The 72,089-nt window shown below is 38.6% G+C and overlaps 1 protein-coding gene across 1 annotated transcript; it reads left to right on the top strand.

Annotated features, from left to right (window-relative positions):
* Positions 1–43,824: 43,824 nt before the first annotated feature.
* LOC133815502 (uncharacterized) lies at positions 43,825–55,139 on the top strand. Its single transcript, XM_062248341.1, has 3 exons — positions 43,825–44,307; positions 44,395–44,553; positions 54,930–55,139. Exons 1-3 carry the CDS (start codon positions 43,825–43,827, stop codon positions 55,137–55,139), a joined length of 852 nt encoding a protein of 283 aa, XP_062104325.1.
* The last annotated feature ends 16,950 nt before the right edge of the window (positions 55,140–72,089 follow it).

Below are 72,089 nucleotides of genomic sequence, written 5' to 3'. Positions count from 1 at the left end.
TATGCATTTATTATTTTTAAATAAATATGATTTAATTATTTAAATTATAATAAAATATCTTATTTTAATTAATTAAATACTTTTTGTTTAAGTTTATGTTTATTCTAGTTTTTTAATTTAGCTATAACAACAAGAAATTATATATTATATGTTTAATATAATATTAATATTATACGTGATTTTAAATTTAAGTTTGTTGGTAGTTAATAGTAGATTATATTATATTATATGTTTAATATAATATTATTCTAATATGTGAAGTTTAAGTTTAATTAAATTTTATTTAAGTTATTAAATATATAGTTTTATTATTTTAAAATAATTATTATTGTAAAATATCTCAAAAATATCTTATTTTAATTTGTTTATTTATTTAATTTTATCTAAGTTTAAATCATGTTTACAATCTACCATTAAATATAAGAATATTCCGTTAAAATTAACGGAAAAAAATAAAAAACTGTTAAAACAAAAAAAAATTCGTTATCTATACACTTTTTATATAGAAGAGATATACAATTTTATTTTAATATGTCCACATAATTTATGCTAAAATTCTCGAGACAGATATAATTATATATATATATAAGGAAATTCTCCTATAGGGGCTTCACTTAAAGCCCTACCGGTAGGGCTCTCAGTGTTCTCAACCCGTGAACAATTTTTGGCGCGATTTTTTTTATGACCATGTATATTGTAGCTATTTAGAGCATCTTGAAAAATTTTAGAAAATTCCGAATAGTTTAGAGTACCGAAAACTAGGTTCAAACATGTTGCACGCGTGACAAATTTTTTTTATGCGCATAAAAAACATGTTTGAACATAGTTTTCAGTACTGTAAACTATTCAGAATTTTCTGAAAATTTGCAGGATGCTTTAAATAGCTATAATATACACAGTCATAAAAAGATCGCGCCGAAAACTATTTACGGGTCGAGAACATTGAGAGCCCCACCGGCAGGGCTTAAAGGGAAGCCCCTATAGAAGAATTGTCCTATAGAAAAATTAGTCACGCGTGCAACAACATATTTGAACTTAGTTTTCGGTACTGTAAATGTTAAAGAAATAACATTATCCTTTCTTAGTTAAAATAAAAGGAATGGAACACATCCTTTGTTATTTTTAGGATGCCTAAGTTAGGCATTTAGCAATGGAAGGTGCATAACCATTGGCTGATTTCTACCACCATTTTATTTGTCCAAAGCCTATATAAACCCACATATATTTCATTTATATATATCTGAAAACAGAAAGAGAAAAGCTTAATGAGAGAGAAGCTTTTGAGAGAATTTTTGTGAGAAAAATTCTTGGGTATAATTGGGGTGTGGGTTGTGAGAAGTGTTGTAAACATTGTGTATTTTTGTTTCTCAGTTTCAATAAAAGAATTGCAGTAGATTTAGATATTTTTGTGTGTGTGTTATTTCTGCTATTATTTTTTATTCTCACTAATCTGATTCATAAGGAAATTCGCATAATTTTTTCCCAACAACTGGTATCAAAACTTTGGTTAGAATTTCTATTAGAAAGTCAGATTTGAGTGGGAGCAATGGCTGCAGACGAAGGAAAGGTGAAACTCGAGAAGTTCGATGGCGCAGATTTTGGATTTTGGAAGATGTAAATCGAAGACTACCTATACCAGAAAAAGCTTTATCAACCTCTCTCTGAAAAGAAGCCAGAGAGTATGAAAGACGAAGATTGGAATCTTCTTGATAGACAAGCCCTTAGAGTTATTCGATTGACGTTGTCTCAAAATGTTGCTTTCAATATAGAAAAGGAAAAGACCATGGCGGGTCTTATGGCAGCACTCTCTAATATGTATGAGAAGCCATCGGCCTCTAACAAAGTTCATTTGATGAGGCGGTTATTTAATTTGCGGATGACGGAAGGCGCATTGGTAGCTCAACATCTAAATGAACTCAATACAGTCACAACCCAATTGAGTTAAGTTGGAATTGAATTTGACGAAGAAGTACGAGCATTAATACTTTTGTCTTCTCTACCAGACAATTCGAATGCTACAGTCACAACTGTGAGTAGCTCGTCAGGAAGCAATAAGTTAAAATTTGATGATGTTCGTGATCTGGTTCTCAGTGAAGAGATCCGACGGAGAGAGTCGGGTGAATCATCAACCTCTTCAGTTTTACATATAGAGTCAAGAGGAAGAAATACAACCAAAGAGAATGGACGTGGAAGATTAAACTATCGAGGTAGATCAAAAGATAGGAGGTCCAAATCTAGGAATCCCAATAATTCCCAGAGCTCGAAGACCATCGAGTGTTGGAATTGTGGTAAGATTGGACACTACAAAAATCAGTGCAATAGTGCACCGAAAAACCAAGATGGGAAGGTAGAGGCAAATGTTACTTCTACCCCAGAAGGAGATGATGCATTGATATGCTTTCTAGAGAGCAAGGAAGAGTCTTGGGTGTTAGATTCTGGAGCATCATTCCACACTACTTCGAAGAAAGAATTCTTTGAGAGGTATGTCCCTGGAAACCTTGGAAAGGTATACCTTGGTGATGATCAACCTTGTGATATTGTTGGTAAAGGTGTGGTGAAGATTAAGTTAAACGGGTCTGTTAGGGAGATGAAGGATGTCAGACATATTCCTGACCTAAGAAAAAACTTGATCTCAGTAGGGCAGTTGGCTAGTGAAGGCTACACTACAAACTTCCATGGTGATAATTGGAAGATTTCAAAGGGTGCAATGACGATTGCTCACGGAAAAAAGAGTGGTACTCTTTACATGACAGTAGGGGCGTGTTGTTCAATTGCAGTTGCAATAGGAAATGAAAATCCCAATATGTGGCACCAGAGGCTAGGCCACATGAGTGAGAAGGGGATGAAGCTTATGCATTTGAAGGGGAAACTTCCAGGTCTACAGTCAATTGAGTTAGATATGTGCGAAGATTGCATACTTGGAAAGCAAAAGAGGGTCAGCTTTCAAACAAGTGGAAGAACCCCAAAGAAGAAAAGGTTAAAGCTGGTTCACTCTGATGTTTGGGGACCAATGACCACTTCATCCATTGGTGTGAAACACTACTTCATGACTTTTATTGATGATCACTCTCAGAAGGTATGGGTTTACTTTATGAAGCATAAGTCTGAAGTGTTTGAGGCTTTCAAGAGATTGAAATATATGGTTGAAAATGAGATAGGTCTGAAGATTAAAAAGCTCAGACCTATTCAAGAAGTTTTGTTATGAGCACGGAATCAGAATGGAGAGAACCGTGCCACGTACACCTCAACACAATGGAGTTGCTGAACGCATGAACCGAGCGTTGACAGAAAGAGCCAGAAGCACTCGTATATAGTCAGGTTTACCAAAGTAGTTCTGGGCGGAAGCAGTCAACACAACAACTTACTTGATCAATCATGGTCCATCGAGTCCATTAGAGTACAGAATACCAGAAAAGGTATGGAGCGGGAAAGAGATAAACCTATCACATCTAAAAAAATTCGGTTGTGTAGCTTATGTGCATATTAGTGATCAAGGGAGGAATAAGCTTGATCCCAAATCTAAGAAATGCATATTCATCGGTTATGGTGAGGATGAGTTTGGCTACCGTATTTGGGATGATGAAAACAAAAAGGTGATTCGTAGTAGAGATGTGATTTTCAACGAAAGAGTGATGTACAAGGATAGACAGAAAATTGACGCCAATGATTCAAGACATAGTAAGCCAATTTTTGCAGATGTAGATTATGTCCCTGATAGTCCTGTGACAGAGTCTATTGAGACAAGTCCTCAGCAAAAACAACTTGTTGGAAAAAGCGGTACGCAACAGTCTGACGCAACGTTACCTAATAGGAGATATATGAACTATTTGTTGTTGACTGATGAAGGAGAGCCTGAATGCTATGATGAAGCATGTCAGACTAGTGATGCAAGCAAGTGGGAGCTTGCCATGAAATACGAGATGCAGTCTTTGATTTCCAACCAGACACTGAGTTACCCGTGGGTAAGAAGGCACTTCACAAAAAATGGGTGTATTGGGTGAAAAAAGAGCATGATGGCTCTAAGAGATATAAAGCCCGATTAGTAGTCAAAGGATTTCAGCAAAAGGAAGGAGTTGACTATACTGAGATTTTTGCTCCTGTTGTAAAGCTCAATACTATTAGATCAGTGTTGAGTATTGTTGCCATTTAAGATCTTCATCTTGAACAGTTAGACGTGAAAACTGCATTTCTTCATTGAGACTTGGATGAGGAGATATACATGCATCAACCAGAAGGTTTTTCAGAGAATGGGAAGAAGAACATGGTATGCAAACTTAAGAAGAGTTTGTATGGCCTAAAACAAGCCCCAAGGCAGTGGTACAAAAAGTTTGACAGTTTTATGCACAAGGAAGGCTTCCAGAAGTGCAATGCTGACCACTGCTGCTATTTCAAAAGATATAGGTCCAACTATATCATTTTGCTACTTTATGTTGATGATATGTTAGTAGCAGGTCTAGATATGGATGATATCAGAAGGTTGAAGCAGCAATTGTCAAAAGAGTTTGACATGAAGAACTTAGGTCCAACAAAGAAGATTCTTGGAATGCAAATCACAAGAGATAAGCATAGAGGGATTTTGCAGTTATCTCAGTCAGAGTACATCAAACGTGTTTTGCAAAGGTTCAACATGGGCGATGCCAAGCCAGTCAATACACCATTGGCAAGTCATTTTCGCCTATCCAAGGGTCAGTCCCCTGAGAAAGAGGAAGCCAGAGATTTCATGGCTAAGATTCCTTATGCCTCAACTATTGGGAGTTCAATGTACGCGATGGTTTGTACAAGACCAGATATTGGACATGCAGTGGGAGTTGTTAGCAGGTTTATGTCGAATCCAGGAAAAGCTCACTGGGAAGCAGTGAAGTGGATTTTGAGGTATCTACAAGGTACCACAGATAAGTGTTTATACTTTGGTAAAGGTGAATTAAAAGTACAAGGCTATGTAGATGCAGACTTCGGAGGTGAAGTCGATCACTGGAAAAGCACCACAGGTTATATATTCGCTGTTGGAAATACAATTGTTAGTTGGAAATCTCAATTACAAAATATTGTAACTTTATCCACTATAAAGGCTGAATATGTAGCAGTAACTGAAGCCAGTAAATAGATGATATGGCTTCAAGGTTTGTTAACTGAGTTAGGATTCAAGCAGGAGAAGAATGCTTTGTACAGTGATAGTTAGAGTGCTATACACTTGGCAAAGAATTCAGCATTTCATTCTAGAACTAAGCATATTGGACTTCGTTATCATTTCATCAGATCATTATTAGAAGATGAAGTTTTAATGCTGGAGAAGATCCACGGAAGTAAGAATCCAGCAGATATGATGACAAAGACGGTGACGATTGACAAAAAAAAAAATTATCTTTTCTTAGTTAAAATAAAAGGAATGGAACACATCCTTTGTTATTTTTAGGATGCCTAAGTTAGGCATTTAGCAATGGAAGGTGCATAACCATTGGCTGATTTCTACCACCATTTTATTTGTCCAAAGCCTATATAAACACACATATGTTTCATTTATATATATCTCAAAACAAAAAGAGAAAAGCTTAGTTAAAAGCTTAATGAGAGAGATGCTTTTGAGAGAATTTTTGTGAGAAAAATTCTTAGGTATAATTGGGGTGTGGGTTGTGAGAAGTGTTGTAAACACTGTGTATTTTTGTTTCTCAGTTTCAGTAAAAGAATTGCAGCAAATTTAGATATTTTTACGAGTGTTATTTTTGCTATTATTTTTTATTCTCACTAATCTGATTCATAAGGAAATTCGCGTAATTTTTTCCCAACAGTAAACTATTCGAAATTTTCTAAAAATTTGAAGGATGCTCTAAATAGCTACAATATACACGGTCATAAAAAAAATTGCGCTGAAAACTGTTCACGGGTCGAGAATACTGAGAGCCCCACCGGTTGGGTTTAAAGTGAAGCTCCTATAAGAGAATTCCTCATATATATATATATATATATATAGGACAATTCTTCTATAGGGGCTTCACTTTAAACTCTACCGGTAGGGCTCTTAGTGTTTCTCGACCCGTGAACAGTTTTCGGCGTGACTTTTTTTATGACTGTGTATATTATAGCTATTTAGAGCATCTTGCAAATTTTCAGAAAATTCAGAATAGTTTACAGTACCGAAAACTAGGTTCAAACATATTATTTTCCACGCGCATAAAAAAAATTAGTTACGCGTGCAACATGTTTGAACCTAGTTTTCGGTATTGTAAACTATTCGGAATTTTCTGAAAATTTGCAGAATGCTCTAAATAGCTACAGTATACACGGTCATAAAAAAAAATCGTGCCGAAAACTGTTCAAGGGTTGAGAACACTGAGAGCCCTATAGGAGAATTTCCCCCTTCTCTATATATATATATATATTCTGTTTTCTAATAAATCTTGACTATAAATTAATGGATACAATACGTTCAATGAATAGTTCCGAATTTTTGGCTTCTTATTTTTCGCGTAAATATGGTCTTAGTTTGGGTTATGAATTGATACCAAGTTACACTAATAGCTGTTTTTTTAATGCTAGCACACGAAGTGTTTTTTTGAAAAAAAAAAAAAAAAACAGAACACGAAGTGTTTTATTACCATAAGTAAGTTAAATTTTTCAATGATATATATGTGGGGGAATTCTCCTAGAGGAGCTTCATTTTAAGCCCTACCAGTAGAGCTCTCAGCGTTCTCAACCCATGAACAGTTTTTGGTGCGATTTTTTTTTTTTGACCGTGTATATTGTAGCTATTTAGAACATCCTATAATTTTTCAGAAAATTCCGAATAGTTTACAATACCGAAAACTAGGTTCAAACATGTTGTTGCACTCGTGACTAATTTTTTTTATGCGCGTTGAAAACAACATGTTTGAATCTAGTTTTCAGTACTGTAAACTATTTGGAATTTTATGAAAATTTGCAAGATTATCTAAATAGCTACAATATACATGGTCTTAAAAAAAACCGCGCCGAAAACTGTTTAGAGGTCGAGAAACAGTGAGAGCCCTACCGGTAGGGCTTAAAGTGAAACCCCTATAGGAGAATTGTCATATATATATATATTAGATACAAACAACGTGCAATATATACGCTTACTTAGTTTTATTTATAGAATTTATTAATTATTTTTATTAAATTTATATTAATGTCATATAAATTTCAAATAAATATCTTATTTTAATTAAATAATTTATTTATTTTTGTTTAAGTTTATGTTTGCTTTAGTTTTTGAATTTAGGAGTGACAACAAGAGATTAAATATTATATGTTTAATGTAATATTAAATATTATATGTGGATTTTAAATTTAAGTTTTTTGTTAGTTTTTAAAAAAAAGTAATTTGTTGCTAATTCACAGTAGATTATATTATATGTTTAATATCATATTATTTTAATAAGTGAGTTTAAGTTTAAGTAAATTTTATTTAAGTTATAAAATATATGATTTTATTATTTTTAAATAATTATCATTGTAAAATATCTCAAAAATATCATATTTTAATTTGTTTAATTATTTATTATTTTTAAATTATTATCTTGGTAAAATATCATATTTTAATTTGTTTAATTATTTATTATTTTTAAATAATTATCATTGTAAAATATCTCAAAAATATCTTGTTTTAATTTTTTTTTAATTATTTATTTTATTTTATTTAAGTTTAAGTGTTTACAAACTACTGCTAAATATAAAAATATTCTGTTAAATATAAGAATATTTCGTTAAAGTTAACATTAAAAAAATAAAAAATCTAAGAATCTCCGTTATCTACATACTTATTATATAGAAGAGATATATATACTAGGTAAAAATAACGTGCAACACACGCTTGCGTAGTTTTAAAGTTATAAACATACTTATTCAAACATGTATTTATTTGTATTATTTTTTAATTATCATATAAACTTTAAATAAATAAATAATATCATAAAAATAAATAAAATATGTTTAATATAATATATGACATAAATGTATTAAAAAAAATTAGGGAAAAACATTTTCTATAATTTTAATAAAAAATAGTTCACTTTTTAAAAAAAATATATAATAGAATGAATTACAATTCTATAGTATATATAAATATTTATAACAATAATCTCTATATATATGATATCTAAACACAACATTCATATAAATATATATTTACATGATTACATGACATAAATATAAATTACAATAATATTTAAAAAGAAATTAATAATAGAATAAAATAAGAAAAGAAAAAGTCATAGTGTAGAGTAGTATACATGCATCAACTATTTTTAGTTTCTAATGTAACTCGCAATGTCTTTTGGTGAATTTGATGAAGAAAAATAGCTCTAATCACTTGATAAAAAATAAACTATCACACAAATTTATAAGATAAAAAAAATGATATTTATGACTTTATTATTTTTAAATAAATATGATTTAATTATTTAAATTATCATAAAATATCTTATTTTAATTCATTTTTTTTTTTTTGAAGTTTATGTTTGTTCTAGTTTTTGAATTTGACAATAACAACAAGAGATTATATATTATATGTTTAATATAATTTTAATATTATATATGGATTTTAAATTAAATTTAAGTTTGTTGCTAGTTTTTTTAAATGAAGTTTGTTTCTAGTTGATAGTAGATTATATTATGTTATATGTTTAATATAATAGTATTCTAATACGTGAAGTTTAACTTTAATTAAATTTTATTTAAGTTATAAAACGTATGATTTTATTATTTTTAAATAAATCTTATTGTAAAATATCTAAAACTATCATATTTTAATTTGTTTAATTAATTATTTATTTAATTTGACTTAAGTTTAAATTTTGTTTACAATCTACTACTAAATATAAGAATATTTCATTAAAATTAACCGAAAAAAATAAAAAAACATAAAAAAAAAAAATTTCGTTATTTCCACCCTTATTATGTAGAAGAGATACATATATACTATTTTTTAATTTTACAAAAAAAGGTTAAAGTTATACCCGGATTATTATTTTCAGCGTATAATTCTTATAGTTGCAAAAAAAATCAGGCTAAATATTATAAATGGTTTATGTTAGCTTTAGTGGTGTAGAAAGTTTAATTAGTCGGGGGTCTCTTTTATTGACCTAATAGTTTATATGTTACATTGTGTCGTCGTTCATTATATGTCTAGCTATATAGAAAGACACCGTACGTTGAATGCAACATTTTTTATATATATAATTTTTATCAAGGTGAACTTGATTATTTGGAGCCGTTGACTATATTATATATGTATTGAAAGTCGGTGCATTTAACAATTAACAAGTACAAGTAGTATTTGGAAAGCACGGCCTTTCATGAAACTTCATGTTATATACGTGTTCTCAAAAGATAAAACAAAACAATATAAATATATATATATATATATATATATTGTGCTAAAGGTATGGATCACATGTTTATACATAGTACTGAATTTGATGTATGCTGTTCACGTTAGTTGTTTGTTTTCGGATATATATTGTAGTCTCCATGCTTATGTAATATATAATTAGTTGTTTGTTTTTGGATCATGATGGTATTTCCTTGTGGGAAATTTGAGTTTTTATGCTTATTGAGATATACTAAATCAAAAAAATGCTAGCATTTCTAATCATTTCAAAAAAATGTCAAATCTTTTGACAATACTCAAAATACATTTCTCATAATTTTTCCATCAACTTCCTCTTCTCTCTTTTCTCTCTCTCCCTCAACCCATTCCTCTCAACTCTCTCTCTAGAAAAAAATTCATGGGTAAGGTAAAATATAAGAGAACTCAATGTAATAGCAAGTATTTCTTATTTAGGACACTAAAATACTGCATTTCGAATAGATCTGGACATGATTTTTGAGATTTTTTTGCGATTTTTTTCAGATCTGAAACTTTGAAATCTGCAGAAAATCGACGTGGTTCGATGGTGCTCGATGCTAGCTCGATGGGGCCTTCAAAATCAAGATTTTCATGAAAAAATCGATGGTGGTTCGATGGAGGTTCGATGGTGGTTCGATGATGTTCGATGCGATTCTTGCAAGATACGTAATTTTTCACTCAGGTGCCTGTTTGGGGTGATTTTTTTTTATTTTGGGTATTTTTTCAAGATCTACACATTTGAGATGTGTATATACACATTTGAGAAATGTAAATCTTGAAAAAAATGACAAATGAAAAACATACCTCATGTTCACGATATGTTTTCAAGTTCTAAACTTTGAAAATGTGTATGTGAATATCTAAAACGTGTAGATCTAAAAAAAATACCCAAAATAAAAAAAATCATCCCAAACGGACACCCGAGTGAAAAATTATGTCTCTTACAAGAATTGCATCGAACCACCATCGAGCAACCATCGAACCACCATCGAGCAACGTCGATTTTTTCATGAAAATATTGATTATGAAGGCCCCATCGAGAAAACATCGAACACCATCGAGCAACCATCGAGTTGGGCATGATTTTTGAGTTATTTTTCAGATTTGAAACTCTGAAATATGTAGAAAATTGACTTTGCTCGATTGTTGCTCGATGGTGCTCGATACCAGTTTGATGGGGCCTTCAAAATCAATATTTTCATGAAAAAATCGAGATTTCTAGATGGTGGTTCGATGGTTGCTCGATGGTGGTTCGATGGTTGCTCGATGGTGGTTCAATGCAATTCTTGTAAGAGACATAATTTTTCACTCGGGTGTCCGTCTGAGATAATTTTTTTTTATTTTGGGTATTTTTTTTAAGATCTACACGTTTTAGATATTCACATACACATTTTCAAAGTTTAGAACTTGAAAACGTACCAAAACATATCTTGAACATGAGGTATGTTTTTCATTTGTCATTTTTTTCAAGATTTACATTTCCCAAATGTGTATATACACATCTTAAACATGTAGATCTTGAAAAAATACCCAAAATAAAAAAAAAATTACCCAAAACGGACACCCGAGTGAAAAATTACGTATCTTGCAAGAATCGCATTGAACCTCCATCGAACCACCATTGAACCTCCATCGAACCACCATCGAGCAACATCAATTTTTTCATGAAAATCTTGATTTTGAAGGCCCCATCGAGCTGGCATCGAGCACCATCGAACCACCATCGAACCACGTCGATTTTCTGTAGATTTCAAAGTTTCAAATCTAAAAAAAATCGCAAAAAAAACTCAAAAATCATGCCCAGATCTGTTCAAAATGCAATATTTTAGTGTCATAAGTAAGGAATACTTGCTATTACATTGAGTTCTGTTATATTTTACCTTACCATGAATTTGTTTCTAGAGAGAGAGTTGAGAGAAATGGGTTGAGGGAGAGGGAAGAGAGAAGAGGAAGTTGATGGAAAAATTATGAGAGGGGTATTTTGGGTATTGTCAAAAGATTTGGCATTTTTTTGAAATGATTAGAAATGCAAGCATTTTTTTGATTTAGTATATCTCATTAGGCATAAAAACTTAAATTTCCCTTCCTCATTCGGCTGTCTAAAGCAAAAGGATCAATAACATATATTATATGCATTTATTAGTGTAATCTTTTTTATTTTTTAGGTGAATTGTAGTCATCTTCAATATATATCACCGGCCTGCAATTAAACTTAAATAATGATGACCACATATATAATTGTTATACCCTGCAATTGAGTGATGACTACACTCTACAATTTAATTAATTAATTTTTAAGATTTAATAAAATTAAAAATAAAAAATTTAAGACATCTAGCAAGGCAAGGGTACATATACATTTAATTAATATTTTCATATACTTACGGGGAATTAGCAGCAAAAATACTTAAACTTTTACAAAACTTATGATTTATACCCATTTTTTTTGGTAGGAAAAGTACCCAATATCTACTTCCGTATGTATCTGTTAGTACCCGCTGTAATTCCGTCTAATTTTATCCACGTGTACAGTAAAGATTAATTCACCTTGTAATTTATTAAAAACCCAAATTTTAAATAAAAAAACCTTTTAAATATAACAAATTCAGAAATAAAATTAAAACGAAAAAAAATCCTAAAACAAAAGCTTCATGAATGAAAAGCTCTAAGGAAGACCAAAAAGCTCTGAGAATAAACGATTTCAAAAACCAAACTTAGGTAAAACCAAAAACCCAACAACCATTTGCTGCGAAGAAGAGGATCACTCTTGGCCTTTCCATTTTCGAAGACGCGGAACACGATTATGCCATAAGGAATGTCGTCATTTTGAAGACTAGACCAGGGAGTTCCAGCTTATGGTAAGTGTTTTCTTTAGCTTACTCCTTTTTTTTTTTTTTTAATTAATAGGTTAAGTAAATGGGTGTTAATGACTTGATCGTGGGTTTTGTTGGTTTGTTGAAGTTTGTGGAGAGTTTAGTAGTATAGCTGGTAAATGGGTATTAAATGAGTATTGTTTGTTTGCTGAAGTGTTTAATGGGTCAAGAGGTTGTTGTGCATTGTACTTGTATTGTTCAACATTGTACTTTTGCCAAAATTGTCTAATGATGGACTTGGACTGTAAAATATGGTGTTTTGGCTTACCCACATGAGAATCTTTGCATTGGATACTTTGTTTAGTTTTGACATATTCAAATAAAGTATTTAATTGATTCTTTGACTCTTTTTTAATGGTGATGATTGTATGAGAGTTTATTTACTCTTAATATCCATCACGGGGGAAGTGGTCTACTCCATTTAGGGATTTGAAGTATGGTTGTGACATGGAGACGTTTTGCAGGTTTGACATGGATCGGTTTGTGAAGGAGCTTGGTCTGTTGGTGTATTATTGATATGTTTTATTTTTTTTGCATTTTATTCCTAGAAGTTAAATCATGAGTGACATGCAACTATTGTATGAGTATGAGTATCCGTAGAAAAAGGTCATATATATTTATCAATGTCAATCCTAATTTTGTATAATTGCTGAAGAAAAAAATTAAATATAATTAATTAGTACAATGAAGCATATATATGATCACATATGTTCGTGACAAACAATATTTTTCATCTATATAGGGAAATTTGATTATTGATACATAAAAGTAACCCATATACCAAAATGATACCAAGCTAAAAAAATATCACATTTTTATCTTAGTATTCCCTTGGATTCCCAAAATGCCCCTATCATAAATTTCCCTCTCTTTTTCTCCTATTGTCTTCTCCTTCTCTATCTGTCATACACAAAAAAAAAAAAAAAAGGCAGCCACCATTATCTTAATCTATACAAATTTTCGAGCTTGGATTTAATATATAGGGGCAAGTTGTGAGTCCTTTCAAGGCAATAACTTCATTTTGGATTTTGGATATAGGGGCAAAAATCGTATGAGTAAGTATATATTTATTATAAGTAGTGAGGAAACTTGTTTATCTAAATTATTTTTGCTATTTCAAATAGATCTGTGTACGCCTTCATGTTTTATTGTAATTTTTCACTATTGGAATGGATTTTCGTTCCTTTCTAGGTTTTTTTCTGGGTTTTTTGTTTACCTCAATAAGACTCGATGGTCCTCAATAAAACCCTCATATGTTTATATTAATTAGCTAACTCGATATGCATCGATGAGACTCAATGGTCCTCAATGGACCTCGATAAAACCCTCACACATTTAGGGAAAATGGCTACCTCGATGAGACTCGATGATCCTCGATGGACCTCGATAGAGACATAGAACTTAATGTATGTAGTATATGCCTCGATGGGTTCATAAGAAATTTGTTGGGCATGCTGCCTTGATGTACCCCGATTGTACTCGATAGACCTCGATAGGTTAACCTCGATAGGCCTTGACATATCTCGATAGAAATCGATTTTTTGCTGTTTTATGTTGTAGTTTTAATTTTTGACCTATTTTTTTTTGTTTTTTTTTTAAATAGATTCGATTGTTTCCATATCTGTTGCATTCAATGGTGTTTGGGAATTGGAAAATAGGGATTGGATTTTCAGGGATGGTGAAAATCAAGTTCTGCTTTTGGAGAAGGGTGTGACGTATGAGCAACTACTTGACATTCTGTAAGATGAGCTTAAAGTGTTGCCCAAGTAGAACTGCCCCTCTTTAGACTTTTGCTTTCCACTTTCCGCAACATAAGCCAATGCAGTAAAGCCCCAGAAAACTAAAGGGCTTAGCCTTGAAGAACTGTCCTAATGGGCATGCCTCTTCCCATTCAATTAGTCTGTGCCTCCTAAACGGCTCTATAAGGGTATCCAAGTAAGCACTACCCCTATAGGTGACACGACCAGAAAAGTGCTTCTCCAATGGTACAATGAAATGAGGCATCTGAAAAAAAACAAACAAAAAAAAAACTATTAAAAATACAATTTAAAACAATTTGGTGACTATCGAGGATCGAGACCCATCGAAGTTTAAAAAAATCAAACAACAGAGAAACTATCGAGGTTTGTCAAGGCCTATCGAGGCTTTTCGAGGTAACACACAATATTGATGCAAACCATTATTGTCGAGACCTATCGAGGCTTGTCGAGGTCTATCGAGGTATAATTCAGAAAATACCCAATTCTATTGAGGCAGATCGAGGCCTATCGAGGTCCATGCAAAATCAGAAAATGCATAGTTCTATCGAGGCCTGTCAAGGCCTGTTGCGGCCTATCGAGGCCTGTCGAGGCCTATCGAGGCTTATCGAGGCCGATGCAAAATCATAAAAATGCCTAATTCTATCGAGGCCTCAAAAAATATTGATGCTAGGCACCACTGTCCAGGCCTATCGAGGTATATTGAGGCAATGTAAAATCATAATATATCTAACTTTATTGATGCACATGCTAAATCAGAAATATGCCTTATTCTATCGAGGCCTATCGAGGTCAGAACCTAATAGATACTATCGAGGCCTATCGATTTCTATCAAGGTGAATAAAAATCTCGAAACCCAGATTTCTTCATACCCCATCCCTGATCTATCCTATGAAAAAAAATTAACAAATAAACTAGGCCCATACAATTTATTGCAGAATAAACAAGTCAATCCCTCACCTTTGCCTCTTTCGGGGTTATTTAGTCAATCTCGTGGGTTTTCTTGCCTACCCACCTACTCCGACAATGGTTTCTTGCCACTTTCTGTGCTGTCATGGTCGCGGAAGACAAAGCCACAGTGAATGCGTGAAAGGAGAGTGAGAGTTTTTGGGGATTTTGGTTTCAAGACCGAGAATAGAGAAAGTCTGAGAGAGTAGAGAGAGAAAGTGGGAAACAAATGAGAGGGGTATTTTTGGAACTAATGGAAATACTAGGATCAAATGCATATGTATACAGTGGGTAGGGTATTTTTTCCATGGTACCCCATTTAATGCATCAATAGTCAAATTTCCCTCTATATATAGTTAAAAATAACTATCATTTTGGGTCTCAGATTTCATCCCGCACGGTACGACAACGGAAGCCATCTCGCTGGGCATATATTACATATTTTATTTGTTGTATTGACTACATTCTATTTTATATGTACCACACATTTTACTTATTAGCAAAAGATGTATAGGGTCTGGCCCCACCCAAATTTAAAGAAATAAACTAATACCTTTAGCAGCCGGTTTTGATCACCCGATTGGTATTATTAGAATAAATTTATTCTTTGTAACGAGGGTATTAATGACTTTGTGTGTTACAATTAATATTTTATTGTTGAACTAAGGGCAGATTATTGAAATTCCATTTTTAGTAATTACACAATTATTTAAACCAAGTAAATTAATTAAGGTGTGGAATGGTAATTAAATGTCGAAACAGATTTCAGATCTGTTGAGATAGAATATGAACTTGTCATGACAGAAAGTGAACACAATAAAAAAATAGTACAAAAACAATAAAGAATACAACGAATTTTTACAAGGTTCTGAAACCCTTTCGGATAACCTACTCCTTGGGGCCACGCCCAGAGAATAAAATCAATTAATAAAGAATCACAAGTACAAAATATCTACTTAAACAAAACAAGACTCCCTCTTGAGATTTGCTGCAACTTTGTTGTACTTCTCTTCACTAATCTGATTCTGAATGAAAGGCTCAAACTTTTGAACTCCCTTCAATGGCCAGCGAGTGCTTGCATCCTCCCGACACAAGGCTTGTAAAAATCTTCTCCCGAAGACTATAAGAATTGTGTTCAAATTACTACATGTATTCACTCATGAATGTGGTTCAGACTCACTACAAAACTAAACACTCATTTTACTACAAGATCACGTGAATACAATAAAATTTAATACAAACTATGAACCCTCACATATATTACAATTTACTCACAAAATTATGCACCAAAGAGTTCACTTTTTCTCAAGGCCCTAGAAGCCTATTTATAGAGACCATTTTGTGCTCAGAAAGGCTGAGAAAGAATCTCCAATAAAAATAAGAATATTTGAAGATATTCTTGATTAATGAAGATTTTCCATTTCTAGTTGATCCTGATCCGACAGACGTGGATTTTGCGGGGACAACTAATATCTGCGTCAGATCAAATTTCTCAAGATAGACATAATAAGTAATTCCTTCAAAGATTGTATTTCTTGGAGTTAATTATCTTGAGCAGGAATCAGAGATGGAGCTAGTTCCTTTTACCTGAGCTACTTTGGCCTTCTTGGTCTGGTTTTTGTTAGAGACTTTGGATTTGCGCTTGCCCTTTGCCTTGGGTGTCAGTACATCAGAGGATAATGACGACTCAGAGTCTTGAGCAGATGGATCAGTCTTGGTTCTGGTGGAGACAGACTGTGTAGGGCTTGAGGTCAAAGAGGGCTTTTGTTTGCCAAGACCTTTGGGAGAAGCAAGTGGAACCGCCGAGGTTAGATTTTTCTGCACATTGAGGTCGAGAAAGGTCATGCCTTTATTAGCGGCCCCAATCAATGTGGATCCCTCAAGACCTGGAAGGGAAAGGACATTCTTCCTTACTGTGCTTTTGGGTCGATGATCTAGACGAACAGAGGCAGCTGAGGACAATGAAGCATTAACAGGTGGGGTCGACGCTGGAACTGGAGGAGTGACTGAGGGAACCGTCTCAAGAATTGTCTCCTTTTGAGGCTTCACAGTTTTGGATGCGGAACCACGACCTCGGGTCTTCATGGCTGCTAAAAGAAAATGAAAGGAGATACACAAAGAACAAAAACCTAGAACCCTGGGAATAAGTGAGCGAGAAAGAGGAACAAGAAACACTTAGAACCAAAAATCCAAAGAGACTCTGAATATATAGAGAATTAGGTGAATAAATGAGGCAAATTCGAAAATGGGTAACAAAAAAATGGGTAACCAATTTTTTGTGTGATAAATGCCAAAAAAATCTCCCTTTTTAAAAAAAAAAATATTCTCTCACACCTCAAAATTGGAAACTTTTACAAGATTTTGAATATAATGAGATAAAAAAATAAATTGCCAACAAGGAATTATTTTATTTTAATAAAAATGCCAAAATTAAAAGGTTAAATTGTCATATCATATGTGTCCATGTAAATGCCAAGTCCTGTGCAAGAGAAACAAGATAACTATTTTTCTTCCAAAAATTAGAAAAATGAATTATAATTAAAAAAAACTAAGTGATAATGATAACAATAATTTGAAAGAGAATATACCAATCAAAAAAAATATTTTAATTGATTCATTATGTGTATGAGTCTTACAACATTCTTACACAGTCTAGTCAATAGGCATTTGTGTGTGCATGTGTAATCAATTTGGTGTTTCTTTTTTGCCTTTAAAAGCTAGGGTCATTGCCCATGTTCGACAATTGTAGCCTTTTTCAAATTGTAACCATAATGGAGGCTATGACTCTTATACTAATGGTAGCCCTTTACCCTGGTAGAGTATCCTCCAATATAATTGCTATTACCCGGTACCAACTTACTCAGTGTTGGCATTCACACATCAGTATAGGTAGCTATTTTCCAGAATGGAGCCTGAAAAAGAAACTAGATTAAGGAATGATCATACTAAAATGGACATAATGATTTGATCAAATATAAATTGGAGGGTCTACAACTTTTCAAATATACTATTTATTCCTCATAAAGTATGAAAGTTATAAAGTTCATTTTCCAAAAATTGAAAAAATATGTTCAACAAATTTCTTCCAATCAGGACAAGAGATTTACACAATCACATATGCAAGGCAAGACAATCAATTATTGGAAATTTCAAATAAAACAAACTCCCAAGGATTTCTTAAGGGAATCAAATCTGACCGTGTCTATAGCTTTAGTAAAAATATCTTTAATTTGTTTGTTAGTCTCAACATATTCTAAAATCAGAGTTTTGTTTTCAAAAAGTTCCCTGATAAAATGATGATGAATGTCAATATGTTTGGTGCAAGAGTGCTGAACAAGATTTTTGGAGATATTAATAGCACTTATATTATCACAAAAAATGGTTAAAGTTTTTAGATCAAACCCATAGTCAGCGAAAATTTGTTTCATCCACAAAAGTTGAGTACAAAAGTTGTTGACAAGAAGATGGAGTTTTTTTTACTGTGCTAGGAAACCAAATTGTTTTCTAGATAAAAACAACCACCACTTGTACTCTTGCGGTCATCAGTGTTTCCTGCCCAATCTGCATCACTATAGCACACAACGTTAGAGTTTGTTTCTTTGGAGTACCAAATGCCCAATTCAAGAGTATCATTGATATAACAAATAATTCTTTTCACAACACTCACATGAGACTCCATGGGGTTCCCTTGGAAGCGAGCACACACTCCAACACTGTAACTGATGTCTAGACAACTAGCAATTAAGTATAGAAGACTCCCAAGCATACTCCTATAAAGGGTTGGATCGACTTTCGTCCCATTCTTATATTTAGATAGTTTGACAGTGGTTCCCATGGGAGTTTTAGCAAGTTTGGATGCCTCAAGCCCAAATCTCTTAACTAAATTCCTAGCATACTTGCTTTGTGAAATGAAAATTCCATCATCTGATTGCTTAACTTGGAGCCCTAAGAAAAAATTAAGCTCTCCCACCATGCTCATCTCAAACTCTTCATGCATTTATTTCACAAATTTATGCACTAGAGAATCATCAGTAGAACCAAACACTATATCATCAACATATATTTGAGCTATCATAATATTGGTATCAACATTTTTTATGAAAGTTGTCTTGTCTACTCCCCCTCTCTTGTACCCCTTTGAGACCAAAAATTGGGTCAGTCTTTCATACCAAGCCCGAGGGGCTTGTTTCAACCCATACAATGCTTTTTGCAGCTTAAAAACATGATTTGGAAAGTGAGGGTCCTCAAACCCTTTGGGTTGCTCAACATAAGCCTCTTCATTCAAGAGCCCATTTAAAAAAGCATATTTGACATCAATTTGGAGTAATTTAAAATCAAGAACACATGAAATAGCTAGCATAATCTTATGGATTCAAGCCTTGCAACAGGGGCAAATGTCTCATCAAAATCAATTCCTTCAACTTGAATGTACCCCTATGCAACTAACCTAGCTTTATTCCTTATTATGGTACCAAATTCATCAGTTTTGTTTTTAAATATCTATTTTGTACCTATAACATTAGCATGGCTTGGTTTAGGGACAAGAATCCATACCTCATTCCTTATGAATTGATCTAGATCTTCTTGCGCAGCATTAATCCATGGTTTATCATTTAAAGCTTCCTTCACATTTTTTGGTTCAAATGTAGAAGTAAAGCAAATAAATTGAACCAAATTTACATACCTCTTTCTAGTGATCATACTTTCTTCAAGATTTCCCAAAATAAGTTTAGAAGGGTGATTCTTTTTTACTCTGGTTGGGGGTTCTTTTTTAATAGAGCCAAAAGAATTAGTTGGGGTTTCCTTCCCTGTTCGCTCAGCTGTGGTCACAACAAAATCTATGTCTGATACATCATCAGTTGTTGTCACCACTGAACGATCTTCTATCAGATCTGGTATCCCTTTCTATTGTTGAACATCAATGAACCTGTCAATTTCTTCCTCATGGGAGTACTAAGAAAAATCTTTCAGATTATCAACAACATCATTAGCATATGCCATAACAGTTTGGGTTCTCATGTTAAAACACGATAAGCCCTACTATTATTGGAATAACCAAGAAAAACTCCTAGATTACTTTTGGCATCAAATTTGCCAAGATTCTCACGATCTCTAAGAATATAACAAAGGCACCAAAAAACATGAAAATAATTGACATTGGGTTTCCTACCTTTCCAGATCTCATAAGGAGTTTTATTTGTACCTGGACATATAAAAACACGATTAATTGTGTAGCACACAGTGTTAACTGCTTTAGCCCACAATTTCTTTGTGAGTTTTTCGCTATTTAGCATAACTTTGGCCATTTCCTGCAAGGTATGATTTTTCCGTTCCACTACCCCATTTTGTTTTGGGGTTTGGGTGCAAAAAATGCTTGAAAAATTCTAAAAGATTTACAATATTCATCATAAATATAATTTTCAAACTCCTTACCATGATCACTTCGTATTCTTACAATTTTTCCTATGTTGCAATTTTTTTCAACTCTTAGTCTTGTACAGAGAGTTTTAAAAGCTTCAAATGTGTTTGATTTTTCTCTCAAGAAATCTACCCAAGTAAATCTAGAAAAAGCATCCACATAGACAAAAATGTATCTCTTACCATTAATACTTTCAACCTGTATAGGACCCATGAAATCCATATGTAATAATTCCAACACATTTGAATTATTAATATGAGATAGAGCTTTGTGGGAAGCTTTCAACTGTTTTCCAAATTGACATGATTCACACTTACTAGGTGATTCTTTACCTATCTTGGGTATACCACGGATGAGATCTGTATTGGCAATCTTTTTCAAATTTTTTAAATTTAGATGACCAAGTTTTTTATGCCACAAATCAGTATTATTAAAACTAGAGGATGATGCATGACATGTGAATTTTTGTGTGAATGTGTAACAATTATCCAAAGAGCAAGAACCTTTAAGAACAATGTCACCACTTTGATTTACAATATTACACTCATCATGCAAAAAATTAACAAAGAAACCTTGGTCACAAATTTGGCTTATGCTAATTAAGTTAGCTTTCATTCCATCAACAAGAAGAACATTTTTCAGTTTTGGTAACCCTTCAATATTTAGGGTACCTTTTCCTAAAATGTTTCATGTCATTCTATCACCGAAAGTTACTACTCCACATTTCAAAGATTTGAAGTTGGTGAGTATGCTGACATTACCTGTCATATGTCTTGAACAACCACTATCAAAGTACATGGAACTAGATGCATGTATTTTATGACATGTAAAAGTAGCCAAACAAACTCAGTTATTTTTCTTGAATGATATTGTATTTGATTTTGAATTTCTTTGCTCAAGAATTGATTCATGCTACCAAAGTGTTTAATATAATTCTTTTTAAATAAATTTAACAGAGAAAAACACTTAGGTCTTATGTGTTCTTTGTTAGGAAAATATGTATTTTGCCTCAATGGAAATAATAATAAATTACAACTCTATGCAATATATTACAAATAAATAATGATTGATTAAAAAGAGTTACAACTCTATAACTGAAAATTACAAATAAACAAAGAAAATGATGAAGAAGAAGATAATAGTAAAATACAACTCTAAGCAAAAGGTTACAAATAAAGTAAAGTGTTTGAAAGAAAAGAAAAGAAAAGAAAAGATTACAACTCTTAAACAAGAAATACAAGTAAATAGAGAAGAACAATATAAAGATGAAAAGCAATAGAATGAAAGAAAAGAACAAGAAACAAAAGATGAACAACTCTCACTCACACTACCAAAGTGAAGAGTGTTGGGGATCACCAACTTGAACAAGGTTTGAAACCATTGTCCAAAAGCTTATTTCCCCCTAACTCAAGCACTAAGGGATCTCTCACAGATTATAGGAAATGCTTTATGGAATTATCAAGCCTCAAGGTGTTTCTAGCCAAGTGCTCTAATGGATAGAAAATGTTGTGTCTTACAAGTGAGCTATAGACTCCTATTTATAGAGTTTAGAGATACCCTTTGAATTTCAAATTCCACCAACCCCCATGGCTGTTACCAATGTTTAATTGGATTAATATGGAATTAAAAATGAGATTTGGGAGTTATTTGGGTTTTTTGAGCCGTTCAACAAAGATTGAAAAAACTGAAAAAAAATTGTCAGTTTTTAGCCTGTGGCCGCGGCCACCGACCATTTTTAGCACTAACAGCCATATCACATATGGCTTTATGAAATTCATCTCAATATTGTGTAACAACAAATTTACACAATAAAGGGTAATATTTGGAAGTTACAAATTTGTAACAGCAAATATGTTACATTATTTGGATATATCTCATATATCTAAATATTGTAACTCTCTATTATATGTTACAATATGTGACACTCTTTGTCACATTTATTTAATCTAAAACTTTATATTATAATATAATATAATATAATATTACATTATATTATAAAATAATATAACATTCTTTCATACCACAAAAAATGACAAACTGGTACAAATTGTCTGATTTTTGTCTTCAGAGAAATTCTCTTTACTTGTGGATCTGTTGAAACAGATGACAACTATATGTTCTCCGTGTTGGAAAAACATTCAGAACACACATTAAATTAGTGTGGTGGGGCCATTGGTTTAGGAACAATAACAATAAAAAAAAATTCATCGTTCATATAAACAGTTTATATGAACAAGAAAACAATCCAGAAACATTAACATACAATATTATTAATCATGCAATAAATATATAAATATACAATATATTTATATATATATCATATAAACACAAAAAATACAAGGACATAAACAATTATCTCTTGAAGCTTATCAAGTGTCCTTGAGTCTTTTTGTATATTTTTCGATCTTCCTATCCAAAGCTTTGAGCACTCAAACCATGATCTTCCAGAGTGTTCTCTACACCTCAAGATGTGTGTGTGCACATAGAGAACATGAGTTTGTATTTTAGGAATCACAAGTATTTCTCAACACATGAGAACTTGGATTATGGTCTGACAATGGCTAGAATAAAGAAGAAGAAGAAAGAGTTTTGTTTGACAAAAACCTTGAGAACTATTTTGAATTGTGTATTGTGTTGTATTGTTGTGTGTTTTCTCTTCATCTTTTATATCATATATATAGAAATTTATATTACCTTATTATTTCTAATAATAATAGTAATATAATAATAATATCATAATGATGATAGGATTCGATTTAGGTAAATATCTAACTTACCAAATTTGAAAAAAACTATTTTCAAATTATTAAATAATTAAATATATAAAATTAAAACAACACTGATACAATATCAGTGTAGTCATACACGCATGGCACAGTCCTTGGACTGTGTCATGCGTGGACTGTAATATCCTTTTCAGGAATATTACATTTTTCTTTTGTTTAATTATTTAATTAAAATCAATCTTCTACAAAATAAACTATTTATCTTTTTAAGATGACAACCATATTTCAAGATTTAAATTTAAATTCAAAATTCAAATTGATGATCATCATTATCATCATCTTTTAAAATTCAATAAATCAAATACTATTTTTGACTTACCAATTTTATTTTCTCCCACTCAAATAAAATAATTAATTTCAAAATTTTATTTATTTATATATATGAATTTCGAAATTTTACATATTTAAATTAATAAATATATTTTTGAAAAATTAATAATTAATTCCAAATTAATAATTAAACCTCAATTATCATATAATTGCATAATTGACCCGAACAATAAAATTCTTCTTAAATTTTCAAATTATAGTTGTACCCTTGTATCAACTCTTACATTGATATGGTGTTGATAAAGCCACCCTAGGAACCTATGGACCTATAATATCAAGCTCCAATAAATATTACATTATTAATCAAAGCTCTTTGATTAAATAATCATATTTATTAATCACATGATTACTCCACTATAAATATGAGATTGGACTTTTGATAATTACATACATATATTTACTAAGTACTTTATTAAAGAATAAAGTGTCCATTGATATAATCATTACATACATCGTTAATCCTCTATTAATAGTTCATACTTAAAAAGGGAATAAAATTACCGTTTTACCCTTTTTGCTATATCTTGTTCCTAGAGTACCATTGACTTTACTAGTGAAGGTTGTGTCACAACAAGTTTGCGACCTGAGCGCTTATAACCTTTTCAGTTCTGAAAGCGAACCCAATAGGGAACCATTATTCAATTTATAATAATGTATAGATTCCAAATATGTTAAACTACGCCCCCAGCCATATACATCATTGAGTCCCCAAAATAATTGTTCTTAGCCTGATCATTCTGACAAACCTTACCGCATGAATCAAAGGATTAGATGACATATATAGGAGTTCATAGCAACCTCAGGATTAAGATCATCGTGTATATGATCATTGCTTGATGTGTTTGATTAATTCTACGAAATAGTGTTTAAAGTCTTAACAAATCACATCTGGTCCAATTCTACATACTCTCAGCATGCAAAGTACTTCCACTAAATTATCCTACTACACTAGTAACCCAGATCTAGGTCACATGTATTCATAATATTAGTGGACCGTACTAGCAGTAATTAATCTAAATATTCCATAACTTTATTTTACTGTGAACTATTTTAAGTTTATTATCTTAATCTCGGTCCTCTCATACCAATATGAGATTAAGACCACATAGATAAACTTTGGATATTTTTTGAAATTTACTTAATATTATCAATATAATATCAGACGTAGTCTATGTATATGTAATAATTCAATCCAATTATTTATTTCATTTAAAATATTTGTCAACTACAATTGCTTTAAGGGCACTATTCCCAACAATCTCCCATTTTCCCTTGAAACAATCTCCCACTGATTTTTTCTAACAAAGTCTTTGTCACAGTTTGGTAAGAAACTGTTTTAAAGTTATCTTCAAGATCTTTACATCAATTATGTAAAATTATCTTGTATTAAATGATACTTCATTTCATGTGCTTTACCCTCTCATGATTTCTAGTTCTTCTAGAATAGTTGTATCTCCATTGCTTTCACAATGAGATACTTGCTGTTTATTCTAGTCTAAAACTCTTTCCAGAATTACAAACTATTCAACTGCTCGTAGTTGTTATATTTTGGCTCTTGTGGTGAAACATATAAATCTGAAATGTCTAACACATTTCTAGATTAATGTGTCTGCTCCACAGTTATGGAAGCTGATTTTGATATTAATCTTTGAAGATTTAAAATCAGTTCATCTGTTGGGATTTCAGGTCTCTGCCTAAATGCACATACATATAATCTATATTATATTCAAGATACTCAAAATTAAGTCTTTATAATTATTCAGTGACTCAATCCATAATGGATTGACAACTGCCGACTATTCCCACCATTTAACAAATGTCAAAACATAACATTCGATACATTAAACAGTCTATCACTGAGTTGTAGGAATACATGTCTCATGTCCTCTTTTCTATTAAAAAAATAAATTGACATTTATTACTTAGATAATGCATTCTCCTTATTGGGAAGGCAAACAAATATTTCTTGGATTTTGTAAACTAAAGAATTTAAGCTTTTATCTATATAAGTCACTTGAGACAATGCCTGAAGATTGTTCTTTCAATCTCTATAAAATTGAATGTATAGAACATTCTTGGCTTTTCTAAATCTAATATTTAGAAACGTTCAGCTAACCATTTATTTTTTATTGACAATTTCTCTACATCATTCCCAATGATTAGAACGTTGTCAATATTAAGAATAAGAATCACAATAGAATCATTATGGTCGAGATCTTCAAATTATTTTTTCATGTCAGCCATTCAGTAAAGACTACTTAGACATCCATTTAAATTAATATCATAATCCATGCATAAATGTAATGCCTCGAATTCTCCGATGTGGTTCAATGGCGGGATTAGTAGGCCGGGGGGGCCATACTTGCTTAATTATGCCATTAAATGATATTATGCATGTATATGTGAATTATATTATAATATGATGTTAAATGCATGCATGTGGGTCCACATTTTAAGTATAGGGGTGTGATGGTAATTTGGCCGGTTGAGGGTATAATTGTATGCATGTCGATGATATGTGTTGAGACCACATTATAATGTGGGTTGGTTCGAGCTATTCGGCATGAGACGATCTTAGAATACTGATTAGCGGTTTAGTCACAATAGGTTTAAGTGCCGGGGCTTGGGTTGAGTCTCGGGGTGATTTTAATGATTAGAGCATTACCGGGTATTAAAGGGTAACGGGATGTGAATTATTGGTATTTGAGATTATTGAGAATAACGGGAATTGGAGAGCGTTAATTATGATTAACGAGAAAAGAGGAAAGTACTAGATATGCCCTTGGGAGCCTTTAGAAACTATTAATTGACCTAGGGGTAAAATGGACATTTCACCCCTAGGATATATATATATATATTCAGTGTTGGCTGAAAGAAGATAGTGAAAAACAGAGCATGTTTAAGAGTTCTCCTGTACCTTCTTCTCTTCACCTTTCCTTGTGATTTTTGAACCAATTTTGAGGATTCAAGCTTGGGAAGCAAGCCTTGGAAGTTTGGGAGTGCATTCCACCATTGAAGAGCATCATAAGCTGAGCTTTGGGTAAGTTTCTAACCATGAAATTGTAACGCCCTACTACCTTAGAGCCGTTACTTAGTGAGTTTAAAATAGAAATCATGCTTTTGACTGACTCTAAGTGGTTTCTAAAACCAAAAGTGTGGATAAATCAGAATTTAAGGCTGTACTCTTTTAATATGTTTAACTTCATTGAAAACGTTAAGTATAAAACATATGGGATCCCAAAATAAGGTTTACAAAATATTTACAACTCAAAAATAGATTTACACTTGATCAGTTATCAAAAGAATGGTTTAATATAGCCATATACAAAATGCCCCCAACCAAAGCAGTCGGGCAGGCCGAACATGTACGCGCCGCCCCCACACTCTCCATACTCATGGCCAGTTGACTGACTCCTTGCTTTTACCTGCCACACGGAGCACCCGTGAGCCGAGCCCAGCAAGAAAACCCAAATAGAACATAACGTATGCAAATAATATAGCTGGCATAATTCACTGATAAATAGGAAAACCATCATAATAAACAAGTACGGCCATGCCGCCCCAGAGGCCTTACCAAAGCCTCGGGTTTCGGTTCTCACCGCGAGGATAACTCATGTATCCCTTGGGTCCCACCCTGACTATAAGCATCCCATGTGCTTGAGTGTTACTTCCGGCCCCACGGCCGTACCCGGCCTACGCCACTCTCGGCCCTTGCCGTTCATTTCATTATAATCACACATATAGTACATTCGAAATAATCATTCACACACATCATGATTCATTTAAGGTTAGACATTTGCACATAATATAATCTAGGGCCATGCCCTGCAATCACACAGTGGGGCCATGCCCTATTCTCGGGTGTTACGGTTTTCTTACCTGTATCCCGAGCTTTCCGATGCACCACGGTCACGAGCACGGTCCTCTAGCATGAGCCTTTCCGAATCCTAGTCACAAGACACATAAAACACTTTCAATACTAACCAAACCCAAAACCACTTCCCGGGACCAATCCCGTACTCCCGGGACCAATCCCGTACTCCCGGGACCTCTAAATCCATAAAACGAAGCATCGAAACCATCCCCCGTGTCCCTGGGCAAAAGCCCAAAAAATTCAACTTTTGGGCAGCCAAAATGGCCTAGGGCCGCGGCGCCCCGCAGCTTGGCCCCCATCCTGAAGCATCCTCGCGCCGCGGCGCCCAAGAACAGGGCCGCGGCGCTCCATCGCGAACCCAGATTTTCTGGGTTTTCCATGCATTTTTCCCGAGCTTCAACCTCTCCAAATCACCCCAAACCAATACCTAAACCCCAAAACTCAAATCCAAACTTCATATGAACAATCTAACAACCTATAGACACTAGGTTCAAGATCCAAACATCAACACACCCAAGATCCACACCTTTGATCTTAAATTTCAGCAACCCATAACAAAACCTTGAAAAGCTTAACTCAAGCATTAAATTCCTCAAATCAACACAGAAACCAAACTTAAGTGTGTATAAAATCCATACCTTAAGTGAAGAATCCACCCAACAAGCTTCCTTGAACTCCTCCTAAGCTCCCACTTCAGCCCTTCTACCCTTCTTCTTCTTTTCTTTTCTTTTGCTTGCCCTAGCTCTTCTTCCTCCTTCTCTTTCTTCTCTTCAATTTCTATCAAAGCCTCAAGTAACCCCAAATGCCCAAACCGTACCCCCCTAAATCTCAGCTGAAAGTTTCATAATCCCCTTGCCAAAAGACTAATTTACCCCTTCCTAATAATCCTTCCTAACTAAACTTTCAAGGGCACTTAAGTCTTTACACTTCTATTTCAATTCTATCACTTTCTATCTTAAAACTTGTTACCCACAGCAGTTACAAACGGTTACCCAGGTTACTCAATTGCCAAAACTATAACCATTAGTTCTCACTTCAACTTACGAAATTCCTAAAGTACCCCTAGGCTCCTCTCGAGCCGGGTACAACATCCCGTTGTGACTTTTAGACTAATTGGCTCAATAGGACCGTCTCGATGCGTGCATCCTGATAAAACATCACACTCACATGGCACAAGTCACATAATACAATTATCACAGTTGTGCTCTAAAATGGCCAAATTACAATCATGCTCATTCTAAGACAATCAGGTCTACATGCACACTAATTCACATAGTCATGCATCTCAATTAATCAAATAGTCATATAACGTGCATCAAATCATAATCATGCATAAAACTCACTAAAGACACACACAGAATTCCATTATGCCCTCCAGGCACACTACTCCAGGCCCTTAAGCCTTAATAGCGAATTTGGGGTCGTTACAGAAATTCTCTGGTTTGCCCTATTTTGGTTTTGTTTTGCAGCTGAGATTTCTAGGGTGAATACTTGGTTTTGTTGGGAGTTTTGGCTAGGGTTCCTATGCTTGTGATGTTTGGGATGTGTTAGGATGGTTTTTGGGTTCATTTGGCATACTGAATGGGATTTGGAAGCTTGGGAATTAGGTTAGAATTGAACGAGTTGAAGAAGGTCGGTTCAGGGAGGTGCTGGTCTGGAGGTAGCGCTATAGCGCCCACCCTAGGGCGCTACAGCGCTACTCAGGAAGGTTTTTGGCATGTTGATGGTTCTGAGTTTAGCGCTGGGGCTCTAGGGGTTGGGCGTTGTAGCGCTACCTTGTTCCTTCTAAGTCCCGTTTTGAGTGTTTTCAAGGGTTTTTGACTTGGGGTTTCAATCCTTAAGGCCCGGGATCGAATCTACTCACCGTGTGGGCATGTTTCGAGGTCCCGAGAGTGGCACTTAGGTTAAGACCCTATTTATGTGGATTCTTATTAATGGAGGTTATGATTGGTTGTGATTAGGTAACCGCTAAGGTACTAAAAGATCGATCGTTCTCAGGGGTCGTCCTTATTATATTTCTCGCTCGAACCTGAGGTAAGAAGACTGGACCCTGCGTATATATGACATGCGTGTTGGCTATTGAGGCATGTTGATTGATAGATGTGGACATGGATTGCATATTAAATGCTAGTGAATGTTTATTATCTGCATATGTACTGACTAGATAGGGACACTGACCTAAGAGTCAGAAATGGCATAGCGTCATGAATGTCGAGCCAAATGAAGATTAGATCTAATCGATATCAGTGTTGAATGGCTCTAAGGCATTAACACTGGACCGACCCTAAGGTCGATGAACTTATAAGCGCTTGTTTGGTCTAAGACCAGTTATTCAGAGCCAGGGCATATGGCCCCGGTGACTGTTTGTCACATGGCTAGGGAATTCTGTTCCAGGGTTATGACTTTATGGTCATGAGGAGGGTTATGTTGGTGACTATTCACCATACACCTATTCTGGTTAAACTTATGAAAGGTTCACTTATCAGTTAAGCCCGAGTTCCCTAACGTCACATGGCTAGAGGGGGCTGTACCCACATTTGTGACTTTTGCAACTGTCACCTATTTGTTTGGACTGTTGGTCCTAAATGATTATTACGGTCATTGTTGATATTATATCATGCTTTATTATGCTTTTCTTGCTGGGCCTTGGCTCATGGGTGCTATGTGGTGCAGGTAAAGGGAAAGAAAAGCTCACCCAACCTTGAGTGGAGAGCTTAGGTGGTGATGTGTACATATGCGGCCACTTGACCACCACGGCCAAGGCGTTCTCAGAGGAACTAGGGGGTTTACCCTATTTTTTCCGCTTAGGTAGGCGGAGTTGTAAATTTGCACCAGTAATGACTATTTTGTACTGAGAACAACTTGTAAATGTTTTGATTAACTCTGCAAAGCAGTTTGTAATGAAAATATCCATTCCCTTTTTATTAGGTTTCCACTTAACTTGTTAATTACACTTAGAGCACGTCTTTGACCAAAGGACTCGGGTAGCGGGTCAAATTTCTGGTCCACCGTTCACCGTAACTGTTCTGGGGTAACTAGGGTGTTACAACTTGGTATCAGAGCAATGCCAAGGTTAGGGTTCCTGTAGACTGGCTGAGCATGTACACACATCACTGAAGTCAAGCTCGACTCATGGTTTGGTAACTATTTGTGTAGTTATATGTATAAATGCTTAAGTGTGGTATATATGCTTTACCTGTATGCATGAGACACCATGTTAAACCTATGCCCTGAAATATTATATCCTCGGCAACTGTGTGCTTATTAGTACTGGGAATTGCTGGAACAAGCTTATAAATATGGTTGATTATGAACTGTTATGTGATACATACTGAGTGCTAAATGCTATAGACATGTATCTATTTGTATATCTGTATAACTGTGGAATGTGATAATTGTCTAGTTGTCCTTGGACCGTGAGGCGGCAAGAGGTTTAGTTATTACTACCTGACTGGCCGTATTGATCATTATTTCAGCAAGGTGTCAGTGACAGAATCATGAATCTAGGGCAGACAGACACATCAACTGGCCAGAGTGATCAGGGCCAGAATAACAATAATAGCTAGGGTCAGATTAATGACCAGTCTCAGATTCCACAGCCAGCTCCTGTAAACTGGCAGCAGATAGTCAGTGATCTGCAGTCTACTATATTAAAACAGGGAGAAGAGCTTCGTCTCTTGAAACAACAACAAGGGCCTGCAGTGGCCAGTGGATCAGAGGCACCTCCTGTGTCGGTGCTAGCAGCTGGGCAGCTGCCTGAGGTTGGAAATAAATGGGAGCCTCTTTATGAGAGGTTCAGGAAGCAACAACCTCCGGTGTTTGAGGGCAGTGCAGGTCCTGCCAAGGCTGAACAATGGATGAGCATGATTACCACTATCCTTGACTTTATGAGGGTATCTGGTAATGAGAGGGTCGCCTGTGCTACCTATATGTTTCGGGAGGATGCCCGGATTTGGTGGGAAGTGATTACCCAGACCAAGAATGTGAATGCCTTGACTTGGGAAGAGTTTCAGACTCTATTTAATGAGAAATATTATAATGATGCTATTAGAGCGGCGAAGGCCGAGGAGTTCATTAGGCTACTACAGGGGAACTTATCAGTTACTGAGTACGCCTTGAAGTTCGATCGTTTGGCAAAGTTTGCCAAGGAATTGGTGCCCAATGATGGCACCAGGAAAGAGAGGTTTTTGCAGGGGCTACAGCCCAGGTTAGCCCGAGATGTACGTATCACCACTGTGGCAGGGGTTACTACCTATGCACAGGTGGTGGAGAAGGCACTCATAGCTGAGAGTGCAGAAATCAAGATCTGGCATGACAGTGCAGCCAGAAAATATTTCAGGAGGCCAGGTCCTCCATTTGTGGGTTCTGGTAGGGGTGTAGGCCCCAGTGATCAGAAGAGGAAGGTTCCTGATACCTTCCCAGTTCCAGATCCTGACAGGAGGCCCCGTGGTATTTCTATGGGTCATCTAGGATAAAGTGAAGCCTGGAAGTCTTACCCTGAGTGCCCTAGATGCAAGAGGCATCACTTGGGAGAATGTAGGGCAAAGGCCTGCTTCTCATGTGGAGCAGTAGGTCATCTTAAAAAGGTTTGCCCTAAGGCAAGAAAGGAAGAACCCAGAAAGGCGGACAGCTCGGCCCCAGCTCGAGTGTTCGCGTTGACTTAAGCAGAAGTTTAGGCTTCTCCCTCAGTTGTTACAGGTCAGCTTCTTAGTGTTGGAACCCCTTATAATGTCTTGATTGATTCTGGTGCTACACATTTTTTTGTTGCTAGTAGTGTTATTGATAGACTGTGTAGACCTTGTGACTTTTATGCTGTGGGGTTTGGTACCTTGTTACCCACTGGAGAGTTAGTGGTATCCAGGAGGTGGGTCAGATCTTTGCTAGTGACAGTAGAGGGTAGAGAGTTATCAGTGGAGTTAATAGAGTTGATTATGAATGACTTTGATATGATACTGGGTATGGACTGGTTGGCAAAGTATGGGGCAACTATTGATTGCAGAAGGAAAATGGTCACCTTTGAGCCTGAAGGTGAGGATCCTTTTGTGTTTGTTGGTGCTGTGCATGGACCTCGCATTCCTATGATTTCTGCATTGAGGGCTAGGGATTTATTGCAAGGAGGTTGCATTGGATTCTTAGCCAGTGTGGTTGATACCATTCAGGTCGTGCCAGTGAGACCAGAGGATACCAAGTTAGTTTGTGAGTTTCTGGATGTGTTTCTAGAAGATTTGCCAGGGTTGCCACCACATAGAGAAATTGAATTCGTTATAGAACTAGCACCAGGGACGGAGCCAGTGTCTAGGACGCCTTACAGAATGGCCCCAGCTGAGTTGAAAGAATTAAAAGTGCAGTTGCAAGAGCTGTTAGATTTGGGTTTTATCAGACCTAGCTTTTCACCTTGGGGTGCGCCAGTTCTGTTTGTAAAGAAGAAGGATGGTTATCTGAGAATGTGTATTGATTATAGAGAACTGAATAAGCTGACAATTAAGAATAAGTATCCTTTGCCAAGGATAGATGATATGTTCGATCAGTTGCAAGGCAAGAAGGTATTCTCAAAGATCGACCTTCGTTCTGGTTATCATCAGTTGAGGGTCAAGGAAGGAGATATACCTAAGACTGCTTTCCGTACCAGGTATGAGCATTATGGGTTTCTAGTTATGTCATTTGGCTTGACTAATGCCCCTGCTGCTTTTATGGATTTGATGAACAGAGTGTTCAAGGATTATTTGGACCAGTTTGTGATTGTTTTTATTGATGACATTCTGGTATATTCTCAGTCAGAGTCAGAACATGAGTATCACTTGAGATTGGTTCTACAGAGACTGAGGGAACACATGTTGTTTGCTAAATTCATGAAATGTGAGTTCTGGTTGTCTCAGGTATCTTTTCTTTAACACATTGTCAGTAAGGAGGGGATTAAAGTGGATCCAGCAAAGATCGAAGCGGTCAGAGATTGGCCAAGGCCAAAGAATGCTTCTGAGGTTATAAGTTTCATTGGATTGGCAGGGTACTATAGACTTTTCGTGGAAGGGTTCTCAAAGATAGCTAGTGCATTGACTGAGCTGACACGCAAGAGTCATAAATTTGTGTGGTCAGATAGATGTGAGAACAGCTTCCAGGAACTGAAGCAGAGGTTGATTACAGCCCCGATTTTGAGTCTTCCAACATATTAGGAGAAGTTTGTGATTTACTGTGATGCTTGTCATCAAGGTTTGGGCTGTGTTTTGATGCAATCAGAGAGGGTTATTGCTTATGCTTCTCGTCAGTTGAAGGAGTATGAAAAGAGGTATCCTACTCATGATTTAGAGTTAGCAGTTGTGGTCTTTGCTCTGAAGATATGGAGGCACTATCTCTATGGAGAAAAGTGTGAAATTTATACGGACCACAAGAGCCTGAAATACTTCTTCACCCAGAAGGACTTGAATATGACGCAAAGGCGTTGGCTAGAGTTAGTAAAAGATTATGATTGTGAGATCCTGTATCATCCAGGAAAGGCCAACATGGTAGCTGATGCCTTAAGCCGGAAGGGTCCGGGGCAGATTCATGGAATGAGGCTGATAGCCAGGGAGCTAACAGACGATATGACCAGAGCTGGTATAGAGTTGCTGGTGGGCCAGTTGGCTAACATTATGTTACAGTCTACGCTATTGGAGAGAATTAAAGAGGGTCAGCTGAGTGATCCACAGGTGATCAAGATTAGAGAGGATGTTCTAGCTGGAGTGTCCAGAGATTATTCAGTGTCTGAGCTGGGCTTGTTGAGATACAAAGGTCGAATATGTGTTCCGTTAGACACTGCATTAAGGCGTGAGATTCTGGATGAATCTCATACTACACCTTACTCTTTGCATCCAGGCACCACAAAGATGTACCAGGATGTGAGATCGTTGTATTGGTGGCCAGGGATGAAGAGAGATGTAGTAGAGTATGTGGCTAAGTGCTTGACATGTCAACAGGTCAAGGCTGAGCATCAGAGGCCGGCAGGGCTACTGCAGCCTCTGGATATCCCAGAGTGGAAGTGGGAAGACATCACAATGGATTTTGTGGTGGGCTTACCCAAGACTGTTGGTCAGCATGATTCCATTTGGGTGATAGTGGATCACTACACCAAGTCAGCTCACTTTCTGCCAATGAGGACTACTTATACAGTTGACCAGTATGCAGATCTCTATGTGAGAGAGATCATGCGGCTCCATGGTGCACCTAGGTCGATCGTGTCAGATTGGGACCCTACTTTTACTTCCATGTTTTGGGGGAGTTTGCAGAAAGCCATGGGGACACAGTTAAAGTTCAGTACTGCTTATCATCCTCAGATAGATAGGCAATCTGAGAGGACGATCCAGATATTGGAAGACATGCTAAGAGCATGTGTGCTGGACTTTGGTGGATCTTGGAGTAAGTATCTTCCTTTTGATAGAATTCTCCTACAACAACAGTTATCAGTCTACCATTGGGGTTGCACCTTATGAGATGTTGTATGGTAGGAAATGCAGATCTCCCATTCATTGGGATGAGACAGGTGAAAGGAGATACTTAGGTCCTGAGGCAGTTCAGAGGACCAATGAGGCCATAGAGAAGATTAGAGCTAGAATACTTACTTCTCAAAGTAGACAGAAGAGCTATGCAGATCCCAAACGCAGGGATGTGGAGTTCCAGGTAGGATACTATGTCTTCCTAAGAGTCTCGCCATGGAAAGGGGTGAGAAGGTTTGGGAAGAAAGGCAAGCTGAGCCCTAGATATGTAGGTCCATTTGAGATCCTGGAGAGGATTGGTCAGGTGGCTTACAGGTTGGCTTTGCCTCCAGCTTTGTCTGCTGTGCATAATGTATTTCATGTTTCAGCTCTTCGGAGGTACGTGCTTGATGTTAATCATATTTTGAGCTATGATGATCTGGATCTTGAGGCAGATTTCTCCTATGAGGAATAGCCTGTCCAAATACTCGATAGAAAAGATAAGGTCCTTAGAAACAAGACGATACCTTTGGTTAAGGTATTGTGGAGGAACAGCAAGGTCGAGGAAGTGACCTGGGAGCTGGAGTCAGACATGCAGAATCAGTATCCCGAGCTGTTCAGGTAAATTTCGAGGACGAAATTTCTGTAAGGAGAGGATAGTTGTAATGCCCCGAATTCTCCGATGTGGTTCAATGGCGGGATTAGTAGGTCGGGAGGGCCATACTTGCTTAATTATGCCATTAAATGATATTATACATGTATATGTGAATTATATTACAGTATGATGTTAAATGCATGCAAGTGAGTCCACATTTTAAGTACAGGGGTGTGATGGTAATTTGGCCCGTTGAAGGTATAATTGTATAATTGTATGCATGTCAATGATATGTGTTGAGACCACATTATAATGTGGGTTGGTTCGAGCTATTCGACATGAGACGATCTTAGAATACTGATTCGCGGTTGAGTCTCGGGGGGATTTTAATGATTAGAGCATTACCAGGTATTAAAGGGTAACAGGATGTGAATTATCGGTATTTGAGATTATTGAGAATAGCGGGAATTGGAGAGCGTTAATTATGATTAACGAGATAAGAGGAAAGTACCAGATATGCCCTTGGGAGCCTTTAGAAACTATTAATCGACCTAGGGGTAAAGTGGACATTTCACCCCTAGGATATATATATATATATTCAGTGTTGGTTGAAAGAAGATAGTGAAAAACAGAGCATGTTTAAGAGTTCTCCCGTACCTTCTTCTCTTCACCTTTCCTTGTGATTTTTGAACCAATTTTGAGGATTCAAGCTTGGGAAGCAAGCCTTGGAAGTTTGGGAGTGTGTTCCACCATTGAAGAGCATCATAAGCTGAGGTTTGGGTAAGTTTCTAACCATGGGATTCTCTGGTTTGCCCTATTTTGGTTTTGTTTTGCAGCTGAGATTTCTAGGGTGAATACTTGTTTTTGTTGGGAGTTTTGGCTAGGGTTCCTATGCTTGTGATGTTTGGGATGTGTTAGGATGGTTTTTGGGTTCATTTGGCATCAAGAATGGGATTTGGAATCTTGGGAATCAGGTTAGAATCGAAGGAGTTAAAGAAGGTCGGTTCAGGGAGGTGCTGGTCTGGAGGTAGCGCTATAGCGCCCACCCTAGGGCGCTACAGCGCTCCTCAGGAAGGTTTTTGGCATGTTGGTGGTTCTGAGTTTAGCACTGGGGCTCTAGGGGTTGAGCGCTGTAGCGCTACCCTGTTCCTTCTAAGTTCCGTTTTGAGTGTTTTCAAGGGTTTTTGACTTGGGGTTTCAATCCTTAAGGCCCGGGATCGAATCTACTCACCGTGTGGGCATGTTTCGAGGTCCCGAGAGTGGTGCTTAGGTTAAGACCCTATTTATGTGGATTCTTATTAATGAAGGTTATGATTGGTTGTGATTAGGTAACCGCTAAGGAACTAAAAGATCGAACGTTCTCAGGGGTCGTCCTTATTATATTTCTCGCTCAAACCTGAGGTAAGAAGACTGCACCCTGCATATATATGACATGTGTGTTTTCTATTGAGGCATGTTGATTGATAGATGTGGACATGGATTGCATATTAAATGCTAGTGAATGTTGATTATCTGCATATGTACTGACTAGTTAGGGACACTGACCTAAGAGTCAGAAATGGCATAGTGTCATGAACGTCGAGCCAAATGAAGATTAGATCTAATCGATATCGGTGTTGAATGGCTCTAAGGCATTAACACTGGACCGACCCTAAGGTGGATGAACTTATAAGCGCTTGTCTGGTCTAAGACCAGTTATTCAGAGCCAGGGCATATGGCCTCGGTGACTGTTTGTCACATGGCTAGGGAACGCTGTTCCAGGGTTATGACTCTATGGTCATGAGGAGGGTTATGTTGGTGACTATTCACCATACACCTATCCTGGTTAAACTTATGAAAGGTTCACTTATCAGTTAAGCCCGAGTGACCCTAACGTCACATGGCTAGAGGGGGCTGTACCCACATTTGTGACTTTTGCAACTATCACCTATTTGTTTGGACTGTTGGTCCTGAATGATTATTACGGTCATTGTTGATATTATATCATGCTTTATTATGCTTTTCTTGCTGGGCCTTGGCTCATGGGTGCTATGTGGTGCAGGTAAAGGGAAAGAAAAGCTCACCCAACCTTGAGTGGAGAGCTTAGGTGGTGATGTGTACATATGTGGCTGCTTGACCACCACGGCCAAGGCGTTCTCAGAGGAACTAGGGGGTTTACCCTATTTTTGCCACTTAGGTCGGCGGATTTGTAAATTTGCAGCGGTAATGACTATTTTGTACTGAGAACATCTTGTAAATGTTTTGATTAGCTCTGTAGAGCAGTTTGTAATGAAAATATCCATTCCCTTTTTATTAGTTTTCCACCTTAACCTGTTAATTACACTTAGAGCACATCTTTGACCAAAGGACTCGGGTAGCGAGTCAAATTTCCGGTCCACCGTTCACCGTAAATGTTCTGGGGTAACTAGGGCGTTACAATAAAGCAGTGGATAAGAGTATGTAAACATATTTAAGTTTGGTTACAATAGAATATATTTATTCAAGTAATAAATTCCTCTTTCTGTTCATTGCCTTAGGTTAATAACCTAACTTTGAAAAGTCTGTACTTCCTTTGTTTTCCTCTTCATCTTGAATACCATGTTTCAAACTGAAGTTCAATGAACTTTAGTTGGATGTTTAAGAATCCAGATGACATAGAATTCCAAACTCCATTTCTAGATTCATGGTGTTTCAACCATTATTTTACGTAAAAAAACTTTTTCATTTCATGTACTAGTATGTAAATGAAGTATAGTTATATTGTGTTTACACAATTTAACTATCTTTAGATTTGTAATGGAGTAGTTACTAACTACTGCTCCCTCTACAACAAGGCTTTACACTATTCGTGATATTCTTTGATTTTATCATTGTTAATTATCAGTAACTTACTTACTTGACTTGAAATCATTATTTCTAGTACAACTTTACTAGAAAATATAGTGATTATAATAATCACTCTTCACTAAAGTAACATTTAAAGAGATACAAACTCTTTTGTAGTCTTTTATGATTATTAAACTGTTTCACTAAATGGCTCCATGGAAAAACAACTTGTGAATGCCAACTTCTACGTCTTTGATGTTGTACAATCAAACATGTACAGAGTATAACAAGTGTTTAATATTATAGATATAATAAAGATGACAATGATTACTCATCATGAATATAATCATATCTAATATGATTATATTCCATTTCCAAAATACTAATTTTGCTTAGCATTCTAGTTGTATGTGAGTTGGGTTTGAATTCCAAGTTCACATGCAAATTACTTGAATTCCAAATTCGAGTTTAGACTTCCTTTTGATCAGATCAAACAAGTCTCTAAGTGACTTTACTTTGAATGTTGCATGAAAATTTCTAGAAATTTTCTTTGCATTCAATCAAAGTTAAATATATCTAAAATAAATGTCAATCAATATTGACTTACTATTTATTATTTCTTTTAGCTTTGAACACTAAAAGGTTCAACATACATCTCTATGTATTAGCTAAACTATTATGTGATTTTTGAACCTTTATTAGAGAAAGGTATTTTGGTTAACTTTAATGAATAGACTATATAAATAGGGAGAGAGCCATTGAATGATTGCAATAAAAGGTTGCCTTTTATTTGTTTTATGTGTCTAATTAATTACAAGTCAATCTGAAAAATAATTCACATATATGTTTAACTTAATTGTGGTTGGAATAAGATGTCTTATTAAATCTATGATTTGCACAATAATAAATAATTCATAATTATCATTTATACCCATTGATGAAATAGGTGGAACAAGTATATTTCAAAGATAACAACTGAATTTATTATTCAAAAGAAATAGTAAAATTGTTTATTCATCAAATAAAGGAATCTAAAACATAGTTTCTAGAAAGAATTCTCAAACTACTTTAAAGAAAAAAAACTTATTCTTTCATAATAAAAATCAACTATTTCAAAATGACAAAATTTAAATTGTTTTAAACTAGAAAAAATAAATTGCTAAACTAATGTTTTCTTCATTTAATTGTCTTCATCATTTCCTCTTCGCTTTGGTTTCAATGCAACTACTCTTTTTCTCAAAAGATTTATGCATCCTTGAAAGCAAGAACATATGAAAAATATTATTAGTAGCATAATTTTAATCGAGCATTCAAAAATATTAAAGAATAATTTTTGAGTAAATCGAATTTACCCTGTATTTCAAAAATTGAGCATGTGCTATAGCATCATCCTTTATCATGGCTCACATCTCATATGCAGTTTCAATAATCATATATCTTTCTTTAATGTCGCCATGCATGGTCGATAACATGCATTGACGTGCTAGGTGATTCGATCTCATCCATTCACCATATTTTTCATGTTCATCAAAGCTAGATGAAAAACTTGGTTCCTCTGGTGGAAGATCATAGATCGCTCCATACAAGCTTTGTGTTCTGAAGACAATGTGAATCCCATTGTACCATCTTCTCATGTGGGTTAAGATTAAATGGAATCATTTCCAAGAGTTTGTGAATGAGGTAGGTTTGATTTCCTAAGTTTTCAAGTACATGATATGGATTTAGAGAATTAACCATTGTTGCTAGAAATAAATAAATAAAATATAATGAATTAAAACATATAATCAATATCAAATTTTATTTCAAAAAGTAAATATGATGCATGAATGCAACATATAAAAACACATAAAAATATATACTAATCCACGATAAATTAATTTAAAAATTAATGGACCGCCTTAGGGAAGGTCAGACTAACTCCAAATTAATTTTGAGGCAAATCTCAATTTTATAAGTGAAAACTTAAAACACATTTTTCTCTTTTGACTTATGAACTATGGCTAGTTTGGTCAAGATGCACTAGTCATGCTCGAAAGCCTAGATACACCTTTGGAGTGTAACCCATTATTTCCAATCAATGACTTAACTCAAGAGTGTGTTTTAGGGTCAGTCAAATTTGAAATACATCACTAATTATATTTTCATAAGAGAAGTCAACCTTGAGATAAAATAAATATATTCGGAAGCCTTTCCTTAGGGAGGTCGCAAACGGAGGCGACATGAGGTCCTTCCTATGCCTCTCGGCATTCAACCAATAATGGAGACCATTGGACTTATTGTCATGACTCCCTCTCCCACTCACTATTTGAAAAAAGAATGTGTTTTTCACAAAATAAATATTTTTTAATTTAGTTGTAAAAATAAATTTAATTATTTTTACCAAATGATATTCTATTAATTACTAATCCAATTAAGCAAACACAAAACAAAATTGTGCCCTTAATTCTAATACTAATTTTTCTTTAGCTAAGAGAATATCATTTTTATTTTGATAAAATATTTTTCATTAAAACAACATATTAAACAACTTTAATTTTGATTTATCATCTTAACTAATTAAGACTAAATTTATTAATATATGAATTATTAAATATAGACATATAACAAAAAATATAGGACATTCCTAATAGCATGTTTCTACATGAATGTTGTTGACCCTCAAATTGGCCAACGACACGGAGTCAGATAAACGATAGGAAATGAAAGGAAAACAAGAAGAAATTCAAATGGAAAGAAAACGACACAAACGATTTATAGTGGTTCAGCCCCAATTGAATGGTAATGACCTACGTCCACTTAGTGTTCTTATTGATATTGAATCCCAACACTGTGATCAATGGACTAGGGTTCACGAGTTTCACAAGCCTTGGGAAGATTATAACTTCGGCGAATAATCACACTATATTCTTCTCTCTGAGTACAAAGATCCAAGTTCAAAAGTCCCTTCCTTAAGCCCTTTGATTCTTATTTATAGGCTCAAGAAGGTTACATGGGACGATGGGCCTTAATTACAATTAAGACTTGCCTATCAAGGTAATGAAAGAAAATATAATAAATACTAATATTATAAGATTGCATATCCAGAAGAAAGTAAATGAAAGCATGCGACCGACTGGTCATACTTAAGCGTGAGGCTTGATAAATCAATAACTCTCTGGTCGATGGTCGAACATGATTCATTCACTTAAAAACGCCACTTGCCAGCCACGTGTAAGTCAATTCTGCCACGTCATTAGGAGTCGCTTTTTGGATAAACATTTGCCCCCCAAGTTTATTTTATTGCGACCAGCATAAAGTAAACTTAGGCGACCATCCTTTCGAATGCCCTATTAAATCCGTCAGAGCCACCCACGCCTTCTCGAAAAAGGCAACCAATCATATCTTTGCGGTTTCCCAAAAGTGATCTAATGGCTATTGCACTTACCCATGCCTTGGAAAGTTACCCCTTATAATTACCTTGGTAACTGCTCCTCGATCAATATAAATAACCCATCAAAATCATCATTCACTTTTTACTTTTCACTTTCTCCTCTAGAACACTGAAGAACAAGTCACAGAAAGCCCAGAGACTCAAACGACCTTGACAATTTACGAAGCTTCTGTCCAGCCATCTGATTTAGCATTTCAGAAATTTACCCCAACCTTCATCCAAGTAAGTTTCCCAAACTTTTCAGTCGTTGATATGCCATGCAATATCTGTTTTATATCCGTTTCAGGTTTTGGGTTCTTGAATGTTCTTGAAGAAATTGTTTTGGGGTAAAAGGGCACGTAGATCTAAGCCTAATATGATAGGAAAATAATACTTTGCGGGGGTTAGGAATCAGTTTGGTTGTTAGGATTATTTATTTAGGGCATAAAATCGAAGTAAAAATTTGATTTTTATGCTTGTAGAAAAAACTAGGTTTTTCCCACCCTTTCAGAGTTGAAAAGTTTTTTCTGAAAAACTTTACACTTCTGCTTTTTAATCCATTTTCCAAACTATTCACATAGAATTTAGTGTTTTTGTTAGAATGTTGTTGATTGTATAAAAGCTTAACTTTTATACACGAGCAACGTTATTCCAACTCTTTACACTTTATTGGTCTTTTGGCTGTAGATTCTCATCTCCCCTTCTCTATTCGTAGATTTTCATGGATGGCCCATGGGGAGGTGAAAGGCCAATCGATGACAATTTGCTCGCCCAGTTGCTCGAAGATCAGGAACAACCGTCATTACTAATTCTATAAATTCCTAGACCTTCAACAAGTCCACCAAACATGGGTCGAGTAAAATCAACTGCCTAGAAAAAGAAACCAACCAACCCACCTGTAAATCAGTCTGCTCCTCGGGCTGAAATTCCTTCGACCAGCCCACATTCTGAAAACACCCCTCAGCCAAGAATGCAAACAAAAGACCGACCTCGGGACATCCTTCGACCAGAGGTCGAATGGTACGTGGTACCTCTTAGCAATATTACAGCTAGGATGGTAGGGAATTATCTCAAAAAGTACGGACTTTCCAGGATTACCCTAATCAAACCTTCCATCGACCAGCGGGCAAACCTGCCTGGGTGCGCCTACAGCGCCTGGTCGAGATACCACATTGAGGCAGGGGCAACCTTGCCTCTTCATCCATTCTTCCAGGGGGTGGCCAACTATTTTGAGGTCGCCCCCTTCCAAATCACCACAATTGGATATAGAGTGCTCTTTGTTGTCTATATCCTATACATCCACAAGAAGTGGCCTGTGCCTATGCTGCATGAGATCAATTACTTATTTGATCTCAAGTCCAACCCCAATCACAACAACATAGGGTTCTTCCATTTTTACCACCAGGAATCTGCTCACACCTTCCTGAGTGAGATCACCTACATGTCCAACGTAGGAAAGTACTTCCAGGAGCATTTTTTAACAACAGACTTGGTCGCCAACAATCTGGCCTTCACTCAAGGAGGTAATTTTTTTATTCTCTGGTCGCTTACTTTCTTTTATCTTTTCGGCATATTCCTTAGCATTTTTATGTCATTCAGGTCCGTGGTGCTGACCAGCTCCTACTCTAGAAATGGAGATACGAGCAGCTTCCTTGGCCAGCATGACAGATATAGAAAAAAGCGTCAAAGAGCTGGTCACGGAAAACAATCTAAGGCTGGTTGGCCTTTTGGCCCCTCACCAGGATGTGAGGAAAACAACTGCGGGGAATGCTACTGGTGGGGAAGTTCCCGAGCAGCACCATGACGTGTCACAACCTCCGAGGAGGAGGACAGCTGGGGTGACTATCAGGGAACCCTCCATCACCCCGCGAGCAGCTGCTGCCCCTGCTCCTTCAGGAAAGGGTAAAAAGAAGGTTTCCAAACATCTCACACCTATTCTTGAATCCTTAGATGAGAACGGTACTGTCTTCTCACTCTTAGACAACTTGCCTATTCCTTGTCATTTATTTGACGGGGACGACAACTTTAAATACATGCCTAATTTAATTTCAGACTTCTTCAAGGCAGTGAGGGAATGTAGCAGTAGTTCAATAAGTAATGTAGTGACCAGTAGTTGTAGCTCGGGTATATAGCTTATAATTTCCTTGATGTTATTTTCTTGATTTAGTGGACACCTCCATCTACATTATCTAACTATTCGCATATTTTCTTACTTGTGAAGATGTCGACTAAAGATATGTTTGAGCTTTACAACGTACCTGTACCCACCGCTCCTTCGAGCAAGAAAAAGGGAAGTAGGCAACACCGCGGTGAGACCAATCAGAACCCTCCAACAAAAAAAGCTCGGACTGGGGATCCTCCAACGCCAGTTCATTCAAAGGAAACTACACCTCCTCCGACTCCCCTCGACCAGACGTCTCCCCCAGCCCCCACCGATCAGATCTCTCCTCCAGCACCTGCTGACCAGATAGCTCCCTCTGCTGACCAGGCATCTCCTGCAGCACCTGCTGGCCAGGCACCTCCTGCAGCACCTACCGGCCAGGCACCTCCTGATCAAACAAGAGATGCCTTGATGAGCATTGTGCTTAGCTCGGCCAAGGAGAGGATGACCAAAATATTGAGGCATCGACGCAATCAAGAGGCTATCACTGGTACCGACTCCATGGAGGTCGACCAGATAATTAACTGTGCGCTGAATGAAAAAGTCAGTATAAGTTACCATTTCTTGCTGAGGTTCATTTGTTTATCTTGTCATTTTTCGCCAGCAGTTTAACTTTTTCTCTGATCGCAGGGAATTCTGACTATGATCGCCAGTTGGCGTCGCTTGGGAGCCCAGACTGCTCAGTATGAGAAGAAGCTTGGCGAGCAACTTAAGGCGTCTGAGGAAAGACACGCTGAGGAGCTCAGGGTTGATGAGGAAAAATATAAGGAGCAACTTGAGGTAGCCAAGGTGAAATGCTTCGGGTAGCTTGAGGTAGCTGAGAAGAAAAATGCTATCTTACTCGAAGAAAAAACTACACTGGCCGAAGAGTTGAAGCAGCATCAGGAAACCTTGGCCAAGGTCATAGAGACGAAAGAGAAGTATAAGGAGTCTTGTAAAATTAACTTCCAGGAAGCCACTAAACTCCAAGATGACCTGGTCATTAGTAGAAATGAGACTGAGGGGCTGGAGGAGCGCGTAAAAGAGCTCGAGGAGACCAACGCCAGCAATTTGGAGAGATAAAAGGCGGCCACCTTCAACTGCTTATACGCGTTCTGGAAGCACAACCACGAGGCAGACTTCAGCTATCTCTCCGAGCGCATGAGGAAAACTGAAATAAACAGGTGCCTTGCTCGCCTTGAAGAAGAGGAGAGAGCGAAAGTTCCAGGCTCCCCCGAAATTTCCTTGGCTATGGGCATTGATGGTTTGGAAGAGGAAATTGGGGCCTGTATCGACCAACAAACTCCTCAGGACCCTCCAGCCTCTACATAAATTTTACTTGTTTTTCTTTGATTTTAACCTGTAGTTTAAGACACATGAACTACTTTTTGTGATCTCAAAACAATTTATATTTTTATTGCTGCTTGGGCAGCTATTCCTTTTAACAGCCAATTACATTCGAGCAGTAACTACTCGCTGTGTAAAGGATTTCTCTTTTGATATTATAATATTTTCATTTTATAATAACATCTGTTAGCATGACCGAACTTAGCATAGTACGGTTTGATTTAACAAAATTTAAACAAATTTTTCAAAATTTTGACAAATACTCTAAGTATCGTATTATGCTTTCACTTATTTTTCTCGTGTGTTTACATACCTGGTGATATGCTTTGCTTCCTAGATACCTTATGTGCCCCCAAGTGATAGAGGAGCTTTAGGTCCTCGGTCACTTGCCTAGACCAAGACATGTTCGAACATTACTGCTCGTAATATAGATTTCAGAATGATAATATAGCAAAACAACACACGTAATGAGCAAATACTTGTAATAAATACAATAGTTGGCAAGATTGACTGGCTGCGCACAGTCCCTTTTATTTCTTGTAATGAATGGACAATCGTGTCTGTACGAGTGATAAAAAATATGATCTTACACTTATAAGTGATTAGTCACAAGATTGACTAACCTTTGTTCATAAACTTGTAAAAAGTAAAATTAATACAAGTCAATTCTTTAAGAAGAATTGTTTATTGGTAGTACTTGCGCAGGTGTTCTCCATTACAATAGCGAGGAATGAGATTTCCATTTAAGCGAGCAAGTTTATAAGTGCCTGGATGGAGGACTTCTTCGATTTGGTATGGTCATTCCCAGTTAGGTCCGAGTACTCCAGTAGCTTGATCGTGGGTGTTGAGGAAAACTCTTCTAAGTACCAGATATCCCACATTAAATTTCCTTTCACGTACTTTAGAGTTGAAATACCGGGAGACATTTTGTTGGTAAGCCACTACTCGGAGTTGGGCTTGCTCGCGCCTTTCATCGACTAAATCCAAAGGTTCCATTCATAACTGGCTATTAGTGCCTTGATCGTATGCCAGTGGCCGATGTGATGGCGGATCTAATTCAACAGGCAACATAGCTTCATATCCATAGGCCAAGGAAAATGGAGTATGGCCCATTGTTGTTCGATGGGATGTTCTGTGCGACCAGAGGACTTCAGGCAACTGCTCTAGCCATGCCCCTTTTGCTTCTTCAAGCCTTTTCTTCAGAGTATCTTTTAGTGTTTTATTGACAGCCTCGACTTGTTCGTTTGCCTGCGGGTGAGCTACTGAAGAAAAGCTTTTGATAATTCCACATCGTTCGTAAATTTTCGTGAATAGATCACTATCAAACTAAGTGCCGTTGTCTGATACAATTTTTCTTGGTAATCCATAGCGACACACTATTTTCTTGACCACAAAATCCAGCACTTTCTTGGTTTATATGGCTGCAAGTGGCTCAACTTCGGCCCACTTCGTGAAGTAATCAACAACCACCATAGCATATTTGACGCCGCCCTTTCCTGTGGGTAAAGACCCGATTAGGTCTGTTCCCCATATTGCGAATGGCCACGGACTTTGCATCTGCTTTAGCTCATTAGGGGCAGCTCACGGAATCTTGTAGAATCTCTGACACTTGTCACATTTTCGAACAAATTCCACTGAGTCTTCGTTCATTGTTGGCCAGAAGTACCCTTGCCTTAGGATCTTTTTCGATAAACTATACCCCCCAGCGTGGTCCCCACAGAAACCTTCATGGACTTCTTGCAGTAACTCCTTGGCTTTTTCTTTAGAAACACACCTCAGGAGTGGCATTGAGTACCCTCTTCTATACAGAATTCTATCGAGCAAGATAAACCGAATATCTTGCCTCTGAAGGGTCCTTGCTAGATTCCTATCTGGTGGCAGTGTTCCACACGTCAAGTACTCAATGAAAGGTACCATCCATGTATCTGATGCCTGAATTACCAGCGAGGTTTCTTCTGTTCTGATGCTTGGTGCGGACAGCCGTTCAACAGACACTATATTCAGCGTATCGGCATCCTTTGCACTTGCTAATTTGACCAAAGCATCAAGGTTCAAGTTCTGGTCGCGAGGTACTTGTTGGAGGGTGTACCTCTCAAATTGTGCCAACAGATCTTTTGCTTTGTTCACGTAAGCACTCATCTTTAGACCTCGGGCTTGATACTCTCCAGTAATTTGATTAACCACCAATTGGGAGTCATTATAGATTTCAAGTTACTTTATGTTCATGTCCCTGGCCAATCGTAAACCTAGGAGCAGGGCTTCATACTCGGCTTCGTTGTTGGATGCTGTGAAGTCAAATCTGATTGGGTAGTGGAATTGATGTCCTTCAGGCGTTACCAAAATCACTCCGGCTCTAGCGTGATGCTCGTTAGAAGAACCGTCAGTAAACAACTTCCAAGAGGGAATTTGTCTTTGAGGTTCAGGCTCTTCCGTTTGTTCACTATCTGGTAGTCCAGTGAATTCTGCGACAAAGTCAGCCAGAGCTTGTCCTGTTATTGCTGCTCGTGATGAGTAAGAAATGTCAAATTGCCCAAGTTCTACTGCCCATTTCAATAATCGACCAGCGGCTTCTGGCTTTTCTAGAACTTGTCGTAGGGGCTGTTCAGTTAGTACTGTGATGGGGTGAGCTTGAAAATACGGCCGCAACTTTGTGGAGGCAAAGATCAAGCAGTAGGCTAACTTTTCAATGGGCGGATACCGCAATTCTACTCCTATTAGCCTTTTTCTTACATAGTATACAACTTTTTGCACACTTTCCTCCTCTCTTACCAGGACGGCACTAGCAGCATATTCTGTGATAGCCAAGTAGATGAGTAAATTTTCTTTTTCAACTGGCTTAGATTGAATAGTGGTTGCGACTTATGGGACTTTAATGCCTAGAAAGTCTCCTCGCACTCCTCCATCCATTCAAATTCCTTATTGCCCCTAAGTAAATTAAAAAATGGGACGCACTTGTCTGTCGATTTGGAGATAAATCTACTTAGAGCAGCGATTCTCCTGGTCAAACTTTGAACATCTTTTATCTTTGTCGACAATTTCATATCGACCAGGGCCTTGATCTTTTCAGGATTAGCTTCAATGCCTCGTGAGTTCACTATAAATCCCCAAAATTTCCTTGATCCAACTTCGAAGGAACATTTGAGGGGATTCAGCTTCATCTGATACTTATTCAAGATGTTGAAGCATTCTTGCAAGTCCCCTATGTGTTCTTTTTCCTTCCTCGACTTAACCAGCATGTCATCTACATATACCTCCATGTTTGTACCGATCAGTTCTTTGAACATGTGAATGACTAGTCCCTGGTAAGTCGCACCAGCGTTTTCCAAACCGAAGGGCATTACTTTGTAACAGTAAAGCCTGGTATCGGTCTGAAAGCTAGTGTGATCCTCATCAGGTGGGAGCATGCTGATCTGATTGTTCCCAGAGTATGCATCCATGAATGATAGGATCTCATGTCCTGAAGTGGCATCGACCAGCTGGTCGATCATCGGGAGCGGGAAATAATCTTTTGGGCAAGCTTTATTAAGGTCTGTGAAATCCACGCATGTTCTCCATTTGCCATTTGGCTTGGGTACTAGTACGGGATTAGAGACCCACGATGGATAAAACGCTACCCTGATGAATCCGTTCTCTTTTAGCTTCTAGACTTCTTCTTTTAAAGCTTTCGATCTATCTTTGTCGAGCAGCCTTCTTTTCTGTTGCACTGGTGGAAAGCTTTTATCTATGTTCAGGACATGGCTGATAACTGCTGGGTCAATTCCAACCATGTATTTATGCGACCAGGCAAAGACTTCCTGGTTCTTCTTCAAAAATTCTACCACCTTTTGTTTTGTCGTTGACTCTAGGTTTTTACCGACTTTCACAACCCTGGTCGGATCTGCTTCATCGAGTTGGACCTCTTCGAGGTCCTCGATTGGTCGTACTTTATCAAAATAACCAAAGCGAGGATCCAAATCCCTATCCTCCCTTTGGGCAACACCCTATTTGGTGACGTGCTCACCTGATTGGGCTTATGTTTCATTGGCCAACTGCAACTATTTCCTGGCGTCTTCCCTCGATCCACCTCTCTTTGCCTTAGATATCAAGGAATTATAACATTCCCTTGCTTCTCACTGGTTTCCCAATACGCATCCTACTCCTGCGTCAGTTGGGAATTTTATGGCAAGGTGCCAAACCGTGTTTACAGCTCTCCGGTCAACCAGAATAGGCCTTCCAATTACAACATTGTACGCAGAAGGACAATCAACTACTATAAAAGTAGTGAGTAATGTCCTATTTGCGGGCGCAGTTCCTACTGTAACTGGAAGCCTAATCGACTAGTTGAACTTTTGCTATTTTTGGGTCAGGTTGGTAAGCAAAGTGGCTATCTTAGAAAAGCCTTCTACAAACCTCCGATAATAGCCTGCTAGCCCAAGAAAACTTCGAACTTCTGATGCATTCTTAGGTCTTTGCCAATCCTTCACAGCCTCTGCCTTAGCTGGGTCTACAACAACTCCATCTTTGGATACTATGTGGCCAAGGAACGCCACTTGCGAAAGCCAAAATTCGCACTTCTTGAACTTGGCATAAAGTTGATGCTCCTTCAAACGCAACATGGTCATTCTTAAATGTTCCTTGTGCTCAACTTCATCCTTGGAGTACACCAAAATATTGTCAATGAACACTACGATGAATTTGTCCAAGTAATCCTTGAAGACCTGATTCATTAAATCCATAAATGCGGCTAGAGCGTTGGTAACACCAAAAGATATAACTAGAAACTCATAATTCCCATATCGAGTTCTAAAAGCTGTCTTTGGAATATCTTCTTCCCGTACCTTGAGCTGGTGATACCCGGACCGTAGATCAATCTTAGAAAATGCGGTCGCTCCTCGGAGTTGATCACACAAGTCGTCGATCCGGGGTAGCGGGTACTTGTTCTTAATCATCACCTTGTTCAGCTCGCGTTAATTTATACACATCCGCATACTTCCATCCTTCTTCTTCACAAATAGAACCGGTGCTCCCCATGGCGAATGGCTTGGTCTAATGAAACCTAAGTCTAAGAGTTCTTGCAATTGCGTTTTCAACTCCTTGAGTTTGGTAGGTGCCATCCGGAATGGTGCCTTTGAGATAGGCTCGATTCCTGGTACTAGTTCGATTGTGAATTCAATTTCTCGAGTAGGCGGCAATCCTATTAAGTCGTCAGGAAATATTTCTGGAAATTCCTTTATGATGCAGATGTCTCCAACCTTTAGTGGTGTTTCCTTTGCCACATCTGTGACACTTGTTAAGAATGCGTGACATCCTTTTTCTATCATCCTTTGAGCTTTGAGAGATGAAATAAGAGGTGTTCATAGTCCTGATACGTTTCCCATAAAACATTGTCTCTGACCGTCAGGAGTTTCGAACATCACTTTGTTGCATCTACAATCGATGGTTCCATGCCTTGCTAGCCAATCCATTCCTAGTATTACGTCGAAGTCTTTGATTTCTAGTTCTATCGGGTCTCCTTCTAGTTCTACGTCCTCGATTTTGATCGGTACACCTCGTACTATCTGTGATGATAGAACTACTTCACCCGAGGGAAATTATGTCACAAACCTAGTTCTAAATCTTTCACAATGTTTGTATGATTTCTCTATCATTCCTAACGAGATATATTTGCTCCCGAATCAAATAATACTGAACATATACTATCGAGGATAGGAATCTGACTTGTGACCACTTTGTTACTAGCTTCAGTTTCTCCCTAGATCAAGGCAAAGACTCTGGCTGGAGCTATCTTGTTGTCTTTTTTCTCTTCTTTCTTGAGTTGTTGGCATTCTCTCTTCTGATGACCTTCCTAACCACAATTGTAATATCCTTTGGTGTTTCCACGATACTCCCTAGGATGTTTCTTTTGGCATTTGAGGCACTGCGAGTATTCTACATAACCCGACCTATTGCTACCATTGCTTGTCTGTGATCTTTTTGTCAGATTGCTTATTGTCAGGATGCCTTCTCTTCTGGCCATTGTTGTTGCTATGTTCATGATTGTTGTTGTGGTTCCGACCATTCTGAGGTTGATTCTGCTGCTTAGGTTCAGGCTTGCTGGCCTCCTCCTTACTAACATTTGCCTGGAGCCTCTCCACCTCTATAGTCGTTTCTAGAGCATCGGTGTAAGAAGTGGTTCCAGGGTTTGCTAGCTTGACTCCTAGCTCAATTTTTGGTCTGAGTCCCCTAACAAACTTGGTGACTCTCAAAAAGGCAGTTGGGGCCAACTCTGGTGCAAACTTGGCTAGTCGATCGAACTGTCGTGCATACTCAACTACTGTCAAATTTCCCTGCTTGAGACTGGAGAATTCTTCCACATTTGTGGCGATGACTGCCGAGTTATAATACTTCTTATGAAAGAGCTCCACAAATCTAGTCCATGTCATGGTGGCGACGTCATGATTCTATTTTACTAAATCCCACCAGATTCTTGCATCCTTCTTCAGGAGAGACGAAACACAGGATATGTGATCTGCATTACTGAGGTTCATGTGTGCTAGGATCGACTCTACATTCCTGAGCCACTCTTCCGCCTCGAAGGGTCGGTTGTCCCATCAAAGTTTGGAGAGTGTTGCTTACGAAACCGCTCGTAGACTGGCTCTATGTACTAAGCTCGGTAAGGCGCATAGTTTTCCATTGGCCATCCCCCATACAGACCTACTTGCTCGGGTGCTTGAACCGCTGGCTGAGGCTACGGTTGCGGCTGAAGCTGGGGTTGAGTCTGAGGCTGTTGATGATTCTATTGTCGTTGTTGCTCCAACAATTCTTCCACTTGTTGCCATAGCTAGACAATTTTAGCGGTGTTGTCACCCGGAAGTGGTGCACTTCTATTAGCAGTAGCATTGGTCGCACGCGTTCCCCTTCTTCGGACTGGCGGGGCTTCGTTAGTCTTGTTGGTGGCGCTGGAGGCATTTTCGGTGTGCGTGCAGACCTTCTGAGCGACATCTTCAGCATAGTTCTAACAATTGAGAAAAACATTTTAGAACTTACCCTAATAGGCTCTAAGGCAAGACTTAGTCTAAGCAAACATAACTCGGACCTATCAGTTATGATTTCTTAAAAAAAGTATGTAAGTCTTCCTTATAATTAGGGTGTGTTTCTATACTTAGAAAAATAAGCCTTCTTTATTATTTTCTAAGATTGTTTCTAATCATCCTATATGACTTAATTCTCAGGCTCGAAACTCGTCGTTGTTCCAAAGTTAACCATATTGAGAGAATATGAGCCCAGGCGATATATCACCTACGGTAGGCGATATGTCGGCTTTAGGGCTGTATTTTCAAATTATTTTGAAATCGAGCTCATTTTATTCCATAAACCTCTTGATAAGACAGAATCTTTTTGACTGAGTCTTCAGCCTCAGCTGAACGATCATTCAAATGTTTTTCAATTAAAAAGCCATTATTTTATTCAAGCTAAATGAAGATCTTTTCATTCTTAAACTCTATAAATAGGACCTAGTACCCAGCCATTTCTTCATTCATCAAGCTGAGTTCAGAGCCTACACGCTGCTAGGTTTACTTTAGAGTGTTAAGCACTTGGTTGGGGTTATAAGATTTATCATCTTAAGCTTATAAAACACTTGGGAAGTAAGGTTCATAGTGTGTATTTCGATTTCGAGGTGTAGTTCGGTTATAGTGCATTCAAGGTATTCCTAATTCTAGTTCCTTTCTGTATTGTTTCATTAGTTCTTATAGCTTTTCTCTACTCAATTCCTAACTCAGTATTCTTTATTCTTGGTTAGGCATCTAAGTTATTTGAACTTGAGGTTCTTGTTGGTAAGTATCTTCTCGATGGTTTAGTTCATTCTTTTCATCTATTTTCTTTTAGAATACTCACCTCTCTATTAATAGATTTTAGGAGTGTTCCAAAATCCCGACCTTGTTCTCATCATCCCGGTATTTTGGTAAGGAAAATAGGATAGTTCTTATGTGATATGTGCTATGTTTATATAAAAGTATTATGATTATGCTATAGTATTATTTTATGTGTTATGAAATATATATGTTTTGGGGCTTATAGTTGTTATATGGCAAACCCTAACACTTTTATGATTTGGGGCTTATAGTTGCTTAAATAGCAAACCCCAATGTTTTATGTTTTTGGGGCTTATAGTTGCTTAACTAGCAAACCTTATTGTAGTTTGAGGCTTATAGTTTCTTAGTTAGCAAACCCCAATAGTTACCATGTACATGGGTTAGAATTATGATATATGTGTTATAGTATATGATATATGTTCATAGTTTATGTGTATGATTATGTTTCATGCTTGTAGTAGATTTTCCTTGCTGGGCATTAGGCTCATTCCTTTATGTTTTATACGTGCAGGAAAATAGTTATGGCGGCAGGAAGATTCTTGTCGACTTGGGAATGTGTATTGAGGGAGAATGGAATCGGTGGACTGCATGAACGATTCGAGGATGTAGTTGGTTTCTAGTCATTTAAAATTATGCTTTATATGTATTTTCCACACTTTGTTTTGTAACGATTTTTAAGATTTAAGTTATGTTATATTTTATTTGCAAACAATGGGATCCCATACCCTAACCAAATTTTATGTATTTAACCTTTTACAGTTTATAATAAAGTTATGGTTATTTCATGTGTATGTTTTCTTAAGATTAGTGTCTATGTATAGTAGTTATTTATGGTCCAAAGTCTAGAATAGTTGGATCGTTACAGTTGGTATTAGAGCAATGGTTCTTTTGCATGAAGTTCTCCTCGATACACACACTCAAAGCTCTGAATCTGATCGCCAAGTAAGTGTTTATGATTATAGTTATTATGTTTATAAGTATAGCTAACAATTTTAGTCTTTATGTTTTTCAGTTAAGAATGAACGGGGCATTAACTTATGAGGATATCCAAGCCATTATGGCTTTAAAAAGAATTAAAGAACCGAGAAACACCGTAAGAGTGCTAGAAAGAATCACTCGGAGGCTACTTTTGTTCCACAGAGAAATAGATCAACTCCAAGAATCTAAGCAGATCATGATGAGAGCAACAGAAAAATACGTTTTAGTAATTAGACTATTTAGAGATTATCATGCTGTAATTGCATCCTTAGAGGATATATGGGAAACAATGGATGATGAAGATGAATTGCCGGTAGCAATGAGATATTATTTTCTCTTACTTAGGTTCACTTCAAAAATGGAATTTCAGTTTACAAATGAGCAAAAGCATAGAATTTTTACGAACCTTCCTCGAGGACATTTTGAGGCATATGATAATGAGGACTATGAGGAGTTAAATGATGATATGCTAGATGAAGGATCGGATGTAGAAGATCCCGATTTTTAGAATAATTAGTTTCATTGTTTGTTTTAATTTATTATTTGTTTTCGTTTATGGCTGTAAATAGTGAAAGCTTTCTTTTCCAAATTAATATCATGGTTATTTTGTTATCTTGTATGAGTTTAATTTTCTTTTGCAATCATAATAAATAATAAATTTAATAAATAATGACTAAGTTCGGTGAGGGTGGATACAAATCAATGAACCAAGTTTCTATATTGAGAGTTAGGGGGCCATAGTAGTGGGAATGATTTTACTGATCCCAGCCCTCCCTCAATATGGTTAACTTTGGAACAAAGATGAGTTTCGAGCCTAAGAATTAAGTCATATAGGGTGATTAGAAACAAACTTAGAAAATAAAGATGGCTTATTTTTCTAAGTATAGAAACCCACTGTAATAATAAAGAAGACATATATAATTTTCATAAGAAGTCATAATTAATAGGTTCGAGTTATGTTTGTTTAGATTAAGTTTTTCCTTAGAGCCTATAAGGGTAAAGTTTTGACATGTTTCTCTTAACTGCTAGAACTTTGTTGCGATGTCGCTCCAAAGATCTGCTCGCACCAACGGAAATGCCTCCAATGCTGCTCTGATTAACAATGAAGCCCCTCCGGTTCGTAGAAGGGGAGTGCGTGCTGCTGCCAGCCGCACTGCGCCGCTGACATCGCCAGTTGACAACATTGCAGAGATCGCCAGACTGCGACAAATAGTCGAGGAACTATTTCAACAACAGTGACAACAGGCGCAGTCCCAGTCTCAGCCTCCGCCTCCGCTGCAGCCACAACCACATCAAATGGCCTCAGCACCCCAACAAGTTGGTCCATATGGGGGATGGCCAGTGGCGAATTATGCGCCGTATCCAGTACAACACATGGAGCCAGTTTATGAGCGGTTCTATAAGCAACACGCTCCAAACTTTGAAGGGACTATAGACCCCTTCGAGGCAAAAGAGTGGCTAAGAAACGTGGAGCCAATCCTGATGCACATGAATCTAGGAAACGTGGACCGTATATCCTGCGTTTCATCTCTGCTCAAGAAAGATGCCAGAATATGGTGGGACTTAGTCCAGCAGATGCATGATGTTGCCACCATGACTTGGGCTCGATTTGTGGAGCTATTCCACAAAAAATACTATAATTCGGCTGTCATTGCTTCAAGAGTTGAGGAGTTCGCTGGCCTGAAGCAAGGAAGTTTAACAGTGGCAGAGTATGCTTGGCAGTTCGATCGTTTGGCTAAGTTCGCACCGGAAATGGTTCCAACTGACTATTTGAGGGTGTCTAAGTTCGTTGGAGGACTTCGACCGAAGATTGAGCTAGGGGTTAAGTTAACAAAGCTAGGAAATACTACTTATGCCAACTTTCTAGAGACGGCCATAGAAGCAGAAAGGTTGCAGGCTAACATTAGTAAAGAAGAAGCCAGTAAGCCTGAGCCTATACAGCAGGGTCAATCTCAAACTAGTCGGAACAACAACCACCATAGAAACAACAGCAACCAGTCCAACAACAACAACAACAACAACGGTTAGAAAAGAAGGCATCCTGACAATAAACAGTCTGACAGCGATAAAAGAGCACGGATGAATAATGGAGGTAGTAGGTCGGGTTATGCCCTCCATGTGCTAAATGCCAAAGGAAACATCCTGGGGAATGCCGGGAAAACACCAAAGGATGTTACAACTATGGTCAAGAGGGACACCAAAAGAAAGAATGTCCTCAGCTCAAGTCAGAGGGAAAAATGAGGATAAGATGGTTCCTGCCAGGGTTTTTGCCTTAACCCAACGAGATGCTGATGCTAGCAATAAGGTGGTCTCAAGTCAAGTTTCTATCCTCAATAATATATGTTCTATATTATTTGATTCGGGAGCCACTCATTCGTATATCTCGTTAGGAATGATAGAAAAACTAGACAAACCTTGTGAAATATTTAGAACTAGGTTTGTAATCAAATTGCCTTCAGGCAAAATAGTTCTATCATCACGGATTGTACGAGGCGTACCGATCAAGATTGAGGACGTAGAACTAGAAGGAGAACTCATAGAACTAGAGATCAAGGACTTCGACGTAATACTAGGCATGGACTGGCTAGAAAGGCATGGCGCGGCCATCGACTGCTAACGTAAGAAAGTGACGTTCGAGACTCCTGACGGCCAGAGACTATGCTTCATGGGACAAGTTTCAGGACTACGCACACCGCTAGTATCATCTCTCAAAGCTCAAAAGATGATGGAAAAAGGATGTCAAGCATTCTTAGCCAGCATCACATAAGTAGTAAAAGAAACACTGCTTAAGGTTGGAGATCTACATATTGTAAGATAATTCCCAGAGGTATTTCCCGATGACTTGCCAGGATTGCCGCCGACTCGAGAAATTGACTTCATGATAGACTTAGTATCGGGCATCGAGCCTATCTCCATGGCACCATACCGGATGGCACCTATAGAACTCAAGGAGTTAAAGACGCAGCTACAAGAACTCCTAGACTTGGGTTTCATTAGACCGAGCCATTCGCCATGGGGAGCATCGGTTCTATTTGTGAAGAAAAAGGACGGAAGCATGCGGATGTGCATAGACTACCGCGAGCTGAATAAGGTAACGATTAAGAATATGTACCCGTTACCTCGGATTGATGACTTGTTTGATCAACTTCAAGGAGTGACTGTGTTTTCAAAGATTGATTTACGGTCTGGGTACCATCAGCTCAAGGTGCGGGGAGAAGATATTCCTAAGACAGCTTTTAGAACTCGTTATGGGCATTACGAGTTCTTGGTTATGTCTTTCGGTCTTACCAACACACCAGTCGCATTTATGGACTTAATGAATAAGGTCTTCAAGGACTACTTAGATAAATTCATTGTAGTGTTCATCGATGACATCTTAGTATACTCCAAGGACGAAGTCGAGCACGAGGAACATTTGAGGTTGATTTTGTCACGACTAAAGGAGCATCAACTCTACGCCAAGTTCAAGAAATGCGAGTTTTGGCTTTCGCAAGTGGCATTCCTTGGGCACATTATATCCAAAGATGGAGTTGTAGTAGACCCATCAAAGGTAGAGGCCGTGAAGGATTAGCCAAGACCAAAGAACGCATCCGAAGAAAGGAGCTTTCTGGGATTAGCAGGTTATTATCGTAGGTTTGTAGAGGGATTTTCTAAGATAGCCACTCCGCTCACCAACCTGACTGGGAAATAGCAAAGATTCAACTGGAATGATAGATGTGAAAAAAGCTTCCAGTTGCTTAAGGACAAGTTGTGCTCAGCACCAGTACTCTGTGTAGTGACACCCAACGATAAGTTCGTAGTCTACTGCAATGTGTCGAAGCAAGGGTTGGGTTGCGTGCTCATGTAGAATGACAAGGTGATAGCCTACGCCTCACGGCAGCTGAAGGAGTATGAGCAACACTATCCAATTCACTATTTGGAGTTGACAGCGGTGGTCTTTGCATTGAAAATCTGGCGCCATTATCTTTACGGAGAACAGTGGGAGATTTATACGGACCACAAAAGTTTGAAGTACTTCTTTACTCAGAAGGAACTCAACATGAGGCAGCGCAAGTGGTTATAGTTAGTGAAGGATTAGGACTGCGAAATCCTATACCACACTGGAAAGGCAAATGTAGTTGCCGATGCGCTAAGTAGGAAGAGTTATGGAAGTTTAGCAGCACTAGCAGGAATAGAAAATCCACTACAGTAGGAGTTGATCAATGCCAGAATAGAAGTAGTTGTCGGCAAGCTGGCTAACTTGTCCATCCAGTCAAATCTACTAGAAGATATACGGATTGGGCAAGGGCGTGAAAACACACTAATGGCACATATGGATGTAGTTAGAGAAGGCAAGACCACAGATTTCTCAATATATGGTCAAGGGTTATTGAGATATAAAGATCGGGTATGTGTGCCGAATGATCAAAGGATTAAGATGATGATTATAGAAGAAGCACACAGTACCCCGTACTCAGTTCACCCAGGATCGACCAAGATGACGCACGACATCAAGGCAATGTATTGGTGGCCAGGGATGAAGAAGGACATAGCAGAATTTGTGTCTATGTGTTTAATATTCCATCAAGTGAAAGAATATCATCATCGGCTTGCAGGCTTATTGCAACCGCTTAGCGTACCAGAATGGAAATGGGACGATAGAGCTATGGACTTTGTGACGAGTTTGCCACGAACAAACAGGCAGCATGATTCAGCTTGGGTAGTAATAGATACACTAACCAAGTCCGCTCGCTTCCTTCCTGTTAAGAATTCATACACGACGGATCAGTACGCAGACATCTATGTCCAAGAGATAGTACGGTTGCATGGAATCACCAAAACAATAGTGTCGAATAGAGGATCGGTGTTTACATCGAGATTTTGGGGAGGTTTACAGCAAACCATGGGTACTAAGTTAAGTCTTAGTACAACTTTTCATCCTCAGACAGACGGTCAGTCCGAGCGTACGATTCAAATTTTAGAAGATATGTTGCGCGCTTGTGTACTTGATTTCAGAGGATCATGGAATAAGTACTTGTCGCTGATAGACTTCTCTTACAACAATAGCTACCAGTCAACGATCGGCATGGCACCTTATGAGTTGCTTTATGGAAGAAGGTGCCGATCGTCGTTGCATTGGGATGAAGTAGGAGAAAGGCAGCTTCTCGGTCCTGAAGCTGTTAGAAAAGCTCAAGAAGTAGTAACGCTAATTAGACAGCGTATGCTTTATGCTCAAAGTCGTCAGAAAAGCTATGCGGATGCCTAGCAGCGCGATGTGGAATTCAAAGTCAGAGATCAAGTCTTCCTGAAGATATCTCCTATGAAAGGTGTGAAGAAGTTTGGGAAGAAAGGCAAGCTTAGTCCCCGATTTATAGGTCCTTTTGAGATATTGGACAAAGTGAGAGCAGTTGCATATAGACTAGCCCTACCGCCAGCCCTAGCAGATAGCCACAACGTGTTCTACATCTCAATGCTACGCAAGTATGTGTTAGACCCATCTCACGTCCTCAAGTACGATACGATAGCAATCCAGAAAGACTTGAGTTACGAGGAACGACCGGTTAGCATCCTAGATAGAGGGATGAAGCAGTTACAGTCCAAGAGTATTCCAATAGTCAAAGTCCTATGGAGTAATAGTTTTGAACAGGAGGCAACGTGGGAGTTGGAGGAAGACATGCGAGGCCTATATCCGGAAATATTTGGTAAGTAAATTTCGAGGACGAAATTCTTTTTAGTAAGGGAGAATTGTAGAGTCCAAGAATTTTACTTAGCTAGTTAGATAATAGTAATAGTAATAGCTAGTAGTAGTTATAGTATGTTTATTACTGTGGATTTTGGTTCAAGCCGGGACTTAGTTGGACAATCGTAGCAACACTTGTAGATTTCATAAGTTTAACCTATTGTTTAAGAATATTAATTAAAACCTAAGGTTTGATTAATATGACTGATTATTAAGATGATATTTATTATACTATAAGGTTTAGATAGATCCAATAAGGTAATGACACTTGTCATGAGTATGTTTAATGAGAAATTAAGTATTTTTGAGGAATAGTTTATTAAGAGTAATATTTGAAAATCTTAGAGTCTACCAGCAGCTTTGAAATCGTTAAAGGACTTAGTCAAGGCTGTTTACTCAATTCAAATTAGGTTGAAAAAGTGTAATTACGTGTATAATATTTCAGCGTATGCTGATATATTGCAGCTCTAGGGTGCGATATATCGCCACACGGGGATACAAAAAACACGTAACTTCGCACGACCATTTCGATGAGCCTCGGGAATATGAGCCATGGCGATATATCGCCTACGGTAGGCGATATGTAGGCTCTAGGGCTGTATTTTCAAATTATTTTGAAATCGAGCTCATTTTATTCCATAAACCTCTTGATAAGTCAGAATCTTTTTGACTGAGTCTTCAGCCTCAGCTGAACGATCATTCAAATGTTTTTCAATTAAAAAGCCATTATTTTATTCAAGCTAAATGAAGAACTTTTCATTCTTAAACTCTATAAATAGGACCTAGTACCCAGCCATTTCTTCATTCATCAAGCTGAGTTCAGAGCCTACACGCTAATAGGTTTACTTTAAAGTGTTAAGCACTTGGTTGGGGTTATAAGCTTTATCATCTTAAGCTTATAAAACACTTGGGAAGTAAGGTTCATAGTGTGTATTTCGATTTCGAGGTGTAGTTCGATTATAGTGCATTCAAGGTATTCCTAATTCTAGTTCCTTTCTGTATTGTTTCATTAGTTCTTATATTTTTTTCTCTACTCAATTCCTAACTCAGTATTCTTTATTCTTAGTTAGGCATCTAAGTTATTTGAACTTGAGGTTCTTGTTGGTAAGTATCTTCTCGATGGTTTAGTTCATTCTTTTCATCTCTTTTCTTTTAGAATACTCACCTCTCTATTAATGGATTTTAGAAGTGTTCCAAAATCCCGACCTTGTTCTCATCATCCCGGTATTTTGGTAAGGAAAATAGGATAGTTCTTATGTGATATGTGCTATGTTTATATAAAAGTATTATGATTATGCTATAGTATTATTTTATGTGTTATGAAATATGTATGTTTTGGGGCTTATAGTTGCTTATATAGCAAACCCTAATGCTTTATGTTTTTGGGGCTTATAGTTGCTTAACTTGCAAACCTCATTGTAGTTTGAGGCTTATAGTTGCTTAGTTAGCAAACCCCAATAGTTACCATGTACATGGGATAGAATTATGATATATGTGTTATAGTATATGATATATGCTCATAGTTTATGTGTATGATTATGTTTCATGCTAGTAGTAGATTTTCCTTGCTGGGCATTAGGATCATTCCTTTATGTTTTATACGTGCAGGAAAATAGTTATGGCGGCAGGAAGATTCTTTCCGTCCCTGTACAATTCCTCGACCGTGGTGGCTGAGCAACTGACAATGTACACCTCACCCCCAGAGCTCTCCAACCCATGGTTGATTCATCTTACCCCTTGCCTTTACCTGCACCACGAAGCACCCGTGAGCCAAGGCCCAGCAAGAAAACTATAACAGCATAGAACAATCAATATAGATAACCAAATAATTCACAAAGCATAACCAAACGATTTACAAGACATTTGTTATCCAAAAAACAGGCATGGATGACATGGCAAACATTTAATACACGTGGCTGACATCTGGCAGAATTCGTGCTCGACTATCGACCAGGAAGACATCTATTGTCACAACGTTCTATCTCTATATATGACCAGCCTGGTCGTACGCATGCTATACACGGAGAAAATCTTATGCAGTTATGATAGAATCTGAAATTATGTCCCATGATTCCTGAGTATCCGATTATTTAGGAAATAATATCTGTAAGAAATTAATGTAAATCTTCCTTGAGCCTATAAATAGAGAAATATAGCTTAAGGGAAAGGACCTTTTTTGCTTTCTGATTATCTGAGATTAGAGTTATTCTATTTGATATATTGTCTTGTTCTTCAGAGGTTGGTGAAACTCATTGGACCCTAGTTCTTTGATCACTGCTTTGAATCCTATATCAATAACAGTTCAAGTGGACGTAGGTTATTACCAGATTCTGGGGCTGAACCACTATAAACTCTTGTGTTCTTTATTGTTTTTGTCATCACATTCATTTCAACGTATCTGTCCACATCAAGAAAATTTGACTCCATGTCAGTAGGCCAAAATCAGGGTCAACATTTCTGGTGCTTTCATTGAGAGCTTGATACATTATCGTTGAAAGATCAATGGCGAAAACTACCAAGAAAACTGGACAGGCGGCCAGCGCTGCACCATCTCACCCGCCTCCTCCTCCAAATGTGACTGAGGATGAGCCACATTTGGAATTCGATGAGGAAGAAATGGATTTCGAGATACTGAAGAATACCCTGGGGGTATTGCAGTATGAACTGGCCAATCTAAGGGCCAGCCAGGAAAGTGCTGCCGAAATCATGGTGCGGCAGCAACAGGAAATTGAACGGCAGCGCCTGGAGCTGAGTGAAAGGCAGGCGGAGATGGACCGTCACCAGAGGGAGGCCATGGCAACCCTCGAAGCAGCCCTACAGCTGGCTAGGAATCAGGCTGCACCTTCCTTACAGCCTGATCAACCTATGATTGGGTCGCCCAAGAGGGGTCCTAATCATAGCCCACCTATCCAACCCTCGAGCCCACAAAGGCCCGACCAGCCACCGGTGCCTCAGGATGATGTCCCGCTGAGGGACCCTGAGGCACAGCCTCTATCCCAAGCTGGTCGCGGAAATCCCACGCAACAATGGTAGAATAGGGCCGGGCAGCTGCCTCGCAGTCCTAGACGCCATAGGGGCGATGAGCCAAACCCTCCGAGCAGAGGACAACGTCCACCTGGTAACAGGAGGAACTCAGAGTTAGGCTCTGCGGCCCGAGGCCCCCCACGGCATGATAATGCACGGGGACCTACCGACCAACGCAGGCCACCCTCTAACGCTCAAGAGGTTCCAGCCCGGGAAGGCAACTGAGGGAACAGTCGATCCCACCATAGCCAATCAAGATTCAGAGATGGACATGGTTATAACGAGGCCGACTCAGGCAGAGGAAATGCCGGTTGGAGGAATGAAGAAAGAGGTGGAGGCAGAAGCCTGCCACCTAGCGGAGGAGAGACGAGGATTTAAGAGACGTACTCAACGATCGCCGGGAGCGGCACGACGAGTACGTCCCCCCAGCACCAGAGGCCCCGGCAATTCCTGGCGCCGTGCAAGCCCAGATAGATGCCCTCAACCAGGCAGTGCAGCAGCTGGTCGGGGGAAGAACATCTTATATCGACCACGATGGGAGAAAGGGCACTCCTTTCATCCAGAGGATAGCTATGGCAGAAAATCCTAGCAAGTTTAAGATGCCTACGCTTCCGAACTTTGACAGGTATGGTGACCCGGTATCTCACGTCAACAAGTTTGAGATACAAATGGACATTCAGAAAGTGTTCGAAGACGCTCGGTGCAGGATCTTCCCTGCAACACTTTCTGACGCCGCACAGGAGTGGTTTTTCAAATTCCCTCCTGCAAGTATAGTTTCCTGGGAAATGTTCGTGAGGGAGTTTTACGGACAGTTCTATACAGGTCGTGTGCACCTGACTGAGGCAAATCAGCTGGTTGAAATATGCCAACAAGATAGAGAACCATTGAAGGACTACGTCCAGCGCTTTATGCGAGCAGCTGCTGGAGCAAAAACAGTGGGAGACGAAAGAAAAATGATGGCCATAATCGCAGGGTTTAAGCGCCGCACGCCTCTTTGGGACAGCCTCAGAAAACATGGGGTCAGAACTACCCAGGAATTTTTGGATCGAGCTGATCGGTATATCAAGCTCAAGGATGCCATCTCCAATGAAGGGAAGCCCCCAGGCAAGGACAAGGGGACTGCCGAGCCAGCCAAAGCCACCAATGGGTCCAAACCCAACGGCAACAGCAAAAGCAACGGGAACGGCAATGGCAATGGCAAGAATGGGGGGAAATGGCCGCACATTGAGCCTTTCACCTCTGACAATAAACGAGACAAGGGTAATCGTTATGAACCTCAGTTCACTAACTACACTTCCCTTATTGAGTCTCGGGGAGAGGTTTATCAGGCCATGAGTTCCAGTGTGCCTTATAAGAAACCTGCTCCCATTCGAAAGGATATTTCGAGAATAGATACTACCAAGTTCTGTCGTTATCATAACGACTACGGACATGATACCAATGAATGCAACCAGCTGAAGGATGAGATCGAGTTCCTTATCTGACAAGGACACTTGAGAAGATATATATGGGCCTCGAGAAATTCCCAACGAGAATCTCCAGGTGGCAACGAGCAAGCGCCCACACGCCAACGCTCGCCACCTTTGCACCCTGACCCCGTAACTGGCACATTGTTAACCATCTGTGGAGGCCCGCACCTCGCGGGAAACAGCGGAAAGGCCAGAGAATTATATGCTCGGACTCTGCGCCACGACCAGGACATCGAAATGATGACTGTGGAGGACCGCGCACCAAAAAAGGCCCGGTCAGAAGAGGGCGATATAACCTTCTCTGATAGCGACGCCCAACATGTCCGGTTCCCACATTTCGATCCGCTGGTCGTGGATATTCAAATGGCCAATATGATGGTGAAAAGAGTGCTAGTTGACACAGGAAGTTCAGTGAACATCCTGTATAAATCTTCGCTGGAACGCATGAAGTTGTCCGTTAAGGACTTGGAGCCCTGCAACCAAACAATATACAGCTTCTCTGGTGAGGGACTCGCCCCGACAGGGTCAATCAGACTTCCAGTGACAGCCGGTACAGCGCCTGCTACCAGGACATTACTCGCTACTTTCATAGTAGTCGATTGTCCCTCGGCGTACAACGCAGTCATTGGAAGGCCTATACTGGTTGGTCTTCGAGCCGTCACCTCAGTATGGCACCTAGCCATGAAATTTCTGACAGAAGAGGGGGTAGGACGCATGTTGGGAAATCAGAGGGAGGCCAGGGAGTGCTACAATGCCTCAGTCACGAAGGCAAAGAAGGGAACGTCAAAGAGCACTCCCCAAATAGGTTGCAGATGACTATTGATACACAAGCCCAATCTGGTGATGAAGTCACCATATAGGGTGTTGCCCAAAGTGAGGATAGGGATTTAGATCCTCGCTTTGGGGATTTTGAGGAAAATGTTGGACCCGTCGAGGACCTGGAAGAGGTCCAACTTGACAAAAAATACCCGACCAGAGTCGTGAAGGTCGGGAAAAACTTAGAACCAACCACGAAGCATGCATTGGTGGAGTTTTTGCGGAAAAACCAGGAAGTCTTTGCCTGGTCGCACAAAGACATGGCTAGGATAGATCCTACAGTTATCAGCCATGTCCTGAACATAGACAAGAGTTTTCCACCAGTGCAACAGAAAAAAAGGCTGCTCGATAAGGATCGGTCAAGAGCCTTAAAAGAAGAAGTTGAAAGATTAGAGGAGAATGGGTTCATTAGGGTGGCGTTTTATCCATCGTGAGTCTCTAATCCAGTGCTAGTTCCCAAGCCTAAAGGAAAATGGAGAACCTGTGTGGATTTCACAGACCTCAATAAAGCCTGCCCGAAGGATTGCTTTCTGCTCCCAAGGATCGACCAGCTGGTCGATGCTACTGCAGGACATGAGATCCTCTCCTTCATGGATGCATACTCAGGATACAATCAGATTAGTATGCATCCCCCTGACGAGGATCACACCAGCTTTCGAACTAATACGAGATTATACTGTTATAAAGTGATGCCCTTCAGTCTGAAAAACGCAGGTGCGACTTCCCATCGACTGGTTAATCACATGTTTAAAGAGTTGATCGGATTAAACATGGAGGTGTACGTGGATGACATGCTGGTAAAGTCAAAAAAAGCAAAAGGTCATGTGAAGGATTAACAAGAGTGTTTCGATGTATTGAACAAGTACCAGATGAAACTAAATCCTCTCAAATGTTCCTTCGGAGTTGGATCAGGGAAATTTTTGGGGTTCATCGTTAATTCAAGAGGAATCGAGGCCAACCCCGACAAAATAAAAATCCTGATCGACATGAAATCGCCAGAGAGGATCAAGGATGTACAAAGTTTAACTGGGAGAATTGCAGCCCTAAGTAGATTCATTTCCAGGTCAACGGATAAGTGCGTCCCTTTCTTCAATCTACTTAAGGGAAACAAGAAGTTTGAGTGGACAGGAGACTGCGAGCAAGCTTTTCAGGCCTTAAAAGCCCATATGGCACAGCCTCCTATTTTGTCAAAGCCTATCGAAGGAGAAACTTTGTTCATTTACCTAGCAATCACCGAAGTTGCTGCCAGTGCGGTACTAGTACGAGAGGAAGAAGGCGAACAAAAGGCAATTTACTATGTAAGCAAGAGGCTAATAGGAGCAGAACTGAGATATCCTCCCATCGAGAGGTTAGCTTATTGTTTAATCTTGGCCTCAAGGAAGCTACGTCCTTACTTCCAAGCCCATCCCATTACAGTCTTAACTGACCAGCCCCTTTGGCAAGTCCTCCAAAAACCAGAGGCGGCTGGGCGTTTATTAAAATGGGCGGTCGAACTAGGGCAGTTCGATATTACATATTCACCGTGAGCAGCAGTAAAAGGACAAGTCTTGGATGATCTTATTGCAGAGTTCACCGAACTCCCAGACAACAAGCAGTGCGAAATGCCTAGTGCGCCTTAGCCCCAAGATGATGCTCCTTCGTGGAAGTTATTCACAGATGGATCGTCCAACGAATCTCACGCGGGAGCAGGAGTGATCTTGATAATGCCAGAGGGGCATCAATTTCACTCCGCCATTAGGTTCGACTTCACAGCATCAAATAATGAAGCCGAATACGAAGCACTCCTCGTTGGATTACGAATGGCAAAAGACATGAGTATAAAGGTGCTGGATATTTACAGTGATTCACAGCTAGTAGTGAATCAAGTTCTAGGGGAATATCAAGCACGAGGCCTTAAAATGGTGGCCTACTTGAACAAAACTAAAGATCTGTTGGCCCAGTTCAAGAAGTATACCCTCCAGCAAATACCTCAGAATCAGAATTCGAACGCAGATGCCTTAGCCAAACTCGCAAGCGCAAAAGATGCTGACACTTTGAGAATTGTGCCAGTAGAAAGATTGAGCGAGCCGAGCATACAAGCAACTGAAGCCAGTATGGAAATCTGGATGGGAGACACATGGATGGTGCCTTACTTGGAGTATCTTACAAAATGGTATACTACCGGCAGATAGGAACAAAGCCATAACTCTTCAAAGGCAGGCTGCTAGGTATATATTGGTCGATGGTGTTCTATACCGAAGGGGATATTCCATGCCATTGCTCAGATGTATTACACCAGAGAAGGAGTTGATGAGGGAAGTACATGAAGGCTTCTGCGGGGATCACGCTGGGGGGCAAAGTTTGGCGAAAAAGATTCTAAGACAGGGCTATTTCTGGCCAACTATGAACGAAGACTCAATGGAGTTTGTGCGAAAATGCGACAAGTGTCAGAGATTTTCTAAGATCCCGCACGCAGCTCCCAATGAGTTAAAATAGATGCAGAGTCCTTGGCCTTTCGCAGTATGGGGTATAGACTTGATTGGATCCCTGCCAACGGGAAAAGGAGGAGTGAAGTACGCAGTTGTAGCCGTCGACTACTTCACCAAGTGGGCCGAAGCTGAGCCACTCGCTTCCATAACGACCAAGAAAGTTCTTGAATTTTTCATCAAAAACAGTGTTTGCCGATATGGTTTGCCTCGAAAAATTGTTTCAGATAACGGCATCCAGTTTGACAGTGACTTATTCACAAACTTCTGCGAAAGGCACGGGATCGTCAAAAGTTTTTCTTCAGTCGCGCATCCACAAGAAAATGGGAAAGTTGAAGCAGTGAATAAAACGCTTAAAGACACACTAAAGAAAAGGCTCGAAGATGCTAAAAGAGCATGGCCAGAACAACTGCCTAAAGTACTCTGGTCGTATAGAACTTCTCATCGAACAGCGACAGGTCACACCCCGTTTTCCTTAGCATACAGGTATGAAGCTATGTTACCTGTCGAATTAGATCCCCCTCACATCGACGCATTACATACGACCAGAGCCAGAATAGCCAACTGATGATGGAGTCCCTAGACTCAATTGAAGAAATACGAGAAAAAGCCCAACTTCGAGTTATTGCGTACCAGCAAAAGGTCGCCCGGTATTTTAACTCAAAGGTGAAGGAAAGGAAATTCAACGTCGGTGACCTAGTGCTGCGATGATTTTTCTTGAATACCCGCGACCCCACTCTTGGAGTGCTCAGACCAAACTGGGAAGGACCTTATCAGATTGAAGAAGTCCTTCACCCGGGCACCTACAAACTTGCACGCTTAAATGGAGATCTCGTTCCACGCTATTGGAACGGTGAACACATGCGCAAGTACTACCAATAAATAGTCCTTCTTAAAGGACTAGCTTGTATTAATTTTTACTTTTTACAAGTTTCGAAAAAGGGTTAGCCACGTTGTATGGCTAATCGCTTATAAGTGTAAGATCTTTTTAAGATCACTCGTAAAGACATGTTTAGTCCATTTTTAATACGAGATTATAAGGGACTGTGCGCAGCCAGTCATTCATGCCAACCTTTGTAAATTTATTTTTACAAATATTTGTTCATTACATGTGTTGTTTTGTTGTATTATAAGTTTTACGTTTCCTATCGAGCAGTAATGTTCGCACAGGTCGTGGTCAAGGCAAGTGACTAAGGACCTAGAAGCTCCTTGATCACTTGGGGGGCATATAAAGTACATCGATTGCAAATCATACCAATAAGTATGTAAACACATGAACAAAATAAGTGAAAGCATGCTACGGTACTTAGAGTATTTTTCAAAATTTATATTTTGTTAAATCAAACCAAAGTACTATGCTAAGTTCGGTCATACGAACAGATGTTATAATAGGAAAAAAATATTATAGTTTCAAAAAAGCATTCTGTTACACCGCGAGCAGTACTGCTCGGATGTAATTGTTCAATTAAAAAGAAAGGAGCTTCCCTCGCAGCAATAAAAACCAATTGTCTTTACAAAACGACCCGTGGGTCATAAAAATGAAATAAAAGAAAAAAAATATTACTGAGGAGCAGGAGGGTCTTGAGGATTAGGGGGAGTGCCCTGGTCGGCAGGAGGACCAGCTTCAGCGTCAGCGGCAGGTGCCTTGGCCTTCTCCTCTTCTTCCAACCGAATGGCGCATTGCACCATCAGAGTCCTCTTCAACCGCTCGGACAGGTAGTTGAAGTTGGCCTCCCGGTTGTGCTTCCAGAACTCGTAGAAGCAGAGGTGAGTGGCTTCCTTGTACTTCTTCAAATTCTTGGCCCCTTCCTCCTCGAGTTCCTGCACTCGCTTCTTAAGCTTCGCCGTCTCCTCCCTGCTGGCGGTCATATCAAGTCCAAGCTGCTTGCATTCTTGAGTGACAAGCTTGGCACTTTCCTTGAATTTCTCCCGGGCATCATTGGCTTTCTTCAAGGCGTCTTGGCTCTCCAGAAGCTCCTGGGTGAAAGTATCCTGGTCCTCGCACAGTTGCTCGTTAAATTTGGACAGCTCCTTTTTCTCCTCGAGCAGCTTGTTGTTGTCAGACTCAAGTGCTTGCTTAGCCTGAGCAAACCTGGAGTCAAAATTCTTTCCGCAAGAAACCAACGCCCCAACACAGCGCCAGCCAGCAGTTAGAGTTAGCAGCCCCTGGAAGATAAAAAATGAAATAAAGTAAGGGAAAGGAATTAGACATAAATGGCAAAGTAGCAGGAGATGACTTACACTAACTATCTCGTTTAGCCCTCTGTTGACAACCTGGTCAGCATCCATCGAAGCAGTTTCGGTGATGGTAGCCTGACTGCGTCTGTGCTTTGAGAGTTTGTATATCCTCTCTCGGGCTAACCCAACCACGAAGCTGGGTAGGGAGCCTTCGGGCAAGTTGTCCAATGCCTCCTTGTCAGCGGCCCTAGAAGAAGGCTGTGAATTAACAGGTGTGGGAGTCGTCTGCTCGGTGGGGGGCAGAGGTGTCGTGTTCTCCTTGGAAGGGGTAGTGGCTGGAGCATCATCTGTTCGAGCCTTCTTCGAAGGGGTCTTGCTACTTTCCCCTCAAGTCCTCTTGCTATCCTTCTTTGGGAGAGAAGAGGCAGCGGCAGCCTGATAGTACTCGAAAACGTCCTCGGAGTCCATACCTATACAAAAGAAAGCAAATCGAGCAATAAGACTAAATGGTCATAGAGGGAACAGGGATAAAAGTAAAAGGATTACAAGTAAAGTACCCGGGCTACAACTACTGGTCGTAGCATTATTTACTGAACTACCTAGTTCCTGGAAAAAATCTAAAGAGGGAGCATTCCTAAAGTTGTCGTCCCCATCAAATAGATGAGAGGGAATGGGAAAATGATTTAAAAGCGAGATTATTGTACCATTTACATCCGATGAATCGTCAGAAAGTTTGGTAGGCTCGGCAGCCTTTTGTTTTCCCTTGCCCTCGGGGACTGAGGGTTTCTCCGTTTGATGAGGGACGGCAAGTCCCTGATCGTAACCTCAGTTGGCCTCCTCCGTGGAGGAGACGCCTGGGGTTGCTGCTCGAGTTCCTGCTCAGGTTCCACTTCGGCTTGGACACCGCTCGCCGAAGGTTTATTCGTCGCAGATTGGGAGCTCCAAAGGCCAACCAACCTAAGGTTAGCCTCAATAACTAAGTTTTTGACACTCTTATTAGCATTTGGCATGCTGGCTAAGAGTGTTGCCCTTGACTCCATCCCTGGAGTAGGGATTGGACGTAACCATGGGCTTGGAACACAGTGGAATGTCAAGACAGTACGACATGAAAACACTAAGTGAAAAAGCTACTGGCATAAGAATTTTTAACTCCTTAAGTGAAGGCCAGGTTGTCTGTAGTTAGGTCAGGATTAAGGAAGTATTCATGGTGATACCTCCCCGCAAGAGAGATATGAGTGGTTTCGGACAAGAAAGTGCGCCTGGTTTCTTGGTGGCAGAGATGAAAAAACCCCGTGCCATCTTGGTTGGGGTTGGACTTAAGGTCGAAAATAAAATTAACCTCGTGGGGGGTAGGTACTGGCCATTTCTTGAGTTTATAAAGGATATAAAGTGCGGCCAGCATTCTATATCCGTTTGGGGTGATTTGAAAGGGGGCAACTCCAAAGTAATTTGCTACCCCCTAAAAGAACGGATGAAGAGGCAAGGTGGCACCTACCTCGAAGTGAAACCGCGACCAGGCTATAGGCTCTGCCTGGCAGGTTGGCCCACTGGTCGATAGAAGGTCTAACTAGGGTCACCCCGTCAGGTTGTATTTATTTAAGTAGTTGGCGATCATCTGTATCGTCACCCTACTTTGGGGAACAACGTGCCACTCAACAGCTGGCTGGTCAGCATGACGAGGGCGGGCACGCCTTTGGACATTGGTGTCAGGAGCAAATTCGCCTCGACCGCTGGTCGAGGGGGCATCAGCAGAAGGTTGGCCTGAGGAGTTAGGAGTTTTCCTTTTTTGAGCTTTTGTTTTTTTTCAGGCCATTCTCTGGGTTGGGGCTGGAGGACGGTTTAAACCAGGGCGGGAAAAAGGGATTTCTGGTATCAAAGTGGATGGGTTTTCTTCGCCTTCAAGTAGTTGGGCCAAGAGGTCGTCTTCAATAGGTCTTTCTCCTCCTCAAGGGTCTTGCATATGAACTACAAACAGGCAATGGCGGAGATAAGACATAGTCTGCGAAGTAGTGTGGAAGATTGAGATAACGTTGCTCGCGTCTAAGTAATCAGCAGCATCCTACCCCTACACTAAGATTAGACACTGGTGGTTTGAAAAACGGATCAAAAAGGAAATAAACTGTTTTCTTAAAGAGAACTTTTTCGACTCCTGAAGGGCGGGAAAAAACCCAGTTTTTTCACCTAGCTTAAAGATTGAATTTTTACGTCAATCTTACGCCCTAAGCCTATGATCCTTACTATCAAACTAAGTCCTAACTTATACGAAGCAGAAAGACGCCCTTTTACCAAGCATTGAAAGGTTTATACAAAAAATCCTCATAAAACCCTACTCAAGAACATGGAAATCACAGAGCATAGTAACGGTATGCATGGCATAAAGAAAAGTTTAAAAGGCAAAGTAATTACCTGGGGGAAAATGGAGATTAAGAAAAAAGTAGAAATTTCGAGTCGGAAAGACCTTCAGCTAGACGTCTGACTGGTTTCGAAGCTCTGTATTCTGGGAGCAAGGTTCTTGAGG

Source organism: Humulus lupulus, chromosome 1 (assembly GCF_963169125.1).
Source record: "Humulus lupulus chromosome 1, drHumLupu1.1, whole genome shotgun sequence".
Classification (NCBI taxonomy): Eukaryota; Viridiplantae; Streptophyta; class Magnoliopsida; order Rosales; family Cannabaceae; genus Humulus; species Humulus lupulus.
This window is presented reverse-complemented; position numbering and strand designations above follow the sequence as displayed.

Bases quoted from the DNA above. Each gene is read 5' to 3' on its own strand.
- LOC133815502 (XM_062248341.1), top strand. From the start codon at position 43,825: ATGTCGACTAAAGATATGTTTGAGCTTTACAACGTACCTGTACCCACC. The intron at 44,308-44,394 runs GTCAGTATAAGT...CTCTGATCGCAG, and splicing joins ACTGTGCGCTGAATGAAAAA to GGAATTCTGACTATGATCGC. The intron at 44,554-54,929 runs GTGAAATGCTTC...CTTAACTGCTAG, and splicing joins AGCAACTTGAGGTAGCCAAG to AACTTTGTTGCGATGTCGCT.